The sequence below is a fragment of the Salvia miltiorrhiza genome, chromosome 4, assembly GCF_028751815.1.
Source record: "Salvia miltiorrhiza cultivar Shanhuang (shh) chromosome 4, IMPLAD_Smil_shh, whole genome shotgun sequence".
NCBI lineage: Eukaryota > Viridiplantae > Streptophyta > Magnoliopsida > Lamiales > Lamiaceae > Salvia > Salvia miltiorrhiza.
The window spans coordinates 26776747-26848835 of NC_080390.1; the positions used below are offsets into that span (position 1 = coordinate 26776747).

Here is a 72089-nt window from a genome sequence, read left to right on the forward strand (position 1 = left end):
TGGCCTGCGACGGAGGGAGAATTATTTAGTCATTCGTAAAACATACTAACACTCTATCAATATTTTATTTATAAAGCCGTAAACATATCTTTTTATGTATAAAAATAGAATAGATGGTGAATAAAATAAAGTCAATATATCCAAAAACAAATCAATGCATACTAGGTAATAATTAATCAGTCAAACTTAGTATAATTAGTTTAATCTATATAAGGAAATAATCTTTACTATTAACGAGATAGATGTATTTTAAAATTTTAAATATAAAAATTATTTCCATTAAATTCGTTTAATGCTAAAAACGTTAAAATGTGTAGTATGAATAGATTTGTGCTGTAATAAATAGATTATTTCTAAATTTACAGTGTATAAAAGGAATAGAAATTACAAAATCTTGACACATTCTAAAAATATAGAAGGAACAAATTAGAAATCAAATTATAAAAGAGAAAAACCAATTTTAAAAAATCAGCTTGATTCAATTTTCTGAAAGTAGTTTAAAAAAAATTAAAGATTATGAAAGTAATTGTACAGATCTTTATGTATGAAAATTAGATCTCTCGTATCTAAGCTATATCACCTTAATGAAATTGAAATATTTGGTAAATCTAAAGCTTGCCAAATCACAGACAAGTATTTTCAATCATCATAAATAAAATACTTTTTCCAACAAATTAATAAATCAATGCATACTTAAAATTTGAAATATGATTGCATAAATACAAAAAACACCAGTCAGCTGCATTGTTATAAATAGACCAACATATATTTAAAATTAATTAAAACACACAACTTTCAAGTGCAAAAAGAAATTGATAAAAGTATTTACAACGATACAAATATATTTGTTATAAGGTGAACATGATGAAGGTTGTGTTAGTTGGGCTGTGCATGGTGATTATGGTGGTGGCGCAAGTTCATGAAACGACAGCTGTGACCTGTAATCCAAATGAGTTGAAATCGTGTGCACCGGCGTTAAGCACCGGAGAAAAGCCATCAGCTGAGTGTTGTAGTAAGCTGAAGGAGCAAGAGCCGTGCTTCTGCAAATACATTGCAGACCCTTCCTTGGGACCCTACATCAAAAACCCCAACGCCAAGAAACTTCTAAACAACTGCGGCATCCCGCTACCTGTATGCCCTAATTGATTATCACTCATCTTCTAATAAATTCATGTTATACTTTTCTTTTCAATAATGTAGAATATTAATAAAAGTTTCGAGAATAAAATAGATACTATATATATACTATATATGTATATATCATTTTATGGAGATGTTTGTGTCTGTGTGTGTGCGTGTGTATGTGTATGTGTGTGTGTGTGTGTGTGTGAGAGAGAGAGAGAGAGAGAGAGAGGGGATGGTTAAGGGATGAGAGGGCGCCGACGGCGACGCTACCGTCGCCGAAGAAGGAAGAAGGGGGAGGGGTTGTGCGTGTGTGTGTGCGGCGCAGTGGGTGTGTGCGTGTGTTTATGTGTGTGTGTGTGTCAGAGAGAGAGAGAGAGAGAGAGAGAGAGAGAGAGAGGTGTGTGTATGTGTGATTTGGCAATTCAGGCAGCCACGTTGGCAATCCGACTGTCACCTCAAATTAATTTGGGCGAAATTATAAATGGTGGGACAATTATGAACAAATTATAAATTAATGTATTTTCTGGTAAAAAAAAAGTGATGATATAAACCATAAAATTGACAAACTTGATGTATTTTATGTCTATAACCCCCTTTTTTTTTAAAATTCTTTTAATTTTTTAATCTAATTTTTAATTATTGTAATATTTATAATTTTAAAATCTTATATTTTATTTTTATTGCAATGTTTGAATTTTAATTTTAATGAAAATTTGGAATTTTAAAATAAAAGTGTAGAATTGAGGATTTTGTGGAAATGAAGATTTAAGCATCAACCAAAGACACAAAGGGTTGTAGAGTATTGGTGCTTAAGTGGGGACCACCATTTAAGCACCAACCCAAGGTAGGGCTGAGCAACGAACCGACCGAACCGAAAAAACCGACCGAACCGATCATTTTCGGTTCGGTTCGGTTTTAGAATTTATGGTTGTCGGTTCGGTTCGGTTTTTAAGTATAAAAACCGATGGGTATCGGTTCGGTTGTCGGTTTTTTAGTTTTGGTTCGGTTATGAACCGAACCGAACCGATACTTAACATATATATATAAAAAACCCTAGAAATTATTCATTTCCCACCCCAAACCCAAACATGCGCCTGGGCGCCGCGCCTCCCCTCCCCTCCCTTTCAAATGGAAACCCTAGAATCTAGTCTCCTCCCTCCCAGCCGCGCCTCCATTCTCCACACTGCACAGCCGAGGCTTCTCTGACCGGCGACCTCCCCCACCGCCTCCATTCTCCGCGTCGCTACTCCTCCACGGCGAGCACGAGCAGACCAGCACGGACCACCGCTGGAGCTTGAAGCAGACGCTGCAGACCTTCCCCCGCCTCACGAGCAGACTGCAGAGTGCAGACACGCCGGCAGCCGCCTCTGCTGGAGCTTGACGCCGCTAGAGCAGACTGCAGACACGCCGGCAGCCGCCTCCGCTGGATCTTGAATTGGAATTGGAATTGATGTTGTTTTCTTGTTTAGTAAACAAGTAATTGGTAGATTTATTGTTTTTAGATTTACTTGTTTACTTGAATTGGAATTGGAATTGGAATTGGAATTTTTACACATGTTTTCGAAGATTACAGGCTGTTTTTTTACAGAAATTGGTAGATTTATTGTTTTTTTGAAAAAAAAAAAAATTGTCGGTCGGTTCGGTAACCGACCGAAACCGATCGGTTTTGGCCGGTTCGGTTCTGATCGGTTTTTAAGGCAATGTCGGTTCGGTTCGGTCTGCCAACTTTCAAGGTCGGTTCGGTTTCGGTTTCTTCCAAATGGGTCGGTTCGGTTCGGTTTTGAACCGATGCTCAGCCCTAACCCAAGGCACAAGGCCTGTGGATGCTCTAATGAAATTTAAAGTTTCTTAGGTCTACCAGGATACTATTGGAGTTTCATTGAGAAATTCTCCAAGATAGAGAAACCAATGACACAGTTGCTTCAGATGAATTATTAAAATATTAATTAATAACTATGAATAAATCATATTATTAAAATCAAATTTATTTAGAAAGATCATATACTACTAAATTATATCATAAAATTATTAAAACATTAATTACTAAAAAAAATTGAATTGTAATACGTTTAGTGTTTACTGTGTTAAATAGTTATATTATATAATACTACATTTTATAGTGTGTTAAATAATCTCTCTTTTGCGAAATTATAATATTAATTTCCTTATGATCTAATTATGTTATTATTTTAATGTACTATTTTTTGGTCCCACGAAGAGTATATAATACCGGGGGGGGGGGGGGGGGGGGGGGGGGGCGTCGAGAAATCAATGTTTAAATTAGCTTTTCGAATTGTATTCGTTGTTGCTATGTAATCCATAATTAAGGAAGAATAAGACATCGGACAAAGAACACAAAGAATGAACTTCTGGCAAGCTCAACCGCGTGTGGCAGGCACCGCCCGTCCCCGTGCCTTCGGCGCGCTCAGGCACTCTGCCCAACAGCAAGCCATGCCACATTCAACCTAATCATAAATCCTAAAAAATTAGATACAATAAAAGGAGGTGACTTCAAAAAAATTGGAATGCTGTTTTTCCTTAAGGATGAACCACATGATTTTTTTTTAATAATATGATAAATTCGGATGCCATGCCACGTTGAACCTAATCAAGTAATCATAAATCCTAGAAAAGTTATTATTATTATTATTATTATTATTATTATTATTATTATTATTATTATTATTATTATTATTATTATTATTATTATTATTTACTTTAGTTTTAAAATTTTCCAGTGGCGTGTTAAATTTTGATATATGGTTGAAATAACGAGTGGATTTTGATAATACCCAGAAAATTATAGTAAAATTAAAAACTACCCACAAATTTTAAAACTTAAAAAAAATACCCACAATCACGAATTTACCCTTAACTTAAAAAATTAAAAATATACCCACTCACAATTCACACACACTGAAGGTGCCAATTTACAACAACACATAAGTTACTCCCCAATCTGTAAAAATTCAAATAATTACTCTCTCTCTCTCTCTCCCTCTCTCTTTTTTCGTACCAAATTCAATTCTCTCAACCACTTCTTCTTTCTTTTACCGCGTCAATCTGCTTTCTCTCACCGCCTCACCACCGAAAAAATGAAGCATCGTCGCTGAAGAAGAAAGCGCCATTGTACGGTCGGAGTAGTAGAATCATCGCGCCGCATAAGAAACCGCCATGGAAGAAGAAACCGCCGCCGTTCAACAAGATGCAACAGAGTCAAATCTTCAAGTTGTGATCCACAGTGGAGAGACAACAAAAAATACTCCAGAGGAAGAACAAGCAATTAATCCGAAGAAAAAAACAAAAGACAAGGTATGCTTAGATTTAAGTTTAGATTTAAACAAATTTTCTGAAAATTTTCGAAATATATTGTTGAAATACATCTTGAATAAGAATTTCTTCAATATTAGGGCTCAGATTTACTTTATTTGACAGATAAATGATAGATATGTTGTTAAATTTTGATGTAGATGTTAAAAAAGTTAGGGTTAATTGTATCAAAATACCTGACCTTTTCCCAAAATTTGGTTTTTTGACAAAATTTTTAATTGTAGCAAAAATTTTAGCTACGTTTCAATTTATTGCAATGTCCGTCCCGCGTATATTTCCGGCCAAATCCATTCATTTCCGGCCAATTTATTTTAGCTACATTTCAATTTATTGCAATGGATTTGAGACAACAATGTTTCATTACCCGGCACGACATGCCACCTAAGCTTTACGGAGGTCCACCTCAGCATGGATTTGGCCGAAAATATACGCGGGACGGACATTGCAATAAATTGAAACGTAGCTAAAATTTTTGCTACAATTAAAAAGTTTGTTAAAAAACCAAATTTTGGGAAAAGGTTAGGTATTTTGATGCAATTAACCCAAAAAGTTATTGCATGTTCGAATAGGATGATTATGTAAAATGTATGATGATTTTCTAAGAGATTCATACTTTGTGTGTTTTAGATCTTGTGAAATACAGAAAAGAATTTATTGTTGTTGATACTAGAAAATAATTGTTAAGTCAAAGCGTAGATATCTTGTAAAACACTTGATTAATTTTTCAGATTTGTGTGTTTTAGATGTTCTAAAATAATGTTTATCAGATATAATGTTTGAATTTTTGGAATGAACTATTGTTCTAGAATTCACAACCAATCATAGGGTTTGTTAATACATAGGGTTTGGTTGTGAATTCAAGTTTGAAAGATAGAATTCACAACCAGATTTAGACGAATAGATAGGGCTTGGTTGTGAATTAAAATTTTAAAACTTTATTTCACAACCAATAGCTTAGGTTGGTTCTGACTGCAATTCACAACCAAAAATAAACAAATAGTGTTTTTTGTAAATAAAGAATCTAATTGAATAACCAACATTTCTGTTGGTTGTGAATTCAAGATTTAAAGCTTGAATTCACAACCAACATAAATGTTGGTTGTGAAATATAACTTTAGAGTTGTTGGGAACTTAATGAAATATCCTAATCCTAGTTTTGATGATACCAAAATCTATAGGTTTGAATTGTAATACACTAGAACTGTTCGAACTCAAGTGTTAGAGTTCTTTTCTAGTTTAGTTGTTGTTCTAAAGACTGAAGACTGAAGAACGAAGGACTGAAGACTGAAGATGCCGACTGAAGTATCAGTCGAAGGATCAGTTTCGACTGATTACTTAATGCGCGCCACGTGGATTCAGCGGACTGATACTAAAGTCAAGTATCAGTTAAACATTCTTCCTCGGACTGAACCCCCAACGTTCGAAGGAAGCCACACACTTCAGAAGTACAACCATATTAAATGCAGAGATCTCAGGATCGTCCTTTCTCTGCAGAGACTATTCCTTTTCGGTGATTACCTTTTCAGAGATGTCGCATCTCATGCTCTTCAAAGTAGCCATTCTCACCAAACAAGGAACCTCGAAGATTGAAGCCTCAGCCCAAGTTCAAATTACTCTCTAACGGAAGAAATCTTGAAGACCATCTCCGCCAACGGATCTATTCAAGAAGTCTCCAATAAATAGCGCTCGAGGATCACTTCAATCTTCACCGATTCAACAACATAAGCTGAAACGCTGCCAAATTTGTAACTCAGCTAAACCAAGCCTCCCCAAAGTTTGAATCGAAGAAGAGAATCACAAAGCCAAAAATCAGTCACTGCTGATTACATACATTCTCTTAGACCTTAAGCATATATATTATATATCCAAAGCCTAGGTAAAACTGACTGCAAAGAACTTGTTCTTTGTGGTTTAGTTGGCAAGTTTTCAAACCTCTCTTCAACCAACTGAATTGAGTGTTTGTGTCGAAAAGGAGTTCAGACCTGTGTTATGTCTCTGTGAGGTCTTAGTGCCCAATGTGCACTAGGAGTGAGAAATCCAACAAGGTGTGTTGGTACTGAAGATAGGATCTTCAGTCGTTTTAGTTTGTGTGCACCCGCAAGCACACGTTCAGGTTTGCTGTGCACCCGTAAGCACGAGCATCGGTTTACAATGCACCCGTAAGCACTTGCCCAGTGAAGTTGTTGGTCTGATCAACCGACCATGGATGTAGGAAGTGTTTTTCGAACCACGTAAAAATCTCTGTGTTATTTACAGCTTTCAGTATTTACATTCTTGATTGCGCTCTTACCTTCTTAAACTGAAAACTGATTAATTGCAAAGAGAAACCTATCGACTGACAATGTGTTTACAGGCTATTACGAAACAAAATTTTTTCGATGCGTGTGTTATCAGTTTAACTGATTTATCTTCTGATAGTCAGTAAGATTCATAACATATCTCTATTTATCATACTCGACTGAAGCCTTACGTATATCAGTTAAACTCTTTGACTTGACTGATAACTCCTTACTGAAGAGTATTCAGTATCAGTCGTCAACCCTGTTTTGGTTAAAACTCTTTTCAGTAAACAGGTTGAGTCAATTTGTGTTTGAAGTTTCGTTTTAACTCGGATAAAAATAGCCTATAGGTGTATTCCCCCCCTCCTCCCGTACACCTATTCGAGACCCTCCGGACCTAACAATTGGTATCAGAGCAGGTTGTTCGCAAGAACAATTTTGCTTTGATTAGGTTTTACAGAACTTGATCTTTTTCCTCAAAGGTCTCGAAAACCTTTCATTTTCAAAAAGTGCTTACTGCTTCTCTGTTGTTTTCTGTTTTCTCTTTTCAATGGAGACTGACCACAGCAGTATCATCACTACCTATGTTTAGTATTGAAAAATACGAAATATGGAAGTTTCGACTTGAAAGCTTCCTCACCGCCCAACATTGCCGTATGTGGGAAGTCATCACCAAATGACCCATCATCATCACCGAGGTGATCAAAAGGGTTCCTCTAGACACATCTAGAGATCCTTTTGACGAAGTCTAGATCAAGTCAAAGGCTGACTTCACCACAGAAGAAAGGAAGTAAGATGAACTCGACAACCTCGCCAAAAGCATTATCTCCGGCATAGTTCCAGACAAGCACGTTACCAAGATCAACTAGTGTAGAACTGCAAAGGAGATGTGGGACATTCTTGAAGAAATGTGCATCGGGTCCGAGGAAATAAAGGAGAACAAGTTATCGATAGCTTGTCAAAAATTTAACTCCTTTCTCATGCTAAAAAATGAATCTGCCGACGAGATGGAACTCAGATTCAACCAGATCCTGAACGAAGTTCAATCCATCTCGAAGGACAAGTACACTCAACGAGAAATCAACCTAAAGATTCTACGAGTACTTCCGCGAAGAGATTGACAGATGTACGTAGTTGCTCATCAGAACAAGTCGGGATTCAACCAGCTCCCAACGAACAAGCTTTTCTCTGATCTCGTGGCGAATGAGTTAGACATCCAGAGAAATCTTGAAACAAAGAAAGATGGAGGATCAGATGAAGATGCTCCATCAACCTCAAAATGAGCAGTGCTGAAAGTTTCAGCAAAAGAAAACAAGAAGCAGTCAAAGGAACCGACAGAACTCAAACCAGAAGACTTCTTTAGTCAATATGCTCTATTGACTGAAAGATTCAACAAGATGGAATCTAAGTTCCGCAAGTACAAGAAGTTCCACAAGCAGCACTACAAAGGAAAAGAAAGAGAAAGCAAGTCCAGATATTCCACTGACAGAAGCGGAGAAAGAAAGTCGACCGCTATTGATCTAAGATATGTGGAATGCTATGGATGCAAGAAGAAATGGCACTATCGATCTGAATGTCCTGAAGTGTCGCAGTCTGAGCGCAAGGAGATGAAAGCCAGGAGAGATCGCAAATATGCGAAGAAGAAAGCGATGGTTGCTGACGATGCAGAATCTTCCGAATATGCATCAGAATCATCCGCCTTCAACTCCACCAGCTCAGATGATGAGAGCCAAGCCCTCATGGCCAACGACATCGAAAGCGTGGCCGACAACAGCTACGACAACGAAATGAATGGGCCAGAGGTAAATTCTTACTCAAAAACTCCTTATATTGATAACTCCTTGGTGTTTACAGGAGACCACTCAGAATTTGGAGATAGCTCAGTCGATGAAACTGAAGAGTACGATCAACTCATGACTGATCACTGTCAGTTAAGGAAAATGTTCGAAGATCTTCTCACGCAGAATCGGAAAATGGAAAAGAAGATCAATGAAGAACGAATCAAGAATCAGACGATCATCTACTTTCCAGATGAAACCTGTCTTGATGGACTGATCATGGAGAACAGTCGACTGGAAGAAAAGCTCAGAATTTCTACATCAGAATGTGACAGAGCTTCTCATGAAATCAAGAGGCTCAATCACAAATTGGAGGAAACAGTCAAAGATTGTATGATGAAATCTCCCATGATGACTAATTTTCCTTCAAAAGCTCTTGTGGAAAGCATCGGAGGAAAGATGGCTCCTGCTGATAAAGGAAAGAATATCATGATCAAGGAAGCAACTGACACTTATGAAGACAACACTTCAGAAGAGTCTAAGGATCATGATATGGAAGAAATTCGGAAGCAAAAGCTGATGGAAAGAAGAAATGTTCCACCTCCTCAAAGCTACAGACGAGCCAATGAGGCCCCCAACCAGTTCAGCCTACTGAGAAGACTGGAGAGCATATGTCAGTCAAAGTATGGGGAAGGAACATCGGGACTGAAACAGAGTCTTCCTCACCAGTCCAGGGGGAAGAACAACAGAAGCAATCAGAAACTGAAATCAGTTCAGTTCCGAAGAGAACAACAACCATGGAGACAAAGCTATGATAAGTCCAGACGAGCCAAAGTTCATCCACAACAGTGTGCAACTGGACATCATAAGACTCATGTTCCACAACATCAGTCAAGTCTCCATCAGTCAAGGATGACTTACGTATCTCAAAGGAGATACTCAAAGGAGCATATGAGACCTCAATACTGCACCAGACAAAGATTCTACAAACGCGAGGCTCCTAAAAGGAAAGCTCAACAGAAGAAAGCTCATGTGCCAACTGAAGCACCAACCACTTCAGTCAAACAACCAGCCAAGCGCAAAAGACCAGCACCAAGACCAGTTCTGAAGCAGATTTAGGTTCCAAAAGGAACACGAGCTAACAATGAAGGACCCAAACCTTGATTGGGTACCTATATTAACTCTTCCTTGCAGGGCAAAAATAGGAAACACAAAAAAGAAGGAAGAAGTTTAAAGCCTCGATCAAAACATGGTACCTGGATAGCGGCTGCTCGAAGCACATGACGGGCTACAAAGAATATCTCACTCAATTTGTTGAGAAAGCTGGATCAAAAGTTGCATTCGGAGACAACTCAATCGGCGAAACACAAGGCTATGGTGTACTCGACATGGGTAACGCCAGTATCAGTAATGTTAGCTATGTTTCCGGACTAAAACATAATTTGTTACATGTGAGTCAATTTCGTGACAGTGGATTCACAGTGAAGATCAAGAAAGATGAATTCATATTTACTGTTAGAAACAGTCAGAAAAAGGTGGTTCTGAGAGGGATCAGACAAGGAAGTCTCTACGTTGTCTCATGGGAAGATAGCCCTCCAGAAACCTGTCTCATCAGTAAAAGTAGCTCAGAACTCAACTGGCTGTGGCACAGAAGACTCAACCACCTCAACTTCAAAACGATCAGCAAACTTGCTAAGCATCAACTGGTAGAGGGCTTACCCTCTATTGTGTTCCAGAAGAAGCAAGAATGTGAAGCATGTCAAAGAGGAAAGCAAACCAGGACGTCATTCAAGTTAAAAATAGGACACTCCTCTAGAAGAATTCTCTAACTACTTCACATGGATCTGTTTGGCCCAATCTTTCCCAGAAGTTACAGCAGTAGGAAATATACCATAGTTGTCGTGGATGACTTTTCTCGATATACTTGGGTCATATTTCTCTACAACAAGAGAGAGACACTGCTGGAACTGCCAAAGCTGCTGAGAAGACTAAGCGTTGAAAATGAAGTCAACATCATCAGCATCAGATCAGATCGAGGGACTAAATTCCTCAATGCTGTCATTCGTGACTACTGTGAAGAACGAGGAATCAGTTATCAAACTTCTGCAGCAAGAACTCCTCAGCAAAATGGAGTAGCAGAAAGAAGAAACAAGTCTTTGAAGGAAGTAGCAAGAACGATGCTAGCCGAATCAAAACTCCCTTTGAAGTTTTGGGCTGAAGCAGTCAACAACGCATGCTACACGCAAAATCGCTCCTTCCTCACTCAAAGACATGAGAAAACTCCATACGAACTATGGAAGAACAGGAAACCTTCTATCTCATACTTTCATGCTTTCGGTTCTCGGTGTTTCATTCACAACAATGATAAAAGAAAGTTAAACACATTTGATAGCAAGGCTGATCCAGGAATTTTTCTTGGATACTCTGGAACTGAACGATCCAGCAAAGCCTATCGAGTGTTTAACTCTCAAACTCTTTGTGTGGAAGAAACAACACATGTTATTTTGACGAGTCTACTGATGATTTCAGAAAACAAGAAACTGAAAAAAGTGCTGAGAACACTGAAGTTTCCAGAACTGAAATGAAAAACACCGAACATTCTACAGTCTTGGTGTGGGGACCAGGAAAATAAGAGGATACTGAAAAACTTCAGTATCAGAAGATCAGTTAAAGGTTTGAAGATCCGACTGGAGCTACTACATATGGCATCAGTCAAGGGGAAATTCCAACAGTCGAAGAACAAGTTGAACCTACTGAAGTAACACCAGTTCAACACTCCCCTGCTCGAGAAACTCTTGAAGGACTCAGAACCATTCTGACTGAAGAACCTCCACCCTCGCCATAAGATATCAAGAAGTATCGAAGATGGTTTGAACTCCACTCAAAGGAGAACATCATTGGAGAACCATCAGACGGTGTGAAGACTCGAAGATCGATGTGCAACCTCGTCTACGACATCAACCAGAACTGCATCAACGAAAATAAGAATTTCAACTGTTTCTTATAAACTACAGAGCCCAAGGACATTGAAGAAGCTCTGAAGACACTCAATGGGTCATATCAATGCAAGAAGAACTCAATGAATTCAACCGAAAATTCAGTTTGGGAACTTGTGGATCGACCAGACGATGCAAAAGTGATTGGTTTGAAATGGATTTTCAAAAACAAGAAAGACGATGAAGGTCACATGGTGAGAAACAAAGTAAGGCTTGTAGCCAAAGGGTACATTCAAGAAGAAGGAATCGACTACGATGAAACCTTTGCCCCTGTTGCAAGACTGGAAGTAGTCGGGCTCTTTTTAGCCTTTGCCGCTCACAAAGAATTCAAAATACACCAAATGGATGTGAATAGGGATGAGCAGAAACCGAACCGATAGTCAAAACCGAACCGAACCGAACCGTATTGGTGCGGTTCGGTGCCAATTCTATTGGTGGTCGGTTCGGTTCGGTTCCAAAATTCAAAAACCGAAAAAATTCGGTTCGGTTTCGGTTCTGAAGTTTTGGTTCGGTTTTGCACCGAACCGAACCGACTAATATTAATATTTTATTAAATATTTATATTTTATAATATATTTAATTTTAGTTTTAAGTTTTAACCTAAACTAAGAATCCCTAATACTTGTTTATGTTGCTATTTGTTAAACTTTGACATTAGAATTTGTGTTTTTGTGATGTTGGTATTATCATTGGGGATTTGACATTTGAAATTTGTGCATTTTTTACCATTTTTAATAGGTAATTTCGAAAAAAAGCAAAAAAAAAAAGCTGCACATTTCGGTTCGGTGAACCGAACCGAAACCGACGGTTTTACCGGTTCGGTTTCGGTTCGGTTCCGGGCCCCCTATTGGTGCGGTTCGGTTTCAATTTTCACCGTCGGTTCGGTTTTCGGTTTTGAATTTTTGGTTCGGTTTTGCACCGAACCGAACCGATGCTCACCCCTAGATGTGAAGTGCACATTTCTCAATGGAGTGCTCACCGATGAAGTCTATGTGGAACAACCTCCGGGTTTTGAGGTTGCTGGACCAGAAAAGGTGTACAAGCTGAAGAAAGCGCTCTATGGATTGAAACAAGCTCCAAGAGCATGGTATGATACTCTTTCTGAGTATCTTTTAGAACAAGGATTCAAGAAATGATCTATTGACAGAACCCTGTTCACTCTGAAAGAAGGAGAAGATCTCCTACTTGTTCAAATTTATGTCGATGACATAATCTTCGGATCCAAATCCGAACGGATGTGCAAGAAGTTTGCTGATATTATGACTAAGATGTTTCAGATGTCCATGATGGGAGAAATGAATTTCTTTCTTGGACTACAAGTCAAGCAGACCGGCGAAGGAATACTGATCAATCAGTCGAAGTATGCCAAGGAACTGATTGGCAAGTTCGGTATTCAGCACATGAAATCAATCAAGATTCCAATGAACACAAACTGGAAAGTAGATCCAGGATCGGAAGGAAAATATGTATCTTCAACCAAATACAGAGAAATCATTGGGTCATTACTGTATTTGACTGCCAGCAGACCAGATATCGCTTATGTAGTCGGGGTTTGTGCAAGATATCAGTCAGTTCCAAAGGAATCTCATTTGGATGCAGCAAAACGAATTTTGCGATATCTCAAAGGCACACCCAACTTAGGATTGTGGTATCCAGCTGACGACAACTTCAAGCTCTCCGGATATTCAGACTCTAATTTTGCAGGATGCAAAATTGATCGCAAATCAACTTCGAGAACTTGTCAATTCCTAGGCAACAAACTTATCTCGTGGTTTTCAAAGAAACAGACTTCAGTCACCACTTCCACAACTGAAGCTGAATATGTTGCTGCGGGAAGCTATTGTTCACAACTCCTATGGCTAGTCCAACAACTGAAGGACTATGGGATCGAAGAAAATGAAGTCCCAATCTATTGCGACAGCTCCAGTGCTATTGCAATCTCACAGAATCCAGTTCATCACACAAGAGTCAAGCATATTGAAATCCGACATCACTTCATTCGTGATCATGTGGAAAAGAAGAATGTCTCTATTGAATGGATTCCGACCGCAGTTCAGAGAGCAGACTTGCTGACCAAAGCTCTTCCTGAAGATATGTTCAACGATCTTTGTGGAAGGATCGACCTCATCAACCCTGAAGAATGATGTTGTGTTTGAAGAACTCAACTACAGTCACGATGATTGTTGCCCAGCCAACTGGTGCCCTTCAACTGCTGACGTGGTATTCAAAGACAATGAGTCTTCATCTAAAGGGGAACTTATCCTTATAAGTCAACCAGAAACAGTGGTATCGACTGACTACAATGTTTAGTCGATCAGTAAGTATCTTCAACTTACCCTGTGAAAATCAGTTAATTCAGTTATCAATTTTCGTTTCTCTTCAAAAATTATTTCTCTATCTGATCAGTTTCTTTCAAAATCTTTAACTGATTGTTGGAAAATGAAATATCCGTGAAGGACAAGTACTTTTAAGAGGATTTAAAAATTGCTTTGACTTGTCCTGAATCTTTACTCAAAATATTTCTAACCTTTTTGCCTCTGAAATGAAAATCTTGAAAATCTCATTGATTTGACAAAATGCAATGATTTTTTTACCTTTTGAAGCTTCTGTCCTCTGCAGTGAAGGCGGACGTGAAATTTTTCTTCAAAAAGAATTTTGGCACCTTTTTCGAAAAACTTTTTCATCTTCTTTCTTGGTAATATAGTCTATATATGCCTCGATGTCTTCACTTGTTTTCTTCATCAACTAACAACTCTCCACAGTCTTCTCTGTGAGAAATTTTCAAACTCTCAAAAGTTGCAGAAGAATTTCGTTCCGACAAAGGAGAATTCAATGACGACGAAGTCATGGAGTGGGAGAATGACGCTCACACACTTGGTCTTCACAGGACCACCCTTCCACTGGATCTCAATGTCTCTCCGACGTCAAGCTTGTTTCTACCTGCATTTATATCCAGCGACGCGAGTGTCTTTCATCCTCATGCCAGGCGCCAAGAAGCCTCTCCGCCTCTGGAGGATAAGGTTTGAAGTACCTCTCTCCAAAGAGGACTTCACCTGGCCTTCAGGCTTCTCTCATATCTTTTGTGAGCTTCCATAGCATGCAACAACAATGAGCAGTAGCTCGTTGTCAACCAGCGCAACCCATAATACATGGTCATCTCACAATAGACCTAGTGCTGGGATATAGACAGTGTTAGTCCTCACGACTATCGCTGATTCGATTTTTTCTTCTCACATCCCTTCTCCGTTTGCATGACGAGCCGCTATTTGCACTACTTCTTTCACCAAAGGCTCGCCATGCATTTCTGTCATCTCCATCCTCACCTCAAACACTCCTCTTCCTCACCTCTTCTTCTCTGCTTGCCCCTTGTAGGTCCGTATGCATAGCCGCATCACATGAATATCTCCAAGATGTTATGCATACTTTCATTTCCTTCACGCTGCTCTTCTCCATCTCTCTCGACCTCCTTCACTTCTCCGTCTCCCTTTTCATCCTTCTTCCCACTAGCGTCTTCCTCTTCTGCATCTCTGGACTCATCATCTTCTCAAATCCTCTCATGAATTTTTGAGACTAGGAGTTGGGTACCATCTGATCATAGCTTCCATCATCAGCTCTCTTTTTTTATGTTGCCAAAAAGGGGAAAAGTAGAAGTCAGAGAAAAACCTTCTCGAAGGTGGTTCCCTGCATCTTCTCGAAAGACTGAAGATCGTAAAGCGAAAGGATCACCAGAAGTTTTAAGGATGACGTTTCAGTAAAGTCCTCAAGTCAATGGAAAATAAGTGTGAAAGGAACAAGCTTAGGAACATGAAGACGAAGATGAAGATCAAAGAAGTTCAAGGCACAGACAAGCAGACTGCTGGAGTCCATGGGTTTTCCCATGTGTTTTTCTTGGTTGTTTTTACTCCCATGTATGTTTTGTTCTGTACCTCAACTGATTTCTCATCAGTTATTTTTTTAAATGAAAAGAACTTCTTTTTTATCTTAACCTGAAGACAATAACCTTTTGTCCAGGCTCTGATTAATGTCTTTCAGTTTTGTCCTCGTTCAGTTTCCTTGAACTGTTGTGTTCTTCCTTTAGAGTGCAAGTTTTAGGTTATATTATTAAGGGGGGAAAAGTATTCACCCTGTTTAATAACTTGAGCTCTGAGTTCAGTTTTTTTCTTGCTTAGAACTGTTGTGTGGTTTTGGCATCATCAAAAAGGAGGAAATTGTTGGGAACTTAATGAAATATCATAATCCTAGTTTTGATGATACCAAAATCAATAGGTTTCAATTGTAATAGACTAGAACTGTTCGAACTCAAGTGCTAGAGTTCTTTTCTAGTAAGATGCCGACTGAAGTATCAGTCGAAGGATCAGTTTCGACTGATTACTTAATGCGCGCCACGTAGATTCTGCGGACTGATACTAAAGTCAAGTATCAGTTAAACATTCTTCCTCGGACTGAACCTCCAACGTTCAAAGGAAGCCACGCACTTCAGAAGTACATCAGCATTTAAAAACAGAGATCTGAGGATCGTCCTTTCTCTGCAGAGGCTATTCCTTTTCGGTGATTAACTTTTCAGAGATGGCGCATCTCTTGCTCTTCAAAGTAGCCGTTCTCACTAAACAAGGAACCTCGAAGATTGAAGCCTCAGCCCAAGTTCAAATTACTCTCTAACAAAAGAAATCTTGAAGACCATCTCCGCCAACGAATCTATTCAAGACGTCTCCAATAAATAGCGCTCGAGGATCACTTCAATCTTCACCGATTCAACAACATAAGCTGAAACGCTGCCAAATTTGTTACTCAGCTAAACCAAGCCTCCCCAAAATTTGAATCGAAGAAGAGAATCACAAAGCCAAAAATTAGTCACTGCTGATTTACATACATTCTCTTTGACCTTAGACATATATATTGTATATCCAAAACCTAGGTAAAACTGACTGCAAAGAACTTGTTCTTTGTGGTTTAGTTGGCAAGTTTTCAAACCTCTCTTCAACCAACCGAATTGAGTGTTTGTGTCGAAAAGGAGTTCAGACCGGTGTTCTGTCTCCGTGAGGTCTTAGTGCCCAGTGTGCGCTAGAAGTGAGAAATCCAACAAGGTGTGTTGGTACTGAAGATAGGATCTTCAGTCGTTTCGATTTGTGTGCACCCGCAAGCACACGTTCAGGTTTGCTGTGCACCCGTAAGCACGAGCATCGATTTGCTGTGCACCCGCAAGCACGAGCATCGGTTTACAGTGCACCCGTAAGCACTTGCCCAGTGAAGTTGTTGGTCTGATCAACCGACCGTGGATGTAGGAAGTATTTTCCGAACCACGTAAAAATCTATGTGTTATTTACAGCTTTCAATATTTACATTCTTGATTGCGCTCTTACCTTCTTAAACTGAAAACTGATTAATTGCAAAGAGAAACCTATCGACTGACAACATGTTTAATTACACAGGCTATTACAAAACAAAAGTTTTCCGCTGCGTGTGTTATCAGTCTAGCTGATCTATCTTCTGATAGTCAGTAAGATTCATAACATATCTCTGTTTATCAAACTCGATTGAAGCCTTACGTGTATAAGTTAAAGTCTTTGACTTAACTGATAACTCCTTACTGAAGAGTATTCAGTATCAGTCGTCAATCCTGTTTTGGTCAAAACTCTTTTCAGTAAACAGGTTGAGTCAGTTTGTGTTTGAAGTTTCGTTTTAACTCGAATAAAAATAGCCTATAGGTGTATTCCCCCCCATACACCTATTCGACACCCTCCGAACCTAACAAGAGTTGATATTAAAAATTAGGATTATTGTTGGTTGTGAAATATAGGCAGACAATGATTTTTGTAAATAAAGAATCTAATTCACAACCTGGCATATATGATTGCTTTTAAATAAAGTTTTGAAAGCCTAAAATTATTGTGATTGCTTTCTAAATCATTGTTTTGGGTATAAACTAATATACTATAAAGTTCAAATGACTAGTACTCTTTTATAAGTTTCCATATTACTGTTACCAATAATTCACAACTCATCTCTTATCTTATACTTGCTTGATTCATATACTTTCATTATAACTAAATATAATAGTATTAGTGATGAAATTAATAAAGATCTCCAACTCATAAAATTACTTTATTTTAGATGTATTTTACTCAGATGTTATGTTTTGCTAACACATGAATTCTATTATGTTTTACAGATTCAATGGGTTTACAAAAGGTCGGAAATGAGAGATGTAAAGTGCATAATTAACTTCCAGTGTAGAGAATGAATAATGAAGATTATTCAAAAAGTGTTGAAAGGCCGGAAAAGAAGTTGTGTTCACCTTCAAGAAAAGCTGCTTCGAGCATTTTCTGAATCTCCCAGATACAATAAACAAATGTGGAAGTGCAGTCCACTATGTTATCTCAAGGGAGATCATAGTTGGAGAAAAAATAGACGAACTAAGTTTATGCATAAACGACAAAAGACTGCGGTTTACAAGGTTGAATATGCCTTAATGACAGGGCTCAGGTTTGGAGAATTAAACTTCAACAAGGAAGGAAGCGCCATTATAAATAGAGATTCGCTTTTCACAAGAAGGTTTGATAATATCACAATGACTATTGAACGGCTGAAGGATCTATTTGAGCAGGGAAAGATAACAGAAAATACATCAGATTACATAAAGGTGGCGAAAATTCTATTGGCCTACTACTTTGTGTTGGGCATGGAGCCGAAGAAAACAATAGTAGAGCAATGGATGTGGGCTATGGTTGAAAGAGATGAAGATTGGGAAATTTTCCTTGGGGAAGCTATAGCTATCAACACTTACTGCACTACATCAAAGGCATCAAGACGACACCATCACGAAGGGCTGTAGACGGAAAAGATAAGGTTGAAGGGATACATATCTTTGGATGCTCCACTGCATTCTTGGTAAAATTCTAAACAACTACTGAATTATGTACTATTTATAATATGATGATTACAATTCTAATTTATATTTTTACTATACAGGCATGGATATACTGTGCAATACCAGAGTTAGGGAAGACCTGTGGTCATGTCAGAAGTAAAACTGCACTTCCAAGGATATTCAGATTCAACTACTACAGAACGAACATTATGGTGACGGAGGTTACAAGAATGGTAAGTAATATTTGATTCATTAATGTGTTTAATATGACTCCTTGAATAGTATTATGATTTACTGTCATAATAAATCATAAATCGTTCAAATATTAGAAAAAAAAATAAGCAAACTGTTCTACAATTGACAACCATAATCAATATTGGTTGTGAATTCATGCATTCCTGCTTGTGAATTCATGATTGAAACATCAAATTCACAACCAACACCACTGCTGGTTGTGAATTCATGATTGAAATATCGAATTCACAACCAACACTATAGGTGGTTGTGAATTAATGCTTGAGTGTTGGTTGTGAATTCATGGTTGAAATATCGAATTCATAACCAACACTACTGGTTGTTGTGAATTGATGCTTGAGTGTTGGTTGTGAATTCATGGTTGACACATCGAATTCACAACCAACACTACTGGTGGTTGTGAAATGTGAATTCATGTTTGACACATCCAATTCACAACCAACACTCTGCTGGTTGTAAATTAAAAATTAAAACAAGGAATTCAAAACTAATATTCATGCTGCTTGTGAATTAAAGTTCAAATATAATACATTGCTTTTGTCAGAAAATACTATGTACTGTAGTTTGCATGAAAGAATGATTCCAAATTCTGAAGAAAGTGAAACAGAATATTGGCTTTCCATAGAGCCTGAGGATAAGCCACTGTCACTGAATTATGCAAAAGACAAATACAATAGGGTCCAAATCGAAGAGAGCAATAGTCAGCTGACACAAAAGTCGGTGAAGTTCTACACACCAAAATCGACACCAGCTGAAAATGAAGAAGATGAAGAGAAAACTGAAGAACAGCAGGAAACATAAGAGGAGCAAACCGAAAGAAAAACACAAGTTGATGAAGACAGTGACACAGAAACAGACTAGGACACAGAAACAGACTAGGACACACAAACAGAAAAAAGTCAAGGCAACAGAGGAAAAAAGGTTGAAAAAAAGACAATAGAAGCAAAAATTGAATCAGAGACGGAAAATGACACACAAATAGAAAAAAGTCAAGGCATCAAAAAGAGAAGAAGGTTGAAAAAAAAAAGCAAGAATTGAATCAGAGACAGAACATGACACAGAAATAGGAAAAAGTCACGGCAACAGAGGGAAGAAGGTTGAAAAAAAGACAACAGGAGCAAGAACTGAATCTGGAATCACACCAGATCATATTGAAGAAATTGCAAAGAAAATTCATCAAAGCATAAGAGGAGATGTTGAATTTATCAATGCAATTGCTCAGAGCACATTGACATACATGCTCATGCAATCAATACTGAGTGAAGAGATAGCAGAATTTATCGAAAAATGCATAGCTCAAATGCTACAAGAAACTCAAGCAGCAATAACAAAAGAAAAGGAAAAGGAAACACAAGAAAATACGAAGGTTAGTATAAATTATAATATGTTAAATTCAAATTCCCTTTTAATACATAATAATACAAATTATTTTTTTATTGTAATAGATGGACATTGATTTGGAAACGACATAAGAGCCTCACCACTCACCAAGCAAAACTCCAACTGATGACAGAAGTTTATTTGACTTGAGTGACATACCAGATGATGATCCGTTTTGGAGCCAAGCTGGAAAAGTAATTGATGCAGAAGCTAGGGCTAATGCCGAGTATGCTGAACAACAATGGAAATGTGCAAGAATAGATGCTGGATACGACGATTACCCTGAAAAGCTTGACTTCATCACAGTGAAGGCGAGAGCAGCGTCTGCTGCATTATGCAGTCCATTTCGTCCATATGACAGAAGAGGGGCAAACTTTGACAAGTTCCTAAAAACAACAAAAGACAGGTAAGTACACTTCCTTGTACATTTCATATAAAATTCATAACTAACAACTTGGGTTGGTTGTGAATTATGGCTTTCAGGCTCGAATTCACAACCATCAGTAACCGTTGGTTGTGAATTCCAGTCATAAAGCTTGAATTCACAACCCAAGGCTAGTGTTGGTTGTAAATTCCAGAATTCAAGCATGAACTAAATATATAATTAGTTGCGAATTAAAGTTTTATAAATCGAATTCACAACAGACAGTTAACTACACTTCCTTATACATTTCATATAAAATTTCTCCAATATAAGTTTTATATCCAGTTTAGTGTAAGTTTATATAAGAATTTTACACATGAAATAACATGTAATAACACTCTTAATACACTTATAAAATATAGGAGAAACATTGGATTGCCATTGGCCGTTACTTCAGCATTCTTTAAGTATATAGTAGCAGGCCCAAAAAAAGAACTTGAAAACATGCACATTGATGCATATTTGGCGGTGTTGTACATATCCCCGGAGATAGCCGGATTAGAAGTTTCAAACGAAGAGTCACAATAACTTCTACAAGCTTCATGGTAAGTAAATAACTTAATATTGTATTTCATTGTATTTTATTATGTTTTTAATACTTAAATTCAAAATATATTCATAATGATAATTTTACAGGCCACTATCTTCCGGATGTGGGTAAAATACAACAATGAAGACGAGACCCCCGAGTCAAACACACAAAAACGAGATTAAGATTGAAACGGAGGACTTATTCGAACTGTCGTAGTTCGTAATTGGAGAGCAACCTGCCTGGGGCCATGGCATGATTACGACAAGGTAAAAATTTCATCAAGAAATTAGTTCTTTTTTTTTCTTCTTCAGAATAACTTAGAACTTAAAATTCATATCCAACATTTCCGTTGGTTGTGAATTCACGATTTAAAGCTTGAATTCACAACCAATAAGAATGTTGGTTGTGAATTATAACTTTGGATCTTATATTAAAAATTAGTATTATTCTTGCTTGTGAATTCGAAGCTCGAATTCACAACCAACAATAGACAAACAATGTTTTTTGTAATGAAAGAATAAAATTTTATAGGCAACGTTTCTGTTGGTTGTGAATTCTGTGAAAATATAATTTTACAGTTGATATTAAAAATTTGTAATATTAACAATATACAGATATTGTTGTGAATAACTTAGAACTTAAATTTTGTTGTGAATAACTTATAACTTAAATTTCACAACCAACATTTCTGTTGGTTGTGAATTCAAGATTTAAATCTTGAATTCACAACCAACAGAAATGTTGGTTGTGAAAATATAATTTTACAGTTGATATATATTAAAATGTTGTAATATTAACAATATACAGAAATTGTTATTTGTAAATAAAAAATATAATTCAACAACTGTTTCATTTCAGGTTATTGCAGTGGTGCATATTGTGCATCATTGGAGCACCATATGCATAAACCTAAAGGAATCATGCATGGCCATCTATGATTCACAGTAGCACGCATGGGCAGAGGATGACTATGCAATAAGCATACAAAACATGGTGCCCTTGGCTCGTTTGCTTCCCCATGTCCTTAAGTATGCATGTTTCTATGACGCAAGACCATATATTAAAGAATATATGAGGCAGTGGAAGATAGAACATCCAAAAAATGTCACCCTGTATGAGCAAAGTCACGATGTCAACTGTGGACCATTCGCACTCAAGTTTGTTGAAGCGATACTGACGGGCCGGTGGGAAGATGGATTTAATGCAAAAATCTTGAAGAAGTACATGAGTGACATAGCGATGACAATCTATGGATTCAGCACTGCATTCTATGAGTGAAGAAAAAAACTTCAAGTTTTTTAAGATGGTTTGAAATTTGATGGATGAAAGTACTTAGATACTTTGAATTTGCTTGCTTTGAATATTTTGTCTATGTTAGATAACTATGTTTTCAGCTAACTTTGTTTTGGAATTTGAATGCTTAGGTCTATGCAGGATTATGTATTTGAATGGTTAAGTATCTAGGATATGCTGCATGCTATTATGATGCTACTGTTACTGCTTAAATATTTTTAAATAAATTCACAACTAACAACTTCAGTAGGTTGTGATTTATGGCTTTCAGGCTCGAATTCACAACCACAAGTCTTAGAAAAAACGTCTCATAATTTTTTCAAAAACAATAAATACTAACAAACACCAAACACCACAATCAAGCACTAGGATCAAACAATCGACACTTCCTCTTTGTATGTCCAGTATCATGGTAAATACTGCAACGCTTAGCTGGACGAGGACAATCAACTTCTTGATCTTCACTTTGTGGTGGAATTGGAACTTCTTCCTTGCAACTAGACTTGTAATGACCTGATTGGTGGCATCGTGAGCAAACACTAACACATGATCTAGTAGAAGATTCTACTGCAGATGGAATTCTTGAAGTTCGTAGACGCCCTGACTGTTTAGGATTATCAGGAACACCAACGACCCTTGTCCTCACATCCAAAGAAACATCCCAATCGTCTTGATGTGGAATATGATTCACATCCATAGAATACATCTCACATAATGTCTCTGTGGTGTAGTAACTAGACACATATGGAATGCAAGATTGTTTGGACTTGCTGAAACATTATTAAAAAATCAATTTCAAAACAAAATATACAACAAAAATAATAAAATAAAACCAATAACAAACCAAAAAAATTTAAAAACTTACAATATAGCAGCAGCAACATGAGAGCAAGGGATCAAATCAAGATCAAACTCATGATAAGAACAACTCCTAGCGCGAAGATCAACAACGTACTTTTGACACTAGAAGAAACGGTGAATTTGAAAGCATTGATGGGATTCACCTCCATTATTCGACCTTCCTCAACCGAGATATCCAATTTTAGAGCAGCATACTCTGTAAGTGGATGAGTTCTTGCCATAGCCTTACTACGTCTCTCTGCAAACCAATGAGCTACCAAAGTCCTCACAAACTCCAACAAAGTGCACACGGGCAATCTCCTACCCCATCGAAGCCGATCATTGAATACCTCGGCACAGTTAGATGTCATGAAGTTATATCTACGAACTCCACAATGACTACGTGCCCATCTAGAAGGCTGAGCATCCATTAACTTCCTATATGCAGCTTTGTCTTGAAGCAAACCCAACTGACCAAAATGCAAATAAAAAATCTCCCTCCGGTAGCTATTCGCAGCCCTTTGAAACATCGCTACAATATTAGCACCGTATCTTGCAAGGTTCTTCTGCAAATGATAGGTGCAAAGACCACGAGGAACTCCAGGAAAGACAGCTTCAACAACGTTCTTTATGCTCATATGCTGATCAGAAACAAATAGCAAGTTATCTGGAACACCAAATGCATGTCTCAAACGTGTAAAAAACGATGAACATGAACTATCATTCTCCTTATCGCCAAGCCCCACAGCTAATGGAAAAACCTGTTCATTTCCATCCTTACTCACAACAACAAACATCACACCCTTATACTTTTCTTTCAAATGGGTAGCATCAACAACAATAATAGGACATCCGGATGATAAAAAATCACGAATAGATGCACTGAGAGCCATAAAACAATACTTAAAAACATCATTTCCATCAGTCTCCACATCAATCATCGAGTCCGTGTTGCAATGCTGCACCATATGAAGATAAGAGGGGATCATCTCAAAAGACTTATCTGGATCGCCATAAATAAGCTTGATGGCGTGATTCCTCCCAGCATATGCAACTGAATAGTCTACATGAAAACCGTACCATAATCTCGCTGCAACTGAGCTGCCATCTCCTTAGGCTTCAAAACTGCACCATTGTGCATCAACATTGGCGCAAAAAAAACACCAATAATCTTCGAAGAAAGAGTACGTGGCCCGTGATGGCGATAATCCATCTGATAAGTATGGGGTGCAATCCATTTGAACACCCTCCACACTGTACCTGAAGCCTTGGCACGCATCATAAACTGACACTAATCAGGATATTTGCAACTAACCCCAAATCTTGCAGTGCATGACCGATCAACAACATATTCAACTTCATTCTTCAAGTGATACAAACCCACATCAATAAGCAAACTGTCTTTGCATGTCCATATAAGTAGATCCAACAGACAAAGAATCCCTAGAATACAACTCAACATCAACAACTCCATCAACAACCAATGAAGCTTGATACAATGCACCTGGGATAATCCACTGGCGTCGAGTGGTAGTATCAACACCCAAATTCTGATCATCCACACCATCATTACCAGAAGAAAAAAATGGCAAAGCTGGAACTATATGTCGACTTCTAACTCTAGAGGGAAAATCATCCTCTAATTCGTCATCAAGACTGTCCTGATCATCAAAATCCCCATCACAATCATCAAAACAAAAATCAATATCATCAATATTTTGATTCAAATTATCATCCACAATTCCATGTCCAACAGTAGGTGCAGCCAACAAAACAGGTGAAACAGTCACAAACACTTTGGGGACTTCAGAAATGCCAATAACATATTTCAAATCAAAATCATTCATAACATTCATTTCAATGTTATCTCCATCTGGTGCTGTAATAATATAACGCAATACATAAGACATCGAACTCGTATCAGCTGCAACCATCAAGTGTATATAACCAATCAAGCTCGAATACTTCAATCCATCAGAAGGGATTAAGTAGAATCTTCTTTGTCCTCCAACATACTTGTCATTAATCCATTCACCACCATAATGTATGATAATCCCAGGTCGATTCATCTGTATAAGAAAATATAATTAATAAAGAAATTCAGAAATTAAGAACGGAAACAGGGAATTCACAACCAAATAAACTGATTCACAACAAAAAATCTCATAATGGTTGTGAATTTGAAAATGTAAAACAATTTGAGTTTTCAAGACTGAATTCACAACCACCGTTGATATGGTTGTGAATTAAAAATGTAAAACTATAATTCACAATTGAGAAATGCAATTCAATGTTGAATAAAGACCTAGCTATCAACTTGAGTTTGTTTATTTTTGAATTCACAACCAAAATTATTATGGTTGTGAATTGAAGATCTAAACCTATAATTCACAACCAGACATAAATACGAATTCATGTAACGAAAATAAAAGAGAAAACAATTGTAACGGAGTTGTGAATTCAACAAAATATTTGTGAATTGAAGAACAATGACAAAGAAATGCAAAAAACAAAGATCTAACATGTGCCCTAGAAAATCGGCGGTGATTATCAACGACAACAAAGCTTATAACCAAAGCTTTAACGACCGGCGAACACAAACAATCTATAAATTATAACGAAAAACCAACAAAATCAAAGATTGAAGATTGTGGAAATAGTAACATTCAAAACTTAAAATCAAAAAACACAACTCAAAGAAACTCACCGTCGACGAATTGAAGCAGCGCATCACTGGAGACATCGACTGAACATCACGACGATGAAGACGACGACTTGACGATTTGAAGATTACGGATGAAGATTTGAATATTTCATTTGAAGATTTGAAGATGAGAGAAAAACTGTAGCTTACGGGGACCGAAATTGGGGGACCGAAAATTTGCAATTTTGCAGCAAGGGTAAATTAGACCTTTCACCTTAAAAGTGGGTATATATTTAAGTTTTTATTTCAGTGGGTAAAATTTAATTTTGTTATAAGATAGTGGGTACTTTGATATATTAAAACTAACATAATTATGTGATATAATAATTATTTCACAGTTAGTTATATACTCCCTCCGTCCCAATTAAATAGGTCACAAGTCCCTGAAACGGATGTTAAAAAACGAATTGTTTATAGTAAAACATGAGAAAAAACAACTTTTTGTGTGGATATATTTGTCAAAAAAATAGGAGAGAGAAATAAAACATTCTTTTTCAAGTGAAAAGAGAGTTAATTATTTGTGGACTATAATGACATTTAATATCAATAATGAGTTATATGAGAGTATTTGTTATATGTTGATTTTTTATTTTATGAAATAGCTTATTGAGATCAAACGTCCAAATAGAAAAATGTGGTATATTGAATTGAGTCGTGAGGAATATAAAATAGACTGTATACTATAAAATCTATAGTAATATATGCAATAATTGGTTTATCTATATAAGAAAAACCTCAAATTTTTTTAGTTATGATTCTATTTTTTACTCTATAATTTAATTTTTAGTATACGATACTCATTAAATTTAATATTATATTTATTGAATTGATAATATTATTATTATAGAATACTTTAAATAAAATAATATTTAAATGAATAAAAAATATTGTCTATTATTAATCGATCAAAGTCATAAATAATAATATATTTTTTATATAATTAGGTATAATAAAATGATTTATACGTCATAAATACAATTGAACCACCGCGGATAACTATGAATAGCAATTCTAAGACTGGTCTCCCAGAAAAAAGACGAACCAAAACAACTGCTCCTTATTCTAACAAGAAAAAGTTAGCAGAGAAGGTTTCAGACTACATACCCCTCTTAAGAGAGAGAGAGAGAGAGGGGTGATGATTGCATAGTTTGAACAAGCAGGGAGTTTGGCTACAGGTCGCTTCTTTCGGTTGAAAATCAAAAACCCCATTTTCAGATTTTGGATCTGCAGCATACGAAGGCAGTGTAAAATTATTGCGTCTCAACTCTTAACCTCTTTATGATCTGAAGGCCAGGTAAAATCTTTGTGTGGCCAGATAGCTGTATTTGGGTTTTTTGGATGATTTCCGTGTTTTCTGTGTCTATGTGTGAGTGTGGTTGTTGTTATTGTGTTTGTGGCTTTCAAAGATCTGTGGTTTTAATATTTGTCTATTCTGGCATTTGTTCTTTTATGTGACCTTCGATGATTATCTAGTGTTGGTGTATATCGGATTCCAGTCTGATTTTTTCGTGTGGAATCGATGGAGATGAGAATTTGATTTCAATTTAAATTGCAAAGATGACAGCTGAGGGAAACACAGAATGTATTAAGGATTTGAGCTTATGTGTGCTGTGTCGATTAGGGTTGATCTTTACTATACACTATGATTATCTAGTGTGTTCTGTTGAAAACATGAAACAAGGAGAACGAGGAATAAAAGCAGCTCGTTTTTTGAACTTGTGGTGCAGTAGGGAAAGTTCAAGGTCCATGTTCGACGATGTCCTGGCATGATCAATTAACGGCCTCGTAATTTGAACTGGATTGAGATTTCGCTTAACGTTTCTTGTGAATCACCAATTAGTATTGGTGAGGTTTGGTTGGATTGGTCTTGGAGCGATATAAGTGAGCATTTTTCAACTGGAGAATTTAAAAGGTTTATTCGAGCTTGTGACTGGGAACGCTAAGGTTGTGGAAAGTCTATTTTCTCATGGCCTTTTGCTGGACTTTCAATTGATTAATGATATCTATGTAAAGCAAGGGCAAGTCGAGAAAAAGTTTTCTTTTCCAGTATTCATGGTCCTCTGTTGTGTAGCATTTTCGGTGAATCTACATTTAGTCCAGATTAGAGATAGTTGTATCTTTTCCATTGTCTATCTGTGAAAGAACCTATTGGAACACATGGTTTTATCATTTTATTTGCATGAGACTATTAAGTTGTGGTTTTGGTTGTGCTATTAGATGAAATTATGTTTTTTCTACCCTCAATGGCAATGTAGGGTTTATTATAATGTGATGACCTATTAATTTTTTTTTTTTTGTCATATAATGAGACACAATCAGATAGATTATAACATCTTACTAAAATCTCCTTCAATGCTAGTGACAAGTACTTGTCAAATAGTTATATCAGATATTAGAGTCTCCTTCCGCGTCAGTCATGTGAAAGCACTAAATTAGTACACCCTCCATCCCACTCTAATAGGCTCACTTCTTTTGGGCACAAAGATTAAGAAACTTACTTTTCAGGAGGAAAGTGGTGTGGTCTAGACCAGTTAAGTACATTTTTTTTTACTCAAAATGGAAAATGAGCCTATTCTAGTGGGACGTCCCAAAAAGGAAAACGAGCCTATTAGATTGGGATGGAGGGAGTATTTTTCTAAATCTCCTGAAAGATTATAATTATGATCTAAAAAGTTGGCGATATACAGGATTCAAACTATTTTCTTTGATATTTATAAATGCAGCTGTAGTTGTCCTTGATTTTGATAATTTGATAACAAAATATGCTACTTCTTTTCTGCCTTGGTCTCTATGCTACATCACGAATTTGTCATTTCAACTAGTTGTAAATGATATATATGTGCTAAACCATATTGATTATTTTTATTTCTATCCTCCATCTAATAATGTATCTTCTCTTGTTATGGGATCCTGCAGGATGCAGTTTATTGATTCATTGACTGCCAGGAATGACAGTGTAGTCTTCCGAATCTATTATCATTGGTTATTATTGTGGTAACAAGTGTAAAGGTTTCGACTAATACTTGAAGTGCTACATTTATGCTAAAATGATCTTCAGTAAACTTGCGGAGTTTGTTTCATCCGCAACAACTCGTTTGACAGCGTCAAAGACATCTGCTCTTCAATATACACCTGGATTGCCTCCTATTTCTGGTTCTCTTCATGGTTATACTTTTTCCAGCCCAAAGAAGAATGTTAATCTGAGATTCTCTTCATCCCTTCAAGATTTGTCTACTTATAACCAGCTTGATCCAGAAGATGATATTAGCTCTGGATCAGAGAGAAGTTCCGGTCCTGCGTTGCCACAAAGTTTCTACCAGCAAGAAAATGGCGCGTCAAGTTTTTCCAAGGAGAAGATATCGTTAGGTCCATCTGGAAGGAAAAAGTGGGGGAGAGTTATATGTGCTTTCCTTTGTTTATTGTTGTTTACTTGTCTTTGTGTTGCCTTGTTATTTCTCTACTCAAACTGGTCTGGTGGACGTTCCAAGTACTATGTTGTGCTTGACTGCGGTAGCACTGGGACCCGTGTGTATGTATATGAGGCATCAGTTAATCACAAAAAAGATGACAATCTTCCTATATTATTAAGATCGTTGCCTGAAAGTTTCAAGAGAAAATCTGGATCCCAGTCTGGGCGGGCGTACAACAGAATGGAGACGGAGCCTGGATTTGACAAATTAGTACATAATGTTTCTGGGTTGAAGAAAGCAATAAAGCCACTTATCAGATGGGCTGAGAAACAAATTCCTGAAAAATCACATAAGACTACTTCTCTCTTTCTGTATGCTACAGCTGGAGTTCGAAGGCTACCAAATTCAGATTCTGATTGGCTTCTTAATAGTTCTTGGTCGATTCTTAAGAGTTCCCCGTTCTTGTGCAAAAAGGAGTGGGTAAAGACTATCACTGGCATGGAGGAAGCTTATTATGGATGGATAGCTTTAAACTATCATACAGAGGTGTTAGGGTCCATTCCGAAAAAGGAAACATATGGTGCGCTCGACTTGGGTGGCTCGTCACTGCAGGTTACATTTGAAGGTTACCCTGGTAACCATGAGGAAACAAGCTTAAAGCTGAGTATTGGCCCTGTTAACCATCATCTAAGTGCATATTCCTTAACCGGATATGGACTCAATGATGCTTTTGACAAATCTGTAGCTCGTCTTTTAAAAACGCTTCCTCAAATTAGCAACGCAGATCTGGTTAAAGGAAAAATTGAGATCAGACATCCTTGTTTGCAGTCTGGTTACAAAGAGCGATATCTATGTTCACTGTGTGCATCTGCTAGGCTAAAAGATGGAATTCCTCCTGTTGAAAGGAAAGAATTAGGTAAAGCGGCAAAGCGCGGAGTCCCAGTTCAGCTTGTTGGTGACCCGAAGTGGGAGGAATGTAGTGCTCTGGCCAAAGCTGCTGTCAATTTGTCTGAATGGTCAGATCATACTCCAGGAATCGATTGTGATTTGCAGCCTTGTGCGCTCGCAGAAAAATTTCCTCGTCCTGTCGGCCAGTTTTATGCAATGTCTGGCTTCTATGTGGTGTACCGTTTCTTCAACTTGACTCCTGATGCGACACTGGATGATGTGTTAGAGAAGGGTCGTGAGTTTTGTGACAAAACTTGGAATGTTGCAAGAGAAAGTGTTGTTCCTCAGCCTTTTATAGAACAATACTGCTTCAGGGCACCATATATCGTTCTCCTCTTGAGAGAAGGATTGCACATTACCGATAAGCAGGTAATGGTTGGCTCTGGAAGCATCACTTGGACCCTAGGAGTTGCTTTATTCGAAGCAGGAAAGGCATTTCCGAATGTGGGAAAGCTTTACAGCTACCAGACATTGAGGGTCAAGATAGATCCATTTGTACTTTTTGCCTTCTTGTTTGCTTCATTCTTCGTCTTGCTATGTGCATTGTCATGCATTGGCCATTGGCGAATTCCTAATTTTTTCAGGAGGTCATATCTCCCTCTTTTCAACCATAACAGTGGATCATCAGCGTCAGTGCTCAATATTCCAGCTCCTTTCCGGTTCCAGCGCTGGAGTCCAATGAATACAGGTAAACTCATCGTGTCTGATAAAATTGTTAAAGGATGTACTGGAGTCTTTACTTTCTTAAGTTATTATCGATGTATGACCTATAAATATATCATCTTGCCTTGTGATAATTGTGGTTTAGGGGATGGAAGGGTTAAGATGCCGCTGAGTCCTACAGTTGCAAGTACTCAGCAAAGACCATTTGGTGACGGACTTGGTTTTGGTGGCGGGGGCATCCAGTTAACTGATTCGTCGTTATACTCTTCATCTAGCAGTGTAGCGCATAGTTATTCTTCGGGCAGCTTAGGAAACATGCAGTTTGACTACAACTTCTGGACACCAAACAGAAGTCAAATGCGCCTTCAGAGTCGGAGATCACAGTCACGAGAAGACCTCAATAATTCAATTGCCGATGCACACTTGGCAAAGGTCTAAGGGATGTTGCTACAAATAAATTATTTAGAGGATCAGTAGATCAAGGAAGTGATTCACTACCGATTAGGTATGTATAGTCTCGACTTCTGCTTCTTCCGGGGCATCTTAAGTGCTACCTTAACATAGGATATGACAACTGGCTCCGATGCAATGGTGATGGATGAGAAATCCGCGACCATCTCAGCCACAGACGAAAGCTCTGTTGTTGTCAGGATACAAGATCTTGTTGAAAACCTGAAGAGCTCTCTCAGGCGCAGGTACGGATGAATCGTTATGTACAGTTGAGACGTGACTCTGCTACCAGATTTGGGTTTTCCTCCAAACGTACCTTCACTGAAGAATTTTGGAAGCTCACTCTTTAGGAGGTTAAACGTTTAACTTGTGAATTGTGATACATAAATCTGTGTTTTATTTGTATAAAGATTTAAGATTGATTGATTTGGATAGAGAGGCATTGGTTAGTTGAGTATTTGATGATAGAGTTGAGGTAGTTTGATAGCGCAGAGGGAGGGTCTTGTAACATTAACATCATGATATGAATGAGCAAATGACATGACATGACATGGTTGTTTCTCGTCTTCTGTTCTTGGAAGTTTTTTTAATGCGGACTGTGTCATGTTCATGTAAGAAACACATTTTGATAAGTAGGATCTCCAACTTTTTGGTCATTTACTTGAATCGACTTGTTGTCGCCTCTACAACAAGAATAGCCTCAAGGCTTAATTTGTCGGCCCCAAAAAATTCATGCTATACCTAAAATGACTACCCAAACACGGATTGAGTTCTATTAAAAAAAAAATTGATTTTCAATTTTTAAAGAAACGGCACTTAATATCTTAAATAAGTGCACTTAACCTATAATGTATATCTATGAAATTTGAACCCAACACCACGAGTTCAGTACAATTATTTTATATAGGTTCAGCCTAAAGAGAAAAATAAATAAATTAATTCATTATTTATTAAAATGGCCTAAAGAGAAAAATAAATAAATTAATTCATTATTTATTAAAATGGATTGAAACTTTAAAATATCTTAAACTCTATATAATAAAATGACTTGAGTTAACTTGCTTGATGCATATCCTGCTGACAAAAATAGGATTGAAAAAATCTTATCAATTACTCCCTCGGTCTCACTTCAATTGGCACACTTGCCTTTTTTGTTTGTCCCATTTCAATTGGCACTTTCCTAAAATAGTATGTGGTTCCTATTTTCTCTACTCACATAAAATAAGTGGACCTACTTGCTTTACACTCTTAATCCTTTATTCTTAATCTCTGTGCTCAACTCAAAAGTGCCAATTGAAATGGGACGGAGGGAGTATTAAAATAAATGCCCAAAAAATTAAAGGTCCAGGACAAAACAATAAAAAGTCCTCTATCGTGGAAAAAAAATGAAGCCATGTATACAATACCCATGTTCTTACGGCGTTGATTTCAACTTTTTTTGAATTGGAACTATATATTTCTATGTAATCATAATTAAGTGAATACACTAATAAAAAGAGAAAAGGAAAGTAGGAAGTAGAAAACTTTCCTCGATACAATTAAACCAGGCTAAAGTACAAATTAAGACACAAAAATCCAACTTCTCCTACCCAATCTATAAAATCTTGGGAAGTATTCCTACAAAAATGATCAGCTCAAGTTGAATCCAAATCATGCTAATGACTCTGGATCGAAGCCATCAATGAAACAAAGCTGATCCCAGTTGCAATAAGATTGCAAATATTGTTAATCTTGTCAGCTTGTCTCAAAGGTACCGCCTTGTTTAGATATGATGTTAGTATCTTACCTTGCATACGTAAGCATCTCCAACAGCAAGGGCATCCATTTGGGCTGATTGTATCCAGGCACTGATTCCTAATCAGAAGTATCATAGATCCTCAGTTCCGGTTAATTTTGCAAACTCATTTTCATCGATCCTGCCTTTTTTCAACTTCTTCAGTAGGCGATAATCCCGGTCTAGATCATCTGCATCTTCTGTTGATTGAACTGCACGTCTCTGTTTGGCTGTTTTCTTACTCGTGGCCACAGAGCTCGAAGCATTTGTTTTTGCTTTAGACTCCTGCTGCTTTTGCTCTTTTGCAGCCTGCTTCGCTGCCAGGTTTTTCTTCCTTTGCTTTTCACGAGACTTCTCTCTGGAAAATTTTGAAATAAGTTTTAACAGTTATCTAGTTATGCACTTTATAAGTAAGCTACAAATTGATCTGCTCAATGCCAAGGACAGCCGCACTGTGCCAAAAACCGTAAAAAAGAATAAGGCACTACTATGATCAAATTTCGTGTCTCATATACTTTTCATTGAGAATATTTGGAAATGAAATATATGAACGTGGTTTAATTATTTAAGCAGCTTTGGAAAGAAATTCTAGGTCGAAGCATCAGTAATACACTTCTGATATAAACAGTTATTTTTAAAATCATCTTGTGATAATGTTACTAACTCAGAATAACACTTCATAGATTTTCAGGTGAAAGAAAACCATTCAAGTAAAAAAGATTATTTCCAAAACAACCCTTACTTGTACTTGATATCCTCCAGTTTTATATCTTCAGCTGGAACAAAACCTTGGGTGGACAGAGAGTAGTGTCTTACTTCAGGCATCGAAGGGAGCTGCAACAGACCATATCCCATCCCCAACTTCCCAATTTCAAGTTCTTTCCACCTGCATATCAGAGCAATTTATGAGAACCGACTAATTTAACAGATAAGATTTGGATAAGGGCAACAATTTTACAACCTGAAGATAAAAGAGCATTGGTGTTCTTTATAAGCACGGACATAAGATACAAAGGCCTTGACTCCTTTCTCCATAATTTCACGGTCCTTTTTGGCTGCTAAACGTATCTGGAAAGTTATCGCTTCACTAGTTAGAGAAACAGACTAATTATTATGTGAGAGTAACCTCCCTAATTCTGGAATAATTGAATAAATACATAAGATTCACTGCAAAATTGCATAATATAAAGGGATTATTAGAGAACATAAGAACTAAGATGTTGAAAAACTAACTAGCATAGTACCTCTACTCCACTACACAAGTATCCCATCCTAGTATTTTCTGAAGCAAATATCTTATCCTGAGTATTGAATTTATCAGTTTGAAAGAGAGACAGTATGATGTATTTTAACAGTTTTTGTGAAATTCTATGAAATCAGGAGACAGGAGTGTATCAAAAGGTTGAGGGCCAGGGAAATTATTTACAGAAGAAGAGGCAAAATGCAAAATAGCATACACAAAGCCCAACATGTACAAGTGAACTCGCATGTTCCATCCATGAGAAGCACAAATTACTCATCTGGAAAGTGAACAGTGCAAAGTATAATTGGATAATGTCAACATAAAGGTGTTTACCTGAGGTATGATATTGGGAGCCTCATCAGAGCATTGTCTCTCTTCGAGTGGAACTCTCCTTATCCTAAGGAATTCTATATATGCTTCCTCCTGTTAAATAGAGATGAATTCCATGAACACTGGAAAATGGTGCTGCAGTTTACCAATAAAAGTAGTTACACAGTTCCACAGTATCGAACCTTTGGCAACAAGAAGACAATAGCAGTTCCTTGTCGTCCCATCCGGGCAGTTCGGCCAACTCTGTGTATGAACACATTGGGGTCCTGTGGGGGGTCATACTGTACAAGCACAATAAACAACTCAAAACATCAGTGTCAACTTTCAAATAACACTAGTCTATGGATTAAAAAAAGATCTATTGGATCGATTTAGCCTTTTATTTTCTTTCGGCATAATTTCTGCAGAAGTTCTCCTGCAAGTGGTTTTTCTTCTTTTTCACTTCCATTGTTTACAATATTAGTTAAGTCTTATTTATCTTCCACCTCTATAAACCATTGACTCTATCACAGTGTAATACTATATGATGTACGTTCACCGGTAACATATGCCACTTAATCTTTACATTGTGATCCTGAACCTAGAAATGGTTTATCCTCCTAACTAAGCTCTTACATCCACACTCAGAACAGAAAATCACATCCCAAATATGATAGTGATTACTTTAGAGTTACTTAACATATAACATAGTTTATCAAGGGTAGTTGCACATCACCTCCATCAAATGAGACAGTAAATCTAAATCAGCAAGAGAAGGCAGTTGGTCACCAAAGATTGCTTTCATTTTAACATCTCTCATGGTCCACTCTCTTGCGAGTCATGTAGCCATTAGTACAAGTCATTGCTTTAACTAAACACTTTACCAGTCTAACTTTCCATTATATTGTTTCACCACTATGCTGCCTATAACTATTTTGCGGTAGATTCTCACACTCCAATGTTGATGCTCCCTTTTTCTTATGATCTTCGCATATGATCACCACACCAAGTCCAGTAGCTTTTACATGTTTTTCTGAGAGTTCCCCACCTCCCCCCCCCCTCCCGGCCCCCCAGCGTGCGTCCAAAAAAGTAACAAATGAATTGTGCAAAACATGTTCTATAGTAATCATTACAAAAACACAAATCATGAAGCTGAGTATCTTTAGATGAAATAGCAGATGTAAAATCTTATAAAGATGGTTTACAATATGTTGTTCAACCTCAGTCACCATGTTGATGAGCACAGAAGATAAAAAAGGTAATCCTTCCGTCCTCCAAGAGTATAGCACATTGGGTTCAGCACGGGTTTTAATAAAATGATAGGTGGATGTGTTTTGAGCGGATAAAAGGGTCCTGCCATGTAGAAATTAATGGTTGGGGTTGAGTTACAAGAATTGAATGTGGGCCATCAGGCCATGGGGTGGTGTTTTGGTAAACAAGGGGTGTTTGTAATGTTGAATTATAAGGATAGAGTGTGGGGTCATGTCCCAAAAAGTTAAGTTATATACTCTTCGTGAACACCAAATAAGGCAATTGTGCTATACTCTTGGTGGACGAAGGGAGTATAATTTTTCCATTTTAGATCACAACTATGATGACAGCTTCTCCAGCAATGGCAATTCCATAGCCACACTAGACTAATTAGATGAAGTATAAAGACAAAGTAAATAAAAATCATTGTCTATAGATGGGATAAATGCTTTGAGGGGAAATTGTTATTGCAAAAGCAACTTTAAGGGATGAAAGCCTTTGCGTTCTTTTAATATTTGATCAAGAACTTAAAGAAACTTATATTTTATGACATATTGACATGAATTTATATCTGCCTCGAAAAGCAACGAAAAGCCTATATTCTAGTAATCTACAAATAGTTTTACTATCACCACTTACATCTTGTTCTTTTCATGTTTCCTATAAAGTGCACCATCTAGATCATGTGTTCAAGTTTTTAATATCTTAAAATCAGCTTGAAGTAATCACAAAATCTTAAATTAAAGGCAAAAATCCATAACCATGTTATATCTTTTAGCATAAACAACAATCTTATGATTTGAAAGAAAATTACCATGTCATAACAATCATTTGTAGAAGTGTTAAACCAATTTAGAACTTAGAAGCCATAAATTTCATTGTATCAAATAGCTTCACAGGATATAAGAAGTCAGTATTTCGTGGTTAGTAGCTACCTGTATAATGCAGTCAACACCAGGAATGTCAAGCCCACGAGCTGCTACATCAGTGCAAAGAAGAATGCCGCTTGAAAGAGATGTAAATGATGCTAATGCCTTCTCCCTGGCCGCCTACATGCATAATATAAAGTGTCAGAGAAGTGCCTAGCTAACATATAAGCTTCCTAAGATTTTCCAAAACAACTACCTGCTTCATCTTTCCATGAAGAGGGATCAAAGAGAATCCTTTCAATAAGGAAAGTCGTGGAAGTACAGCTCCCCAGTAATCAACACAGGCACAAGTCATAAAATAACTGCAGAAGAAAGGAAATAAAATGCCTGTATGAGAACTTATTGCAGCTGAAGCAACTTATATAAGATCACCACAATTTCAAAATGTAAAACTGTATCGCCACTCACATAATTATTTTCTGGGTTTTGTTTTTATGGAGGAAATCGACCAGCTGTAAAGGTTTCTGGTCTGCTTCACATTGAAAATACTGTAGAGTCAGGGAACCATGAAAACAAGTACAAATATCAGTTCGTGCGATTAAGCATCATTTAGCTCTAGATCTTGAAATCAGTAGAGGCAACATGAATAGAATGATGAATACCTCCATTTGAAGCCCTGAAGGAGTTCTTGAAGAGGCAATTTGTTGTGAAGAGGTTATATCCTTTGGTCTTTTTATTTCGGATCGCACTTCTACCCTCACGGGATTTCTTAATCCTGCTCTAGACAGCTCTTCAACTGCTTCAGTTTGAGTAGCTGAAAAAAGGCCAGTCCTACGAAGCTTCGGTAAGCGAGATATGATTGAACTTATCTGTTTCTGGAATCCCATATCTAACAACCGATCAGCTTCATCCAGGATCAATATCTGTTTCACCATCACAGTTTAAACAAGTAACATTACAATTTACAATGCATGAACTTGGCAAGCATCTGATGATGCCAGTTTGCAAATGAGAAACAATGGACGGCTAAGAACACCATATAATTTCACCACCAACATTAACTAACAATAGAATGAAGGGGACAAGATGAGCCATCATCAGTCACAATAATCTTAACCACAACCTTTCAAATAAAAACAGAACCAGAATAACCTGGTTACAGCAGACGAAAATCTGCAGTAAATTTGACTGACCTCATAGTTACCACCAAAACCAGAGAAGCATCAATAATTAGAAACATATCAAAACAGATGAGAATTGATCAGAATATCAGACAAAATTGAATATATATGCATAGGCTGCTTATTAGTACCCGCAAACCTTTTTCAGAGAATAAAGCTTTTTTCACATTCACTTTTGCTTAAAACAAAGATTAGCACATCCGAATGATATTTGCAAAAAAGTACGCTGAATTAATTAATAACACCAAAAATAAGTGTAATATGAATAAACATTTCAGATGATGAAGAATAGCATACCACTGTGTTACAATGAAATAGCCATCACCAACAAATTTGATACATAAATGTTAGTACATACAGACTAATCAGAAATGAGATATTTAATACTCCCACAGTCCACGAAAATGGTTGGTCCATTTCAGTCCATCCACAATAAGTGTGGTGTTTTCATTTTGTCACACATACTCTTATAATTTCAACTCCATTCACACTCAATATTCACAAAAATACATCTCACAAACCATTATTAATTGCCTAACAAATCAACTTTGGTGGGTCTTTTTCTCCACTTTATACACATCTCCCAACCATTTGATAAAAGCCATGTCCTCCAAACCACACCACACTCTTGGTGGACAGTGGGAGTAAGAACCAAAGAAATGAAGAAGTGTACAAAAGATTCAAAAAGCCAAAGAGCCTCCTAAAACAGCCAGGAAATCATGGACGGAAACTCAAGTTGTCCGCACCTTATTGAAAACTCCAGAGTAAAACCCTTTAGGGAAAAACATCTAATAGGAAAAAGAGTACGGTTCTGAAAGAGTTAAATAATGCACAAAAAATAATGCTCAAGAGCATCTAATTTGACAGAGGTAGAAATTGACAAAGCATCTTAATCATATTGACTACTGATACAGCATATACTAAAATAAATAAGAAACAAAAGGAGCCATACAATGACAGGAAAACTTAAACGAACCTCCAGGTTTCGAAAGTCCAGCATATCCATATGCTCCATTATATCATTTAGTCGTCCAGGCGTCCCAATTAACAAATTAGCCCCTTCCTCTTCAATTTTAGTCATATCAGCTTTCACTTCAGCTCCCCCAACTAATAGCACTGGCCTAACATTTGATAATGTCGCAATAAACGGCTCTGCAACTTTAAATATCTGTGATGACAACTCCCTAGTGGGAGAAATTACTACTCCTACTACCTGTGATGATATATATTGAATAAAGTTGTCAAATATACAATATCTTGTAGGGCACAAAAACTAAGTTGTTACAACAATAGCTGCAGAAAAAATGATAATTTGAGTGAAATTGAAGACCTGGTGGAGTTTGGGACGGGCGGCGCGGCGGAGGATTTCGACGAGGGGGAGGACGAAGGCTAGGGTTTTCCCAGAGCCTGTGGCGGCGTCGACTGCAACGTCTTTGTAGGTGCATAGCAAGGGTATGGTTGCGGCCTGAACCGGTGTGCAGAATTCGAAAGCGGCGGCGGAGAGAGCTTCCAGCACTGGTTGGGAGAGCGGCGGGTCGAGGTCGGAGAACCTGGTGGTGGTGAGGGCTTTGTTTGGGTTATTGTCATCGACGGCGGCCATAGCCAACACCTGTTTCTGATTTAAATTGCTATTCCTAAACCTCAAATCCTTTTTATGAAGTCTAATAAAATTTTGGGGTAATTGTCCCTAATACATGAGGCAAAATTAAAGGTGCCCACCTCTTAAGTGAAAAATGAAAAATGTTCATTTCTTATAAAAATTTGATCCAATGTTCAAAATATTTAAATTATCCTTTAATGTGGACAAAGTGTCATTACTTTTATATAAAAAGCTTATATTTTTCTTACACAAGTACAATTGAGTAAAAAAAGTGTAAAAATTAGTGTCAATTATTGTGTAATAACCGAAAATCTTGGTTGAATGGTAGGTAGAATTAATTTTTTTTCAATTTTAATCTACGTCGACTGTGTACTTTTAATTAATTAGGCGTTTTTGTTTTTGCTTTTTTACTTATTAGTATGCTAATATAGTAAAATCTCGAATTAGCCAATTTATTGTGAAAAAATTAAACAAAATACACGGTTCGACTTGAAATTAAATCCTCGACACACGTATATAGGTTGCCACCCACAACTGGAGCTTGCCGACCTAAATGTCGATCTTGCCGTCGGGCGGCAAGCTCTTTATTTTCCAAATTCGAGTCAATTACTTCATTGTACATCATTATGCAGCTTTCTAACCTTTAAATTAATTCACGTGAATGTGTAGTCACATTTACAATAGTAATTCTAGTACAATAATGCATGACACGAATTTCATAAATAGTCGGAGAGCATTTATTATTTTGAAGCACCAAATATCTCCCAACAATGACTACAACTCCTTCCCCACTAGACACACTCTACTACAGAGAGTCATGGTCAAGAATGATAGAATCAATTGTCTTGCGAGAACTTATGAAGACCTATGATGAGCATAGATAGTTTCCATAGAATGATTATTTGAACAAAATTGCACTGCAAGAAGTTCACTATGAATTGGTAGGGCACACTCTACCTAAGACGATTACGCTTGAAGTATGCTGAATGGAAGATACGTTATTTAGATTTCAAAATTTTGTTAGAGTATACTGGAGTTTCGTATTACTGGGCAGAGAACACTGGTAACGCAGCTGCTGCAACTTGGGCATTCATTGGCCGGGTTAGTTTTATTATGTATTATTTGATTTTTTTGGCTTCATAGTTAAATTTATAGATTTTGCATGTTAATTAATTTATTTCAATTTTTTTTATAGAGGATGCCCGACTTGTTGTGTTACAATCCTGAGGGGGAGTTGAATTGGGAAATTATAAAGTATTTGTACGATGACGTACCAAGTGACTCAAGTGGAAATGACGAAGGAAGAATTTCCTTTAACCTCATGTATTTATTTATTTAATTGTTGGTGCAATTTTAAGTTTGATTTAGATGTATCATATACCAAGACCCATTTTCCTTTGTTACGGTACTTGGTTTTAAATATAAATTACAATGTTAATGTATTTGGATTTTTCATAATATTAAGCTAGAGAGTAAAATCTCGAATTAACCCATTTATTATGAAAAAAATTTAAAAATTACACGGTTCGACTTGAAATTAAATCATCGACACACTTACATAGGTTGCCGCCCACGTTTGAATCTTGCCGACTGTAATGTTGAGCTTGCCGCCGAGCTTTCCAAATTCGACAATTTTTTGATAGTGCATCATTCTGTAACTTTCTTGTCTTTAATTTCAATGTGTAGTCACATTCACAATAGTAAATCTAGTACAATAATGCATGACATTAATTCACGTGAATTCCATGGTCACATTTTCTCTTTCGTTTTATAGCGTGTTCTTTTACCTGTTTAAGAATGTTTGAGTGAATTAAACAAATAGACATAACAAAAAATTCTTTGCATAATGGACCTCCTAAATACTATTGATTTACATCAACAAGAATTGTGGTATGAGAGGGGATGGACTCCGGTGGTGGAGTATAAATTTCTCTCGGCATTGCTAACATATGTTGATGCTTGAGAGTGGGATGGGAAACCACGAACTCTTCGTATCCATATCGCCCATGACGTTTTCAACAACATCAATCGTCAGTTTGGCTTGCGCCTCTCGCATAATTTCTACGGTGCTAAGATTAGAGAGTTAAGGCAGTGATTTAAACGTTTTGCTCGCCTTCTTCAAGATCCCCGAATCAGATGGGATCACTTTGTCTAACATCATGAACTATAGTTTTGAAGTTATGGTGGAGTATTTGAGGTAAGCACTCCTAACATTGAGATACATATCCTTACTTATTATTATTATTTTATTTTAATCGTGCTAATTTTTGTAGACGCAACCACTAATGCGAGCGTACGCGGAGCACGGGAACCCGATGTTTTTCTTACTTCGTGGAATTTTCCATGGTGTCGTATGAAGATTTCTACATTTGTGGAATTTTCCATGATGTTTTTTTCTTACGATGTTAAAACCCTAAAAATGTTTTTTTGTTAATGTATGTCGGCAAATTTTATTAAATTAATATTAATTAGGTGTTTTTTTTTTGTTTTTACTTATTATATTATTAAACTATAGATTAAAATTTATAATATAAACTCATTTATTATGAAAAACATAAATAAAATACACGAGATAACAGAAAATTAAATCCTTAACAGTCATAACTTGCCGCCCGTTATTTGAGCATGCCGCCCGTGATTTTAGCTTGTCGGCATGGCGGCAAGCTCCCCATTCAAGGCAATCTTAGTCGAAAGCCTCACGGATGGCGTCAAGTCTGCCATGTATGGGTTTCCAACCACCTCGGGGCATATGATTAATATAGACCGAAAGTTTCATCTCCACCGGAGTCTTGTTGGTAAGCTCGAAGCCCAAAATATCACCTTGTACAAGATCGTTGTCCATCAAAAACTTGAAGCATTCGATGTATTTCTTCTTGGGATGGTTTACGTACTTCGGCTCCCACTGCTGCCCCCTGTTCGTCAAATGCACAAGAAGTTCTTTTTCTTCAACAATACCCCAAATTTTTTTGGGCACCGTCTTCATGCATTTCATTTTGTAATGTCATGTATTTTTTTAGACCACTCGTAATATGAAAGAAATAAAAAAAATCAATATATACATATAAATGACTCAGAATGTAGTAAGGATTCTTCAAGTTTGTTTTTGTAAGCTCGGTGAAGAATTTCGAATTTGATAGATCAATTAGGGAAAAACCATCGTCGTACACCGGGATGACGGAAGGAATTGCCGCATTGTTGTTAGCCATAGGTGCAAATTGAGAAACTTTGGTGTTGAGAGGAAATAAGTGTAAATTGAATGCGATACCTATTAACCTCTTTAGGGGCAAATTTATAGATAAAATTGAAGCATAGTAATAAATGGTAATTGAATGCGTTATTAACCCATTTATTGTGTAAATATTATACCAAATATACGGTTTCACTAAAAATTAAATCCACTAATTACGTACATAGCTTGCCACCCGCAATTAGAGCTTGCCGCTCGTAACACGAGCTTGCCAGCAAGGCGGCAAGCTCACATTTTTCCAAATTCAAGTCAATTAATTGATTGTACACCATTGTGCAGCAGTCTCCACTTTAAATTAATTCACGTGAATGTGTAGTCACATTCACTATAGTAAATGTAGTAAAATAATGCAATTCATGCCTATGACTAGTCACATTTTCTTTTTTTCATTTTTAGTGCCTTATTTTGCCTATTTAAGAAAGTTTGAGTGAACTAAAAAAATCATAACAAAAAATTTTATTGCACAATGAATCTTCTAAATACTATTGATATACATCAACATGAACTGTGGTATAAGAGGGAATGGACTCCGGTGATGGAGTATAAATTCCTTTCAGCATTGCTACCTTATGTTGATGCCGGTCAGTGGGATGGGAAACCGCAAACTCTTTCTCCAGAAATCTTCCGCACCGTTATCAATAAACTTCATCATGAGTTTGGCATGCAACTATGTGATGCTTTCTACATTATGAAGATTATAGAGTTACGGTCTCGATTCAAACATTTTGCTCGCCTTATCCAAAGTCCCTACATCAGATGGGATCCCTTGTATAACATCATGCACTATGGCGAGGGCGATATGACAGCGTATTGTGAGGTATGATGCATTGTATTACGTATCCATAATTATATATTTATTTTAGTTATTAACATCGTGCTAATTTTTGTAGAATGAACCACGCCTGTGAGCGTACATGGAGCACGGGGACCCGATGTTTTTCTTACTTCGTGGAATTTACCATGGTGCAATAGATTTGTAACTGCCTTTATTTTTAATTATTTTTGTAGTGTCCATGTAATGTGGTACTTTTTGTACCATTGCCCCCTCTATGTACGGCGTTCAAACTCGAGTAATGGTTCTTATTATAATAAAATTTCGTAGTACCATTCCTATTTTTTTTTTATTTTTTATTTGCAAACAAATAAGTCTACCAACATAGATGCAACCTTCTTAAGAAAACGAGTTTCCAGTGTTGCTAGGTACAGTCGAACGTCAAATTGAAAAGTATTAATCAAAAATATATAAAGCAGTCAAGGATATTCAAAATTGTGAACACCTAAAAGAACTCATATGACAACCTAGCCCATATATCTTGGACTTGGCTCATGGATACAGAAGCAAAAACAGGCAAACAAGATGTGTCTAAGAATCTGCTATTGTAACCTCAACCTCTACACCGGGTTCTATGGTAATTGAGGTAATCTGCTTCACAACATCAGGGGAGCTGAAAAAGGTCGATAACTAGTTTGTGAACCCTAAGCTCAAACCTACCAAAAGTGTTGGTACCTTCACCACAATGAGACTTCCTAGTAGTAATCTTAAGAACCTTGGTCGGCATTCGCACTGGTCCCTTGACCCTGAGCCTTTTATCCTTGGCACCACGTACCAGGTCGGCACACACTTTCTCCAAATTCTTCACGTTCTTTGATGAAACGGTAATACGTATCTTGTGAATCTGCTCCTGCGGCTCCTCTAGCCCCGACTTTGTGGGTTTCATCGCTGTGAACGCCATTACTAACTCGAGCCTTTTGGTTCGGAGGAATGGAGCGCCACGGCGGGAGGCAGAGATAACTGTCGACTGCTCCAAACTGAGGTGAAAGCAAAGGTCAACAACATTCCTATTAATTATTAAAGTATAGAGTAAAATCTAGAATTAACCCATTTATTATGAAAAAATTAAACAAAATACACGGTCCGACTAGAAATTAAATCCTTGACACACTAACATAGCTTGCCGCCCACAATTCAAGCATGCCGCCCAAAGTATTCAACTTGCCGATGGGCGGCATGATCGCAATTTATCAAATTCGATGCAATTACTTTATAGTACACAATTCTGCAGCTTTTTTCCTTTCAAATTTGCGTGAATGTGTAGTCACATTGACTATTGTGAATCTAGTACAATAATGCATGACATGAATTTTGATAAATAGCCACAACTTGATACAACGACATTCATAGGCAATCAGAGAGAAAATTTAGTGAATAAAAAAAAAGAGCATTTTGATTTCAATAGAAGAAGGACTGCATTCAGAGGTAAGAAATTAATTGATTAGTTTCAATATTTCAATTTTAATTTATTATAGTAAACTGTATGATTAGGTAAGAAATGTATGATTAGTTTAAATATTTTGATTTTAAATTTTGAGCGAGAATTATTGTTGGTTGAACTTAATTTACAATGGAGAAACGTTTTAAGGACATAATTAGTAAAAATTGGAGGTTGCCGCCCTTGATACGACATATAGAATTCATAGGTGCCAACTTCTAATTTTCACTAATTATGTCTTTATTACGTTGAATAATGGTGATTAGAGGTTTTAAAATAGTTATAAAAAAAATTGGAACGAGCATATCTCCCGTGATTATAAGCTTGCCGATCGTCGGCAAGCTTATAATCATGGGCGGCATGCTCAACATCTCTCCAATGGATCAATTCTTGTTTGTAGATGGATCAATTCCCTAAGAACGTTACTGTGAGGTACGCGAGTGTATTCGAGGGTTGCAAGTACGTCGGTGGGGATAGAATGGTGGTTACAGTTCTTACATCTGATATTCTGACCTTGTTGTATCTCGTTAACCACCATATGCCGGCGGAATGGCGATCATCGTCCTACGAGCTCTTTTATTTATCAAAGAATTGGCTCGGTAGGGGGGAAAAATATCGAATTGAAGATGATGAGGATGTGAGAAACTTGTTCATTGCACAAACAAATCTTATTATGTATATTGATCACGACAGTGTTGATGTGGATCGTGTTGCCGAAGAGCCAGTTCAAGACGTCTATGTCCCTTCGTTTGATCATGGACAATCTTCATATTAACTTGACGAATGATTGGAATCAATTCAGAGGTATGGGAGTATGAATTGGTTGGGTGATGATGAAGGGCCATCTTCGCAGTAGGCAACATAAGGATTAGAATCAATTCATATGTATGGCGATATGAATTGGTTTGGTGATGATCAATGGCAGACCGCGTCTCAGGCCAGGGCAAACAGGGATCAATCACCAACTTATCCACAAGGTGAAGCCGCACAGTGTTACCAGTCAGAGATACCCCTGCACGATAATGTAGAAAAGACTGAAGAGCCTGATCAAGAGACGGAAGAGGTACTACGTGAAGAAAGAACGGATTCAGAAGCCACCGAAGAATTGTCCGATGAAGAACGAATCAGATTTACTGGGATTGACTTTGCAGGTTGGGTGCATGAAGAAGGTAGGCTGCCCCACTTAGTGTCCTTGATAAATGCTAAGGCACGGGCCAGTCGAACAAACTGCGTAGATGGTGGTGATAATGACGATGATGATGACGAGCAGCATGATCCCAACCAATTAACCAATTAGATGGTTCCGGTCATTCCAGTAGATGCTGCAGCCTCACTTGTCGACGTCGAATATGACCCGTCTAGTGTGACCGAACTCGACAAGAACGCATACTGCTACATCAAAAATGATTTAGTTGTGGAACATGAAGGCGGGTGGAATGGCAAAAGTTAAAAAATCAGATCACATACGCATTTACTTCAAATGCAAGCACATGGACGAATGCCCCTTCGAGGTTTGAGCATCTAGCCAGGACGGCGGATCATTTTGGGGAGTCTGTAATTTCATTGGTCAGCACACTTGCTCTTGTAAGGTTGGTCGTGTGATGCGGCTAAAGGCTCATGCAAATGTAGCTGCAGCCTATTTGGCAAAGAAAATAAATGACACTGCAGAGGTCATGAAGCCGAGTTCAGTGGTGGAAGAGCTACAACGTGAATTCGGTGTGCGCATCAAATACGATGTGGCTTTGCGGGCTCGAAATCTTGTAATCGAGATGATATATGATCGACTGGTGAAGCATAAATGAACGGTGATCGTTTGTTTGGTAAATTATCGGTGATTGGTAAATTATCGGTGAATTGTGGATTTTACCTAGAGATTGATCGGAAAAGTGAGAAGAGATTGCTAGATTGTTGAGAGTACGAGAGATAATTGTTGCCGTAGTAAAAGTATTGAAAGCGTAAGTTTACAAGGTACATACTGAGGGCTTTTTATAGATTACACGTTAAGGGTAAAAGAGTAATTTCATCGTTGGAACACGCATCTTGCATGGTCGGGGGCATAATGGTAATTCTGTCTTCACGCGGGAGATTTTCCCGCTCTTTTGGTGATTCCTCTGGCAAAAAACCATTTCTCTGGCGAGACTGACTTCTCTGGTGTAGACCGTTCCTCTGATAAAGCCCATCCATCTGACTTCTCTGCGGAAGCCCATTTCTCTGATGAAGCCCGCTCCTCTGTCAAGCCCGTTCCTCTGGCTGAGACCATTTCTCTGCTCTGCACATATTACTCCTCATCAACGATCAATCATTCAATATGCTGCCTAAATATCTTCACATCTTGAGACAGGCGAACCCCGTGACATTCATTGACCTAGAAGTGGATGATGATGGGCTATTCCGTCACTATTTTGTTGCCCTCGGGGCAACTATTTCGCAATTCATGTTTTCAATGAGGCCGGTCATGGCATCGATGGAACACATCTCAAAGGTAAAAACAGGGGTATTTTATTCGTTGCAGTGACCAAAGATGGCAATGAGTAACTTTACCCATTGGCATATGGTGTTGGACCGAAAGAAAATGATGAATCCTGGAATTGGTTTTTCTCAAGATTCCGGAATGCTTATGGCGAAGCCGACCCCATCTTGGTCGTGTCTGATCAGCACATCTCAAGTGAGTTACCGCATGCCACTCATGCTTTATGTTATTATCATTTACAAAATAACCTAAAGCACTACGAGAAGTTTGTGGTGGAGCTCTTTAGAGAGGCTGCATATGCCTACGACCAAGCGGAGTTTGCAAAGGCCATGAATGCTATGAATAGTCTTAAGCCGGAGGCGTACCATAAGTTGATGGATCTTGGGCCTGAGAAGTGGGCTCGATGGTGTTGTCAAGCTAAGCGCTACAGTTTCATGACATCCAATGCAGCTGAAGTCTTTAATGCAAGATTGTTGTGGGCAAGACGTCTTCCTATCTGCTCGATGCTAGAGGCTATAAGGATTACTCCCTCCGTCCGCCAAAAGTATTCCACAATTACTATATTTGGCGTCCGCAAAAAGTATTCCACTTTCCTTTTTAAGTCATGGTCCCACCATCCACCTTTATATTTTATCCTTACAAACACTCTTTATTTACAAAAAACTCACCCCAAATTCAATCTCAACCACACATCTCATTAAGTGATGGGACCCTTTCTCCACTACATCAATATCATCACACATTTTATTAAAATCCGTGCCTGGCCAAAGTGGAATACTTTTGGCGGACGGAGGGAGTATAATGGGAAAATGGCATAGTGGGAGACTTGAAGAAGCGGAGAAGAGTTCAGAACGCCTCACTAAAGAAGTACATAAAAAGTTGGCCGTGGAACTCCAGAGGAGCCGTTGATACACAACAAAGCGTTCTAGGGGTTTGAGGTATAAAGTCAAAACTGGAGAAAGAACATTCAAAGTTGACCTCGGAGCAAAATCGTGTGAATATCGGGCATTCGATTTGAACGATATACCATGTTCTCATGCAATTGCAGCAATCGCGTAAGTTTTTCTCGAATATTTTTTTTGAAGTTCTATGGTATTTTAGAATTAAGTTAACAAATATTTAATAACTAATTAGTTTTTCTCCGGTTGGAACATATACAGTGAAGCAGGTGGAGACATTGTCGATTACGTGGATGATGTCTACAATAATTCTTTCTTAGTTGATAGCTACTCCAATTCTATAAATAATCTTCCTCCTCAGGAGAACTGGAACTTACCAGATCATGTAGCACAACAGACAATCTTACCCCCGAATGTGACACGAGGAGCTGGTCGACGAAAGGAATCCTGCACACGTGGGGTGGCAAGGGTAGAAGCAAAAGGGCACCAAAGAAATGCAGTGTGTGCAAGGGAACGGGACACACTAAGAGGACGTGCACAGGAAAAGTTACAGAATAGATTATGTTTTAATATTATTGATATAATTGACTTCTATTAGTAATAAAGTATGTTATTTATTTGATATATACACATCCTTAATTTATCATAATACAATTGAAAACGAGATGATGTAATTGGAATCTAATTTCACAACATCTAATTTCACCGATGAATTAGGGTTATTATTGAGCTTGCCGCCCATGATCCCTCAAATTATTGAGCTTGCCGGTTGGGCGGCAAGCTCAAAATGAGCTTAATTATGGGCGGCATGGTTAATAATATGTTGCTTTTGATGTAATGTCACGTTCATAGTATATTTTATGTGAGGGGATGAAAAAATAAATAATTTAGAAGAAAACATTGAAAACGAAATTGAAAACGGATTTGATGGTGCCCTGACTTGGGGTGGCCATTGTGATATCTGGAACAATGCCTATCTCTTTAGTCATAACTTGGTATTTGGATCTACGATTGAAAAATTCTTGGCATTACCTTGCCTTCTCAGTTCCATTTTCGAGAATCCACCATCCATCGAAGATGTTGAGGTTCCGTAGCTCGCCAGAACCGCGCCGATTTTTGCCTGAATCGCTCCGTCGATGGGTTTCTCTAATTTTGACAGGGAAGATTCTCATTAATTGGCTTCTCCGTTGAAGGGTTGTCGCTTTAATTTCAGGATTGATCTCTTTATGATTCCGCTATGATTTTGGGATTGCTAGTGGGAATAATTTCACTATTTGGCTATGTTTTTATTATGTTTATTGTATGTAAGCTTGTTTGATGGAGAAATGGGCTTTCAATCTAATGCATTACAACATTGATTCAATGTGTAGGCTCCAGCGCTGATACGGTGGACAAGGATCCGGACTAAGGATGAACTCTGCAAGGGTTTAACATGCCATGCTATTATTTTAATTCCGCGAGATTCATTGTTCTCGGAGCAGCAGGACTTCTGAATCTATACAAATGGGACAGAAAATATCGTTACTCGGTCCACAGCACAGCTAGAGCAACTGATGGGTACTACACGCCTTTTGTGGGGCGTATCTTCGTGATGGTCACAACAACAGGTTTGCTATTCATCTTGATGCAGCCTCCAATTCTACCGGACTTCGAAGCCCACGTGGCTGTCTTGTCTATGGCTTGTAGACTCAAAGAGGGCAGCGCAGGTTGGTAACCTTAAAGGGCAGCGCAGGAAGGTGGTCCTCGAGGAGAAGGAAGATTTAGTGCTGCTGCTCAGCCCGAGAAGAAGCTCTCAATTTTCAGCGCAGCTACTCAGCCCGACTTCTTCATTTTCAGCGTAGCTCATCAGCTCGCCGTTACGTCGATACAACACAGGGAAGGAGAGGGTAGTTCATCTCGCCACTACGCTGTTGCAGCGCTGCATCAAGAATACTGCGTTGTTTTCAGGAAGTTTTTGGATCAGAAGGGCAGCGCAGCTACTTTGGGTGAATGGGCAGCGCAGATTCGAGTATACACAAGAGGGCAGTGCAGCGCGTCTGGTCTATCAGCGCAGCGTGTCTTTTCTCTCAAGGCAGCGTAATACGTCTTGTCTATCAGGGCAGCGCTACTGCATTTTTCTCTATAAGCATGGAGTAGGGTTGATTTTTAAGAAATGTCTGCAAAGAACACAGCTCATGTTGAATTTAGGGGCTCATTCGATTTCTGAATTCTATGCTTGAAGAGTCGTTCAATCTTGTTATTACAATATTCCAGCCTTACGGGTTTTATTAGAATCTTGATACGAAGAAATTTTCTGGTATTACAAGAAGATTCAGCGCCGCTGCTCATCCGGGAAAAAGCTCTCAGTGTTCCTATAGGTGGTGAAATTCATATCAGTCTATCATTCTTTGTTTTCGCTACGTGAAATTATAGTTGTGATTTTGTGTCCAAATTTATTGTGATTATTCATTGAATTTATTTGGGTACTTAGTAAGTCGATGAAATTATGATTTTTTAACTTGAGATTCAATTGAATTTGCAGCGCATTTTCTTGTGAAAATGGATTATGGGTGGGGTAAATGAAATGTAATTGTTGTTATTGCTGATATCTTGTTGTGGTGAAATTCACCAAATGGATGATGATTTAAAATTTATTTCTTATTCATATAAGAATATGTTATGTAGTTGAAAAGCTAATTGTGATTGTTTGTTGATGAATGCGAGGGTCATGCGAAGAAAGACAAAATAGCAAAGGAAAAAGAGGAATTAGTGGAACAACAAGATAAAGAAGAATTATTGGGCTGCACAGGAATGAAACCAAGCAGAATTATTAAGCTACGCAGGAATGAAAGCAAGCAGGATACTAAAGCCGCTGCATAATTTTCTAAGCTGCGCTACGGAAATACTAAAGCTGCGCTGCAGAATTTCCTGAGCTATGCATCAGAACTTTCTAAGCTGCGCTGCAGGATCACCAACCTGCGTTGTAAAATCACTAAGCTGCGTTGCAGGATATCTAAGCTGGGCTTCAACACAAGAACTCTAAATTGTCTCAGCGTAGAATATCATAGTTGTGTCTAACACAGAATCTCTAAGTAGTTTCCAGCGCAGAATGTCCGAGCCGTTTTCAGTACAGAATGTCTTTGTTCCACGCAGAAATATCGTAAGCCGCGAAAGTTAGACAGGGTTCTCTGATTGTCTATGCTCCGCGCAAAAATATCGTAAGCCGCGAAATTTAGAGAAGGTTCTCTGATTGTCTATGCTTCGCGCAGGAATATCGTAAGCCGCGAAAATTAGACAGGGGATATTTGAGCCTTAATTGGCAACTCAGCCGCTCTACGGATATTTGAGCCTTAAATGGCAACTCAGCTGCTCTGCGGATATTTGAGCCTTAAGTGGCAACTCAGCCGCTCTGCGGATATTTGTGCCTTAAGTGGCAACTCAGCCGCTCTGCGGATATTTGAGCCTTAAGTGGCAACTCAGCCGCTCTGCGGATATTTGAGCCTTAAGTGGCAACTCGGCCGTTCTGCGGATATTTGAACCTTAAGTGGCAACTCAGCCGCTCTGCGGATATTCGAGCTTTAAGTGGCAATCCGGGATATATAGATGGTCTAGGAAAAATCACGAAGAACAAGACATGCAACTACTTTAAACATTAAAAGTGAGCGCAAACCAACCAAGTCATTCTCAGCATAGAACCTTACCCGCGCAAAAACCTTTTTCGAAGAAAAAGTAAGTATTCAGAAGTTTCAACAACTCTAGGTAGTTGAAATAATTTAGGCATATTGTTCACAAACAAATCGGAGAATTACTAAGAACATGGTCATCTAAGTCATCCCCGATGCAGGTTATCTATATTATCCTCTACACAGGTTATCTAAGCTCCTGCCGTCTTTGATGATGTTCAAAAATCAAAAGGGAAAATTACTATCTTTTTTATCTTAGTTCATTTGCAGCACTCAAATACTTTGTCTCTATTGTTTGACGAAAAATGATAGTTCTTATCTAATGAGTTGCAGGGAATCGTGTATGCTTAAGTTGACTCGAGAGAGCAGCACAACGCTGATTCTACCATGCACTACTGGTTGAACACAAAGAAGACACCGTTCAACCAGACTAGGGAAAGTAGATGATGAGGACTAGAATACTCATCAGCGTTGTGCTTAACAATACAAGGATATTTCGTCTAAATTACTATTATTATTATAGAAACTAACAGCGCAAGTACGATCGAATATCTTAGATAAAGAGTAAGAAATCTACCTAAGTAGATGGAGTGAAGAATGATTGGACAAAACAGCTTTCCCGCGCAGCCGCGCAACCAAGGTGCTTTCCCGCGCAGCCGAGTAGCTTTCCCACGCAGCCGCGCAGCCAAGGTGCTTTCCCGCACAGCCACGCAGCCAAGTAGCTTTCCCGCGCAACCGTGCAGCCAAGGTGTTTTCCCATGCAGCCGCGCAACCAAGGTATTTTCCTGCGCAGCCGATGTATGATAATTCAGTTCCGAGATTAAGACTAGTGTAGTGGGTTTTGGGCCTAACCGACTAAATGGGTGGGCCTTTAGAATTAGGGTTAGGGTTTACTTGTAAACTATAAATAACACATCTACTGGAAAAATGGAAGAGAATCTGATTCTTTCACACACCACTTGTAAAATGTAAACACTCTCGATATAGTGAAAGCACTCGAAGATTTCCCGTGGACGTAGGTCTTAATGATCGAACCACGTAAATATTGTGTCGTTTATCGCTTTATAGTTTTAGGTGTTGGTTTCATGCTTTACCACATTTCAAAAGCTAATGCACCTCCAGACAATAGCATGTGATACTTCTGCAAAAGCTATTGAATGAAATTCAAACAATACCATGAGATACCTCTGCAAAAGCTTTGCACTAGTCAAGCCAATACCGTGTGATACTTCTGCAAAAGCTATTGAATCAAATTCAAATAATACCTTGTGATACCTCTGCAAAAGCTTTGCATTAGTCCAATCCAATTAATGTGATACTTCTGCAAAAGATATTGTAACATAGTATTATTTAACTGCAAAATTTATTAACGGTATTTCAATAATGAAATGTCTATAAATTTCCCATGCACCACATCTATCTCTATCAAACTCTTCATTCTTCCATCTCAATATGCAAGGAAATTCAAGTTCTCAAAATTCAAGCTCCCAAAATTCTGATTCTTCTCCTATACAAAATCCACAATATAATCTGTATCTTTATCTACCAAATTTTCCTATTGGTTCGAATGTGATCCCTCCGTATTTCATGCCCCAATATGGAATGTCGCCACAATCTCAATTTTATTCTCCTCCAACACCACAACATGCATGTAACGAGCAACCGTTTGGTTCTCTACCTTTCAACCCTCAACATTTTGGTGCTCACCCTCTCAATTCTCAATCCTTCACCTCTCAACCCTTTGCCTCTCAATTCCATCACGCTGTACACAAATTAACCTCACTGAAGACGATGATGTCGTCGAAATTCTCATAGGCACAAAAAAATAAAAGAGAAAATGGTCAGTTGATTGCACAAGCTTGGGGACCATCCGCAATTCCTCTATAGTTGGAAATGCACAAAAAATAAAGAATTTTAGGAGAAGACTGTTAATTATTACAACGCAGCAAGGCCAGAGGGCTCAGAACCCCAAAAATGGGAAGCTATTAAATCTCATTACTATCATATAATGCCTGATGTTAATATTTTTTCAGGTTAGTATAATAACTTTTATGAGAATCGGGCTAGTGGCCAAAGTGACGAGGATGTTCTAGACACTATACTAGAAAAGTGGCGAAGCCTAAATCCAAAAAAGGAGTTCAAGTACCAGCACGTATGGAAGATAATGAGAGATTTATAAAAATGGGCTCCACAACAAATGGCTCGTCATGCCAATAAGAAAGCTAAGACATCCGAGTCAGAAAGTCACACTTCAACAGAAGGCATGCCTGAAGTTCAGAGACGTCCAATGGGGCAACAACGAGCAAAGAAACTGGACAAATCAAAAGAAAAAGGTAAAGTGGTTGAAGAATCAAATAATAAGGGGAGGACAATTTCAAAACGAAAGAGTTTGAGCGCGCTGATGGAGAGCTTATGTTGAAAGAATTTGAAACAATTAGAATGGACACTAGTGGAATGACAAATGAAGAACTCCACATTTATTCGAATTGGTGATTTTGTTATTTCTACTTTTATCTATGTAATTTCAGTTTGAATTATGTACTTTCAATTGTGAAATTCACCTTTAATTTCTAATTTTAAGTTGTTTTGATGAATAATATGTGCAATTATATGCTACTAATCAAATTAAATTAAATTTTAATATAATTAAATTAAATTAAGTTTTAATAGAATTAAATTAAATTAAGTATATAATTGTCTCGCATAATTTAAATAAAATACACAATTAAATTGATGTGCGGTTCTAGTGAGAACCACAATTTTCGTGAGAATATGAGAACCATTAAATTTACTGCATCTACTATACAAATTAATGCATCCGCTATTAAATTTATTGCATTCGGAAAAAATAAATTTTTTGCTCCCTTCAGGATTCGAACCCAACTTCTGCATTCATCTATCAAGATTATGCATGTACCGTAGATCTTGATGATAATGGCTTAAAATGGTTCTCCATTCTTAATTTATTTGGTGGTTATTATTTGAACCTCTCCATATATATATATATATATATATATATATATATAGGGGGCGGTTATTCAATAAACCACCCTTATTTTAAGAATTACGAACCAACAAAAATGCATGAATTGTATGTATAACACGCATGAATAAACTGTATAAAGGCATGAATTGCGAAAAATAATTTTTTACTACCTTTGGGATTCGAACTCAGGACCATGAATTTATCCAACAAAGGTGATGAATCAACCGTAGATCTTGATGATCTAAGGGCTGAAAATGGCTCCTAATTTATATTTTAAGAAGCGTTCTTATTTTAGCTTTCCCCTATATATATATATATATATATATATATATATATATATATATATGAGAGGGCTATAATAAAAATACTTTTAAGTGTATAAACTATGGATGAATCTTGTCCATTAGATCTTGATTGATCTATTGACTTGAAATTAGCTTAATAATATTTTTAATAATTCACGAAAATTATGTAGATGATAAGCTAGTAATTTACTCAATCTTTATTTTCGTTAAGAAGATTTGTTTTAGTGATCAAATTCTTTTTTTTCATATATTCCTTAATCATTAAACACGTCTGTCACCTTACGCCTCCATTCTAACCTAAAACTTAAATGTATTTGTATCATCAAACGTCAATCATCGACGAAACCAAAGCTTTCTAGATTCATCTATCTTTTTCGACAAATAATCTCATGGATCATCCATGTAATGATTTCTTACATTTAATATATAGTAATCAATGTTTCGTATTGATTTCTGGATTCATCTCTCTTTTTACTACAGATTCAAACTCCAAATATTGTGTAATACAATTGAAACAAAATCAGACCCATTGCATTAATTTTCGATACTAAGGCCATAAAAATAAGCAACAAATTCGTAAAATTCATAATAAATATCAAACGACATAGCCAAAAAAATTCGCAATAAATTCGATACATGCTCATATTTCTTACATGTTGGGTCCCGGGAGGTCTAAAATAGGTGTATGGGGGGGGGGGGGAATACACCTAAAGGCAGTTTTTCAAAATCAAACACAATACAACCTTTAACAGTTAACTGATACTGAAAAGTATGACTGATGGACCAGTTAACGAAAGGTTGAAGACTGATACAGAAAAATACTTCAGTAAATATATCAGTTAAAGTCAAGACTTTAACTGATACACTCGTAGAGCTTCAGTCTTGGATTGAACAGAGAAGTGTTATGAATCTTACTGACTATACGAAGAATTATTAGTTAGACTAATAACACGCGCAGCGGAAAACTTAGTCTTTTGAAAAAGCCTTTTAGAAACACGTTGTCAGGTTAATGTGTAACACCTGGTATTTTCACTACAGTATATATATTATTAATATTATTTTCTATTTTATGTTATTTTAAAGAAGAAAGAGAAGTCTCAATTTTTATGCGAAAAGCCCAATAACTATTATTTGGGCAAGTGATTATATGAATTTGTGGAGTTAAGCCCAATACTTTATTATTTGGGCCAAAGGTTATGCCCAATACTTTATTATTTGGGCCAAAGGTTATGTAGGTATATGAAAGAGGCCAAGCCCAACTCTCTTATGTAATTAGCAGGTTTTATTTAAATTAGATAGTTAGATTTATCAAACCAGATTAACTATTGGAAGAAGAAGAACACGTAGCACTCAAATTAGCTATTGGAATAACACGTTGCTTGAAACTTGACTCAGCAACTTCAAGAACCGACTCCACCCAACATAACTCTCTCCTCTCTCACTCTGACCATTTCTTCCTCAATCTGCAAACTTAAAAACACCAGCAACAGTGAGAACTAAGGCAGCTTCGTCGGACCGGTAACGCCTTCAGCCGACAATGTTCATTGAAGAGCACCTATTTTTGAAATCAAGAGATTCAAATCAGAAAAACAAATAGAATAGATAGAGAAGAAGAAGAGCCTAGGGAGAGAACAGAAGAAGAAGAAGAAGAAGAAGAAGAAGAAGAAGAAGAGGACGGCGACAACAGTAGCCATGAGCCACAGCGGCGAAGGTGCGACTGGCGGCCGCGACCGCCGGCGCTGCCCAACACCACGGCCGTCCGCGGTGGCTGCCAACAGCAGAGAAAGAGACAGAGAGTGAGATCGAGGGGGAGAACAGCGAGAGAGGTTGAGAGAAAAAGATCGAAAGAGAGCATACCTGAGGTAGGGGTGGCGGTGTGATGGAGACAGCGGCGGTGACGACGGGCCTTGCCGGAGGGGCGGATTTTAGAGGGGAAAATGGAGGCAGAAAACCCTAGAATTTGGGCATTCTTGAGGTGACAGTAGCAATGTTAGATAAGTGAGCAAGAGTTTCTACATCGTTAAGCGTATCAGGTGGGCTTTTTAAACTCAGAATTTGAAGTGCGCACTATTTAATTATGTTATTATATGAATGATGTTATATTAAAGTTATTGACTTGCCAAAACTTTTATGAGCTTGTATGTTACCATCTACGAGAGATAGACGATATCGGCCCTATGCTGAAGCGAGATGTCAGTAAGGGGTTTGTGCACATAGTTGTGGCCGTGAGCCATCGAGCGGGTTGGCCGGTCACTGTGATCGGGAGCTTTCGGGCCGATCACTGTGTTTGAGAAGGAGGCCTACTTCTCAACACAAGGTTACATGATGCGTAGTTATGGTACATACATGTTAATTATCTGCAGACGTATATGATGTTATGATATATATATATATATATATAGAAGTTTTACAGTTTTGGCGTGCACAGGTTATTTAAATAAAACTCATGTGTGATGCTTGAGATGGCAAGTTCAATATATAACTCTAAGAGCAAGCTTTCAAGTTATTTTGGCATGTGACCATTGAGTGCTTTTGAGTACTCAGCCCTGCATATATTTTCTAAATGTGCAGGTTAAGATGTGATGCAGATGGATGTCGGCAGAGCGATTATTTGAAACATAAGTACTAAATTAGGCTCAGGATTTCATGTCTTCATACATGTAATCAACTTAAGTTACTCCGCTGCAACGCTTAGTGCGTTTTACTTTATTGATGTGTTGCAAAGATTTCAAACTAATAGCTTACAGAATTATGTCACTTGATACTTAGACAACTTATCGTTATGTATTGTGAGTTGTCTGCTTTTGAGTTTTAGAAAAGATTGTTTATGATTACCAAATATTTGGTAAATTATTGTTTAAGCAGGTTAGTGATTTTTATTGAGATCTATTTTCTTTTGCATTTTCTTTCTCCCTTTTTCCCAGTCACATTTTCCCCCGACTTAACTATCTTTAGTTTAGGTCGGGCTATGACATAATATTTCCATTTGCGATTAGTCAGTTTCAGTTAAGAACGTTTGTGTACATATAAGAAAGTAAAACTGAAAGCGATAAACGACAAATGAATTTTTACGTGGTTCGAAATCCAATTCCTACATCCACGGTCAGTTGATCACACTGACAAACACTTTGGGCTTATTGGTGGTCGTTGTATACCACCAAATAATTCCTGCAATCTTACCAAGAATTAAATGAGTATAGTAACAAGCAGGGTCGAACAACAGAGAACGGGTAATTACAATCAAATTCCGAAAGATCTAATTTTTGGTGTAGCCACCACGCCTTAAATTGAGAGAAATAATTATAAACTAATAAAACAAATAAAGCACGAAAATATTCTAGAAAACAATTAATAGAAAGTAACTCGGCTCGAATAAATCCATATTAATTTAATGACTATGTTCATCGACGCAAAGATTAATTAATCCCTATCAACCAACTAGTTATAGGATACCGTGATACGCACTGACATACCCCAATTCCTACTTACTGTGTCGATAGACGGCTAGATACGCTAGTCCTGCCTATTTCCCTTATTAAAATATAACCTAGCTGGATACGCCAGTCATAGATTTAATATTCTAATAACATTATGATGAAGGAACCCAATTTAGACCAATTATCCTAGATACACTAGTAATAATTAATCCACCAATTTATTCCTACTACGAACATGGTAGCTTTATCACTAATCAGCCCTATTCCAACAATTACGGATTGGGGGAACCAATTGACTGTAATCCAATTTAACCTAAGTTGATCAGGCTTAAATTAAATCAGAACTATCTTTAAACACAAGGAACAAATCAAAATCAACATGAATCAATTATATGCTCAATTAGGTCTCACGGATTATTAAATCAATACTTCATTATTCTCGTCGAATTAAAAATTAGCTACTTATAATTAAACTAAAAACAAATAAATAAATAAATAAAAGTAAACATAAATAATCGAACACAAAAACTAACGAAATAAATTGCAAGAAATATAAAGTCACCACTTGAATTAACAATGAAACTGGTCTGCTCCAAAACTGAATTCAGCCGCCAATATCAAGAACAAAGTAAAAAATTAAAACAAGGAAATTCCAATGCTTAAGAAAACGTGCAGAATGAAATTGCATGGGAATAATAATCTCTCCAAGAAAGTCAACTACTAATTCAAAATATGCGGCTGAGTCTCTAACTAAAAAAAACAAACCTAATGCTAAAGTTTTCTTCCAAGAAATTAAAATAAAAAAAACCTAACTACTCTCTCTAATTATGCGGCTGCCCCTATTTAAACAAGGGATTAAAACAATCCCTAAGTAGCCGTGTCTTAGCCCACAAAATGGGCCAATCGGCTTTCTCCAAAAAATAAGCCCAAAATAAATTAAAACATAAAAGTTTAAGGCTTAATTAAATCTAGAATAATTAACTCTAAGCCCAGCTCTAATTATCTCTTCAAAATCATGCCAACTTCATCAAAAATCTCGACTTTCATCATCTCCCGACATCTGCCATCTTCATTCTCCATCCACGCAATTCCTGCACCAAAATGCCAACGAACGTGGGCAAAATCAAATAAAAACACACGATAATAAACATAATTCTAGATAACTAATTCACACACATCACTTATGCTTACGGGTGCACAGCAAACCTTGAACTGAAAACACACGTTTCAGCACCAACACACTGGGTTGGATTTCTCATACACACTTAGCGCGCACTGGGCACTAAGATCTCTTGGAGTCAGAACACTGGTCTGAACTCCACACAACTCAAACACTCTTTACGCTCAGTTGAAAGGAGGTTCGAAAACTACCAACTAGATCGCAGAAAACATGCTCTCTGTAATCAGTAACTTAGGCTTTGGATAAACAATATTTGCCTAAGGTTCTAAGAGAATATATGTAATCAGCAATGGATTGATTTTGGCTTTGCGATTCTCTTCTTCGATTCAAACTTTGGAAGGCTTTGATTGGCTGAGTTGCAATTTCGGCAGCGTTTCAGCTTGTGTATTTGAATCGGTGAAGATTGAAGTGATCCTCGAGCTCTATTTATAGGAGAGGTCTTGAATAGATCCGTTGGTGGAGATAGTCTTCAAGAATTTATCCGTTGGAGAGTAATTCGAATTTTGCTGAGGCTTCAATCTTCGAGGTTCCTTGTTTGGTGAGAAACGGCTACTCGGGTACAAGAGGTAAGGCGCCTCTGAAAAGGTAATCACCAAAAAAGAATGCTCTGCAGAGAAAGAACGATCATCTGTATCTCTGCATTTAATGCGGCTATACTTTGATTGCGTGGCTTCCTTTTAATGTTGGAGGTTCAGTCCGAGGAAGAATGTCAACTGATACTTAACTTTAGTATCAGTCCGCCGATTCTACGTAGCCACCATTAGATGAATCAGTCATAACTGATTCTTTAGTTGAGAAACTCGATCAGTCAAACATCAGTGTTTAACTCTGCCTTTAAACGCAACTTCAGTCGAGTTCTTCAGTCTTTAGTCTTCAGTCCCTCGTTCTTTATTCTTCATTCATCCGGTCTTCAGTCTTCAGTCTTCAGAACACTAGACAACTAGAAGATGAACTCCGACACTTGAGTTCGAAAGGTTCTAGTCTATTACAAAGAAAACTTAAGGATTTTGGTATCATCAAAACTAGGGTTAGGATAATTCATTAAGTTTCCAACAATTTTCCCCATTTTTGATGATGCCAAAACCATACAACAGTTCTAAGACAAACAACGACTGAAACTAAAAGGCAAGTTACTAAACAGGGTGAATACTATTCCCCCTTAACAAGATAACCTATAAACTTGCGCACAGAGGAAAAACGGAGCGAGGACAAAACTGAAATAAATAATCAGAGCCTGGACAAAAAGATATTGTCTTCAGGTTGAGATCAAAAGAAGTTTCATTTCATTTATGAATAACTGATGATAAATCAGTTAAGGTACAGAGAAAACAGAAAGAACAACAAAAAAACGACCTAAAACTTTTCCCTATATAATTCAAAAACAGTTTTCTTGATGTCTTTGAAGTTTTTAGGATCATTTCTCTCAGTTACTCCCTAGATTTTGCAAAGAGCATTGGCTTCCCTCTTGATGGCCTCTCGGTTGGTAAGATTCCTGATTCTTGGAGGGCTCACGAAATCCTTCAGAGGGTAGCGGATCATCTGAATCCTTGCATTCTCAGCAGCTTTCTGTAATCTCTGGACCATTCTTGTTTCATATCAATTATTGAGGAAATGTCTCCAGGCTTGTCTTTGACACTCTAGATCCAGTCTGAAATTACCAAAGATAATCCATTTGGTGTAAGATTCCTTAATCCTTTCCCACCAGTTGTTCATGTCTTCAGGTACCCACTTGTCAATTCTATCACATTTTATCATATGGGATACAAGAAGATCTGCTTTAATGTAGTGCTCCAGCTACTGGTTTTCTTTGATTTGAAGGAAGAAGCGAGGATGAGGAGCTGAGTCGCCAAGTTTGAGTGCTTTCTTGGCTTTTGGCTCATGCACACTTGATGCATTGTCCTCTCTGATCTTTTTCTGTATTCTCTCGATACAGAGGGAGCATGAGCTTTTGCAGGTTCAGATGGAAGTTGAAGAAATTCAGGAAGTTCAGGACCCCAATACTCTTCCGTCTGAAGTTCAGGGCCCCACTACTCTTCCTCCTTTTTGGCATCATCACCAGGAAGAGAGCCAACTTTGTTTTGGAGGTCCTGGATATCAGTAATCATCTTCTGAATGAGAGCATAATTGGATGATTCGTGGACTACACGGAGCTCACCTTCCAGTTGCGCAATTCTGACATGGACAAGTCGCAGCTCTTCTGCAACAAGGAGTTTGGCGTCGGTTGTAGTCATGAATTCCTTTATGAATTCGATGCGAAGGCTGTCGAGATGACATTGAGTATCAAAAAGTTGTTGTTTTGACTGAAGTTCAGCTTCCAGCACCTCAGTTTGAAGTGCCTTGAGGTTATTTTGAAGTGTGGGAACAATGACTGTGATGGGAATAAGTTCTCTAACATGTGAGAAGTGTTCTTGACGGATTTGGAGAAGTTTGTGATTGAGAACACCAAGGCGAACATCGTGGTCTATCATGTCACCAGTCAGGGTGGACTCGACTTCAAGCAGTTTTCTCAAGAATTTGGCGCCGTAGATGTCTTAGCGTTCTTTCTCATGCTTGAGTTGCTCGATCTCAAATTGTTGATCTGAGATGACATCCAGCAGTACTTGGATTGGATCTTCAGTGTCTTCAGGAAGCTCGAAGACAACTTTGCGAGGTTTTCTTCATTTCCAGTGTGTGATCCTGCCGTCTGTCTCTTCATCAGAATCATACTTCAGATACGGCTTGCGTTTAATCTCAATATGTTGAACAGGCAGCTCTGGAGGAATGTGTGGTGCCCGGTATTTTTTCTTGAATGAAGAAGCTCCTTGAGATGAAGTGGAGGGATCAGCTTCAGTGGCTTGGACTGTGGGTCCAGAGGTAGCATCAGTTGACTTCTTGGAAGATGGATCAGAGGCCATGTTTGCAGAGGCATCCTTGGAGGAGTCGGTGGATGCATGATCGGCAGGAATGACCTGCACACCATCAGTAGAGATGAGAGGAAAGTAAGTGAGTCTATAGATGGGGGTGACTTCCTCTTCTTAATCAGGAGCATCTGAGGATTCTTCAGATGCATCCTCTACAAATCTTTCAGGAGTGGATGGAACTGCCATATCAACTGTTAGATTTTCCACCACATGAGGATTAGTGCAGACTCCAGTTTGATCAATATACATCAGCTGTTGTTCTTCATCAGTAGGATAACTGATGGGTTCAGTTATCTGTGAAGCTTGTTGAACTGGAGTTGGATGATTGATGGATTTAGTCATCTGGTCATCAGGTGTTGTAGACACAGGGGTTTCGTGAAGAGCTGGTTCAGAAACAGGAGTTTCTTGAGGAATGGCTGCAGAACCTGGAGTTTGTTGATCAAGAGCAACAGGATCAAAAGTTTCTTGAGGAGCAGCATCAATGGGCTCTTTCGCAGCTTTAGAGGTTGAAGTCCTTGCATCTGTGTGAGTGATCAGGGGAACTCTTGTGAAGCCTTGCGACTCGAGATAGTCTAAGGCAAATTTATCAAAACCATAGATGACATCCCACAACCTGGGGAAGTAAAAAATGTTATACAAGTTGGCTTCTTCAAGAGCAAAAGAGTCATCAGACTCAAATCAATTGCATTTCATTTACCTGAGAGCAAGAAGCAGTTTTGAGGAAGGTGAAACTGAGAAGTCTATGAAGGTTTTTATAGACTTCGAGGGAGGTATCGAAGCCTGCAAGAAAGAGATTCAAGTGTTGAGTAACATCTCTTTTGGCTTCTGCTTTCAAGGCTGTAACAGCCTTCAGTTTAACTGTGGTGCCAAAGCGAGTTGGCATAGGAGAATATTGTTGAACTTCTTTGCCTTTCGATTTGTGTTTGGGTTATGTCTTGGAGGTGGGTTTGAAGGTGAGTTTGGATGTGGACTTTGAGATGGATTTGGAAGATGTCTTTTTGGATGTGGATCGAGGGCGGCGAGGTATGTTTGTGATAGTGACAGAGGGAATATTAGAAGGAGTTTGAGTGGAGGTTGAGGAAGATCTGGGATGAAATTCAGTTGGAGACTCGCGTGGTTCAGTCTCAACTGATTGAGGTGAAGAGATGACAATGATCTTTGTTTTCTTGGAGGTTTTGGATCCTTCTTTCGCCACTTTGAAGAGGCGGATATGATCAGTTACTGGCAAAGTCTCCAGCCAGTATATTTTTAGATGACTGGTGCCCTCAATGATGATTTAAGACACTCTATTTCCCTGCTGTAGCAAGTGTACAGGCTTTGTGTCGTGAGGTTCACTGCAGAGCAAATCAAGGTAGGCTTGTTCCTAGTTGAGAGGACCTGGCTCCATCAGAGCAGCCAAAATATTCTTCTGTGGCTGTGAAACTTTGTCTGGAGTGCCTGTAGCGCCGATCCAGCATTTCTGAATAATTTTGGCCAATAGGTGGTGGCCATGCTTGAGAAGAGAGATCTTGAGGGTTCCTTCACTGGAATCACTCGCCTGGATCATTGCTTCCTTTAAGGTTTTATTTGCTGCCTCATCAGTGATAGAGGAGGGTTTTGGGCCATTGTTCAAAAGATTGAACAGTTCACGAACAACTTTGGTGACATTGATTGGGACTTCTTCTTGTACTTCGAAGTCCGATGAGGTGTAGACACGAACTTTGGTGAAGAGTTCATCGGAGTCGTTGTAGTGCAATTCTTGGTAGAACTGTTTGATCGGAGACGTCAGGAGATAGGGCACTTCTTTGATGACTAAGAAAAGTCATTGGTGCCTTGACAAAATTTCTTCTGCTTCAATGTATCCTGGTTTTGTTTGAAAATATGGTGTATCCAATGAGTGTTCATACCGCACTTCCTTGTTGCTGCAATCAATCAATTTCTTTGAATCTGATTTCGCCATTTCTGTGATTCTGAAAGAAAAAGAGATTTGAGTAGGAATTCTCATAGTGGATTGTTGTGGAACGAGGGATTAGTTTGCATGTAAGAGAGAGAAAAGAGACAAAAGAGTTGGTAAGGATGAGAAAGAAACTAATGATGAAGTGGGATCGTGAAAGAAGAATAGTTACTTAGGCATTGAAAAGACACTGGCGGTTTGAAATCTGCGCGCCAAAGTGTATGTAATGATTTTTGAAATCCGCATTAAATGCCCGTTAGGAAAATTCCTTAAAATAAGAGATTTAAGTGATAAAGGATATTTTTGTATAGTCTCTAAGATGGAAAGGACTGAGTAGGAATTATATCAAAGGTGGGACAAGTTAAAGTAATTTTAAATGCAATTTGAAAACGCTTGTCCAACAAGAATGTTTCAGTCTCAGTTCCCAACAATCAGTTAAGATTATTTAAGTAACTCTTCAGTTAAGCAATTGAAATTCTATAAGTAAAGATTTATAACTGCTTCGCCTGATGTACTCTGTTTTAATACACAACATAGATTGAGTTACTCACTGGTCGACTGATCGGTGTATTCAGTCAGTTCCACGACTTCAACTGAACAGTTGAGTTTAGTTCTCCCTCAAAGATATAACCACTCAATTCTAAAAAATAATCATAACATGGTAGCAGGAGAAATCAACAATCATGATAGAGACAATGAGAATTTATCTTTCGACAGATAACTTCAATCATTCAAAAGTGAATCACTAACTGATAAGTCATCAGTTACTGAGCAAAACTATAACTGATAAAGTATCAATTACTAAACAGAAAAAGTTAAAAATGCGATAGGAAACAAGCGAAAAATACAGACTTCTTCAAAAACAAATCTATCAAAATCTTTTCATCTATCTTGCCATACACAATCATCAAACAAATCACAATTTTCTCTTCATCTTACCATACCACCTGGTTTAGTCAGTGCGAGGTCTTTTGGTAGACCTTTCTTCAGAATTCTTTTCAGTTGATTCTTCACTGATCTTCCTTTCAGCCTCTGTTTCTTCCTTCCGTTTCCCTTTCTCCTTTCCACTTTCCTTCTGATGGCCTGGAGTTTCAGTTACAGCTGCATCCGTTGTTTGGTGTCCACTCTGATGCTGAAGATTCATGACAGCTGATTCGAGGAAGGTAAACTTGATCTTGAGATCATATATCTCGATTTCTTAAGCTTGAAGTTTTTCCTTCATCAGTTGAATCTCTGCATCAATTGACAAATTCGCTGCAGTTGGCATCTCTCCAGTTTGTTGCTCTATTCTTATGCCATCAGTTGTTGAAGGAACCTGGGTGGTAGGAATTTCAAAAGGGATTTCCTCATCGCTGTCGAGATCATCTTTGAGTAAACCTTTGGCAAGCAGAAAGTACTTGAAGTTTGGCACCCAATCATGGATAGCTTCCCAAAGATTGGTGACATTGAACTTCTCAAAGACACCATCCTCGAGAGATTCTATTTCAGAGGGAGTCATTATTTCATCAATCCCTGGAAACCTTGACTTTGGAGCAGTTTTGACAATGGTATAATAGAAGTATCTGACAAGATCTTGAAATATGCTTCTAGATATTCAATAGCCAAGAGTTTGGGAAAAGTAGCAGTGACGCAGTGTTGAGCAAGTAGCAGGAGGTAGTTTCTGAGCATTGCAATTGGTGTAGCTGTTGAGGAGGACGGAGCATCAGGATCAGTGAAACTGACTTTTTCTTGGAAGGTTTCAATGCAGTATTGGAATAATCCCCTAAGAGGAGAATGCATCTTCTCAGTTGGATCTTCATCTTCATCAGCGACTGGTGATTTATCACGAGTCTGTTCCTCTTAATTCGGAGGAGGTAAGTTAGGAGAATGTGGTGATTCAACAAAAGGAGTGGGTGAATCAACAGGAGACTTCTAAGGTATTTTCTCAGACAATTCTTCAATGGGAGAATTGGGAGAGACAAGATCAATTTTGATTGGGGCTATCTGACTGACAGTAACCTTTTTGAGAGAGCTTCGTGCTCGGCTGTGAACACCAGCAATTGGAACATGGGTAGTACTGATGATGATGGGAGACATTCTTGTAGAGCTCTTGTGACTTTCGAAGAGATAGATGGAAGACGTCACTTCAGTAGTGTCCTTCCAGAAGCATTGGATTTTACTGGTGCTTCGAAGGATGATCGAAGATACTCATGTTCCCTGTTGAAGATGCTTGGTGGAATGGATTTCTTCTTTCTCTTCAGCCAGAACTCGAAGATAGGTTTTCTCCCAATTATATGGGCCTTCCTGCATCAGTGCAATCAACAGAATTTTGTAGGGTCTAGACATGTGGTCAGGTGACCCACGAATACCAAACCAGCACTTCTTGATAATCTTGGCGATTGGTCGAAGATGTGGATAGAGCAGTGACATGCTCATAATGCCTTTAACATCAACGCTTGTAGAGGCTTCATCTTTCAAGGCCTTCGCCAGTAGAATGTTGGCTTCTTCATCGGAGAAGGTTGGAGCAGGACCATCGAAAGGGGGATGAAATATTTCTCTTACCATTTGAGTGACATTTACGGAATGTTTCTCTGAGGTTGAGAAATCCTCATATGTGAAGATAGTGATGTCAGCGGTGTATTCTCCAGTCTCTTTGTTCAGAACAATGGAATTGTAGAACTCCTTGATGGTTTGCTCTGTTGGAATATAAGCTCGCGGGCGTTACAATGAAACAGAAAGGAGGAGATGAGATTACAAAGCAAAAACTGTATGGAAATTACAATATAACAAAACCAGTAAAACAGCCGAGTCGAGGAGAGTCCTCTCTCCGCAAGATGAGATACGCCCCGGTAGTGCTCTCGGTTTGGCGTGTCGTCCCCAAAGATGAAACGGCTTCGTCTCGTAGGTAGCAGCACCGCAGACCAATGAGCTCCGGCGAACTGGAATGAGGCGAGAACAGAACTCAACAGAGATGCAGAATGCAGCTGAGTTTCAGTGTGTAGATGCTTGTTCAGATGTGTAGAATGATGCATGGAAGCTGTCCTATTTATAGGTACAGACCACATCAATAGGGGGAGCCTGCGGGTTTAATTCCATTGATGGAATTCAAATAGTGTCGGGAGTTACAAGCAGTAACAAACGTAACAGCAGGGCTGTTTGAATCTGCCATGACTCCTCCGATAGCAGTTACGTGGGAAGCTTCCTGGGAGACCAAGGGTCCTCCCGGGCCAAGCCCTAGCGGGCCTCGTGTGCGTGCGCGTAGGCCCAACCGAGTTGGGCCTCGTCCCCTTCGAACCAAGTTTTCGTTGGTCCAAAAAGATAAGAACCGGTGTGGGCCTAGGGTAGGCCCAAAGGCCACCCAAAGACCAATTGCCAAGATCCAAGATCCAAGATCCAAGTCCACGGCCGCGCGTCGGGTGACGGTGACGGGACCGGGACCGAGACTGAGGCCGGGGCCGGGGTCGGGCGACGGGGCCGGGCGGGCGGCGGCGGCGGCGCGCGCGTGTGGGCTTTGCAACCCGTCACGTGTGCACACAGTTTTATTACATGCTGTGATGTAATAGCTTTTATACTGTAATAAATGTTATCCATATTTCAATGTGGGATAAGCAATAAATCTTATTTAATGCTTATCTTTTCCCACAACTCCATGTTTCAAGTACCAACTTTAAGCAATTATTTCTCACTCACCGGAATTCGGTTTTGAGTAAATAAATATACTACGATCATCTACTCGGAACGTAGATCGATCCTGTCCCATTTAATTCTGCTAAATTAAATGTTTTCGGTACTCGAAAAATTATCAAACATTGGTTACTCACAACCAATTTCCAACAATCCCCCACATGAGTGGAAATAGCCAAATGCAAATGCAGACACAAGCTCTGTTCTCAAGAGACCTTAGTGCATTAGAATAAGTGGTTTGCGGCCTTGAACCATCCTTAGTTAATACTATCGGATATACTGGTGAATTGGTAGAACTTGATGTCTTTGAACCATTTCTCCTTCGTGTATACCGAGACAACAATATTAACACACTAACGCCTCAACCTCATTTCGTTCTCACGTTTTTGTCCTTTGCGGGCCTTGGACAGCTCTTTGGATTCATAAGTGTTAGGTCGATGCGGCCCCCACATCTCACTTATATAGGTGATTATTTCCCGAGTATCCTGCTATACTCAACCTCCCCGAGGTATCTAGGAATCATTAAAAGTCAAGGACTTAACCTTACCACTAAGCAGGTTTCAACACTCAGTTGCTCTCTAGGGAATGCAAGTAGTTGAGTGTTCTACTTGGAATCTTATAGCTTAGTTTTCCCATTGAACCACGTTCTTGGGATCTCCAGTCATCATGGTTGGGTTACCACTATAATCATCCTTATTTTGTGGATTTTACACCCATTCCCTCTAGCAATTTATACATTTGATCTCGATTCAAAGCTTTAGTGAGCGGATCGGCCAGATTATCTATTGACTTTATGTAGTCAATTGAGATAACTCCACTTTCGATCAAATGTCTTACAGTATTATGTCGTCGACGTATGTGTCGAGACTTACCGTTATACAACCCACTTTTTGCCCTCCCAATAGCTGCTTGGTTGTCGCAGTTTATCATAACAGGCGGCACGGGTTTCGACCAACATGGAATATCTTCCAAAAAGTTTCGTAGCCATTCGGCTTCTTCACCTACTTTGTCTAAAGCGATGAATTCTGATTCCATGGTAGATCTAGCAATACATGTCTGTTTTGTAGATCTCCACGAGATTGCTCATCTCCCTATAGTGAACACGTAACCACTCGTTGATAACGAGTCTTTCGCGTCGGATATCCAGTTAGCATCACAGTACCCTTCAAGTACCGGGGGGTATTTCGTGTAGTGTATTCCAAAATTTAGAGTATACTTTAAGTATCTCAAGACTCTATCAAGTTCTTTCCAATGTTCTCTACTTGGATTACTTGTATAACGACTCAATTTATTCACTGGGCATGCAAGATCAGGTCGAGTGCAATTTATAATATACATAAGGCACCCAATGATTCTTGCATATTCTTCCTGTGCGACAGGTTCACCCATGTTCTTCTTCATGTGAACGTTGAGTTCCAATGGAGTTTTTACAGGCGACTTGTCAAACGCATTAAACCTTTTGAGCACTTTCTCAATGTAATGAGATTGTGTCAAAATTATTCCATCAGTGGTCCTGAGAATTTTCATTCCAAGGATCACGTCAGCTAACCCCATGTCTTTCATGTCAAAATTCCTTTTTAACATGTTCTTTGTATCAACAATTATATGATTGTTGCTCCCCATGATCAACATGCCGTCTACATAGAGACACACCATTACTGGTGTTCTTGATGTAGACACATTTGTCACATTCATTGATTTTGAAGCCATTTGACAACATGACATTGTCAAATTTCAAGTGCCATTGCAGCGGTGCTTGTTTTAGTCCATAAAGAGACTTTACTAGTTTGCATACCTTTTTCTCTTGTCCAGGTACTACAAACCCTTCATGTTGCTCCATATAGACTTCTTCTTCCAGATCACCGTTTAAGAACGCAGTTTTGACATCCATTTGATGAATCTCAAGATTGTGCAGAGCAGCAATCGCGAGAAGCACTCGAATGGATGTAATCCTCGTCACTGGTGAACAAGTATCGAAAAAATCGTACCCCTCACGCTGCTTAAATCCTTTAACGACTAAGCGCGCTTTATACTTGTCTATTGATCCATCAGCTTTATATTTCCTTTTTAGGATCCATTTACATCCTAAGGGTTTACAACCTTCGGGTAAATCAACCAACACCCAAGTGTGGTTTTGCATGATTGAATCAATTTCACTCTGGACTGCTTCCCTCCAGAGTAGTCCGTCTGGTCTAGAGAATGCCACTTTGATAGATGACGGTTCTTCATCTAGCATGAAGGCGATATATTCTGGACCAAAGTCCTTGGCTATCCTGCCTCGTTTACTACGTCTTGGTTCTGACACTTCAAGGTCAGAGCCTGGTCGCTTTCGCGATTCAGGCACTGTCTCAACAGATTCAGAACTAGTAGCTTCTTCTCTAGTATTGTTGCTTGTACTAGCTTCTTCTTTTCCCTTGTCTTTACAAGGAAAGATATTCTCAAAGTAGACAGCGTTATTTGATTCCATCGTCATTCCTACAGTCATTGTTGGAATGTCTGACTTGTGAACCAAAAAACGATATGCATTGCTGTTTAGTGCATACCCAATAAAGATACAATCAATTGTTTTAGGAGCGATTGTGACTTGTTTGGGTGGAGGTACTTGTACCTTGGCTAAACACCCCCACACTTTAAGGTATTTGTATGAGGGCTTTCTGCCTTTCCACAGCTCATAGGGAGTGACGTCCCTTCCCTTGAGCGGTATTTTGTTGAGGATATAGTTGGCTGATAGAACAGCCTCCCCCCACATGTTCTGGGGTAACCCAGAACTAATCAACATGGCATTCATCATCTCCTTAAGAGTTCGATTCTTGCGTTCAGCAACACCATTAGATTGAGGTGAATATGGAGCAGTTGTTTGATGTATTATACCACTAGCATTGCATAATTCCTCAAACGGAGCAACATATTCTCCTCCTCTATCACTTTGAACCATCTTAATTCGACTACCAAGTTGATTCTCGGCTTCTGTTTTGAAGTTCTTGAAAGCTTCAATAGCCTCATCTTTATTTCTTAGAAGATAAAGATAGCAATACCTTGTGCAGTCATCAATAAAAGTGATAAAATACTTTTTACCACCTCGAGTTTGCACAAACTTTAGATCACACACGTCGGTGTGGATTAGTTCTAAAGGTTTAGTACTCCTTTCAACAGAATGAAACGGAGACTTTGTCATTTTTGCTTCAGCACAAATTTGACATTTGTTTTGAGTGTTAAACTCGTTTATTTTTAGTAAATCCATATTTACCAATCTTTTTATAACATTTAGATTAACATGTCCTAATCTACAATGCCATAAATCACAACACTCAACCAAGTAAGAGGAAGTAGTAACATTTTCATTGATAGGTTTGTCAATTACACGCTTGACAGGCTGAACATTAAGCTTGAAAAGCCCATTGGTGAGAAAACCCCTACCAAGGTACTTTCCAAACTTGGTTACAACAACTTTCTCGGACTCAAACACTAGTCTAAAGCCCTTATTAACTAGTATAGACCCCGAGATGAGATTCTTGCGGATGTCCGGGACATGCAGCACATCCTTCAAGGTTATCTCCGTGCCGGATGAAAACTTGAGCACCACATCACCCATCCCGGCAACTTCCGACGACGCTTGGTTACCCATGCTTAGCTTC

At 38.2% G+C, this 72089-nt stretch overlaps 3 protein-coding genes and 1 pseudogene across 4 annotated transcripts; 1 reads left to right on the forward strand and 3 right to left on the reverse strand.

The window, feature by feature from the left end:
- Nucleotides 1–22618: 22618 nt before the first annotated feature.
- Nucleotides 22619–24247, reverse strand: LOC131023217 (uncharacterized). The gene is made up of 4 exons (XM_057952759.1): nt 24176–24247; nt 23265–24059; nt 23126–23223; nt 22619–23030 (listed from the first exon to the last, which is right to left on the reverse strand). Exons 1-4 carry the CDS (start codon nt 24245–24247, stop codon nt 22619–22621), a joined length of 1377 nt encoding a protein of 458 aa, XP_057808742.1.
- Nucleotides 24248–26802: 2555 nt separating this feature from the next.
- On the forward strand, nt 26803–31837 carry LOC131020041 (probable apyrase 7). 2 transcript variants are annotated; one of them, XM_057948674.1, is made up of 3 exons: nt 26803–27098; nt 28721–30850; nt 30971–31837. In XM_057948674.1, exons 2-3 carry the CDS (start codon nt 28852–28854, stop codon nt 31261–31263), a joined length of 2292 nt encoding a protein of 763 aa, XP_057804657.1. In that variant the 5' UTR covers nt 26803–27098; nt 28721–28851; the 3' UTR covers nt 31264–31837. The 2 variants fall into 2 exon arrangements, with proteins under 2 accessions (XP_057804657.1, XP_057804656.1); XM_057948673.1 differs by having other exon boundaries at nt 26837–27098; nt 28721–31837.
- A 774-nt stretch (nt 31838–32611) lies between these two features.
- LOC131020043 (DEAD-box ATP-dependent RNA helicase 18) lies at nt 32612–39652 on the reverse strand. Its single transcript, XM_057948675.1, has 11 exons — nt 39233–39652; nt 38879–39115; nt 37384–37644; nt 37190–37269; nt 36978–37083; nt 36788–36901; nt 34805–34903; nt 34626–34715; nt 34011–34117; nt 33792–33935; nt 32612–33407 (listed from the first exon to the last, which is right to left on the reverse strand). Exons 1-11 carry the CDS (start codon nt 39500–39502, stop codon nt 33143–33145), a joined length of 1773 nt encoding a protein of 590 aa, XP_057804658.1. The 5' UTR covers nt 39503–39652; the 3' UTR covers nt 32612–33142.
- Nucleotides 39653–44073: 4421 nt separating this feature from the next.
- LOC131020044 (40S ribosomal protein S20-2-like) lies at nt 44074–44568 on the reverse strand (annotated as a pseudogene).
- Between the last annotated feature and the right edge of the window lie 27521 nt (nt 44569–72089).

What these genes read in the sequence shown, in the direction of transcription:
- LOC131023217 (XM_057952759.1), bottom strand. Translation starts at nt 24,247, where the DNA reads ATGTTGATGCACAATGGTGCAGTTTTGAAGCCTAAGGAGATGGCAGCT. An exon ending in AGGAAGGTCGAATAATGGAG is followed by an intron (nt 23,224 to 23,264) that starts GTGAATCCCATC and finishes CGTTTCTTCTAG; the next exon opens with TGTCAAAAGTACGTTGTTGA. An exon ending in CATGTTGCTGCTGCTATATT is followed by an intron (nt 23,031 to 23,125) that starts GTAAGTTTTTAA and finishes ATAATGTTTCAG; the next exon opens with CAAGTCCAAACAATCTTGCA.
- LOC131020041 (XM_057948673.1), top strand. Translation starts at nt 28,852, where the DNA reads ATGATCTTCAGTAAACTTGCGGAGTTTGTTTCATCCGCAACAACTCGT.
- LOC131020043 (XM_057948675.1), bottom strand. Translation starts at nt 39,502, where the DNA reads ATGGCCGCCGTCGATGACAATAACCCAAACAAAGCCCTCACCACCACC. An exon ending in TTGTCTTCTTGTTGCCAAAG is followed by an intron (nt 34,716 to 34,804) that starts GTTCGATACTGT and finishes TCTATTTAACAG; the next exon opens with GAGGAAGCATATATAGAATT. An exon ending in CAATGCTCTTTTATCTTCAG is followed by an intron (nt 33,936 to 34,010) that starts GTTGTAAAATTG and finishes TCTGATATGCAG; the next exon opens with GTGGAAAGAACTTGAAATTG.